The sequence below is a fragment of the Triticum aestivum genome, chromosome 7A (genome assembly GCF_018294505.1).
Source record: "Triticum aestivum cultivar Chinese Spring chromosome 7A, IWGSC CS RefSeq v2.1, whole genome shotgun sequence".
In the NCBI taxonomy this organism is placed as follows: domain Eukaryota; kingdom Viridiplantae; phylum Streptophyta; class Magnoliopsida; order Poales; family Poaceae; genus Triticum; species Triticum aestivum.
Genome location: NC_057812.1, coordinates 518088992 through 518161080, shown reverse-complemented (window position 1 = coordinate 518161080; position 72089 = coordinate 518088992). Strand labels below are relative to the sequence as shown.

Here is a 72089-nt window from a genome sequence, read left to right as displayed (position 1 = left end):
GTCTGAGTTAGGGGTAGCATCACTAGTTCGCACTAGCTGTGTCATCTATCGTCCCGCGTGACTCGTGGGTTATGACCTAGTTTGTACTCCTTCCGGAGGTGTAGAAAAATAATGTATAGGAGCTTGGAATGCCTCCGATGAGATGTAATGCTTTTCTCACCGTAACAGTACTTTGTTTGGTCTTGTACTAAACCTTGTATGGTGTGTATGACGATGGAATAAAGAAGCAGTTTCTGTATCTACCATGTCATACGGATGATCATCTTGCATTTCGAGTTATTCCTTACATTATGTATCCTATGTCGGAATTTTACCATCCTGACTAAATCATTGTCTTGTCTACCTAGGATGGTCAACACGCGCGCTAACCCTGCTTCTCAAGAGCAGGCCGAAGGCAGTGAAGCCAGGAATGAAAATCTGCCTCATCCTCCTTCACTAGCCGAGGTGATGATGGAAGCTGAGAGAAACAAGCGGGAGACAAACCGTTTGTTGGAGCGTATTGAACAGAATACAGCACACCATCAGAGGGCTAACGTGGTGTCACTCAGTGATTTTATCAAATTACATCCACCCACGTTCCACCACTCCGTCGAGCCTCTCGACGCTGATGACTGGCTTCGCAGTATCTCTCACAAACTGCGTTCCGCGCTAGTAGCGGAGGCTGACAAGGTCACCTTTGCTGCATATCATCTTGAAGGCCCCGCCAGTCTATGGTGGGAGAATTATGGAGCTATGCGCCCAGCGGGCCATGTCACAACTTGGGCTGAATTCAGCGAGGCTTTCCGTGAACATCACATTCCGGAGGGTCTCATGGACCGTAAACGTGAAGAATTTTGCAGTTTCACCCAAGGCCGACTTTCTGTGGATGCCTATAGCAGGGAGTTTGGTATTCTCGCCCGATATGCAACTGAGGAAGTGTCTACTGACGCCAAGAAGCAAGCAAGGTTCCGTAAGGGCCTTAGTCCTGAGCTTCGCCGCGACCTCCGTCTGCATGAGTGCACATCTTTTTCGAAACTTGTCAACAAAGCCATCAGTGCTGAAACTGGTCAGACTGACTATGACGCAACACGCAAGCATGGACGTGACACGGGTTCCTCATCCGGTGCTGGTCCTCAGAAGCGCCGCGTGTGGGTACCCAACACCGCCCTGCCACCCAGGTTCACACCGAGGCCATCCTTCCAGGCGCCTCGCCCTGTTCAACAGTCTGCACCAACCAAGCCCTATGGGGGTCCAACCAATAATGCTCCTCCACGTACCAGTTCCGTGACTTGTTTCAAGTGTGGGGAATCTGGTCATTATATGCGTGAGTGTTCCCAGACCAACCCCAATCAATCTGCTAAAGCTGTTGGCCGTGGCAAGCCGACAGGAAAAGTGTTTCATGCTAAACCGGTCACCGCTTCACGTGGCCATGTCAACTGTATCTCTGCCGAAGAAGCTCAAGAGGATCCCAACGTCGTTCTTGGTACGCTTCTTGTTAATTGCCACCCGGCATCTGTTCTTTTCGATACAGGAGCCTCTCATTCTTTTATATCTGAAAATTATGCTCGTTTGCATAACGTTGCATTCTGTGACTTGCCATCCACTATGGAAATCTCTACCCCTGGGTCTAGATGGCAGACCTCTAGGGTAAGCTATGGGAATGAGATCCAAGTCGACAGACTTGTTTTCCATGCATCTTTGATAGCCCTTAAATCTTCAGATATTAATATCATTCTGGGTATGGACTGGATGTCAGCTCATCATGCCCAAATTGATTGCTTCTCTAGGACTGTTCAACTCACCCATCCTTCGGGAAAGATAGTCAATGTCTTGACCCGAATAGCCAAGCGGCAATTATATTCTCTTAACGCCAGCCCTTTGCCAGACCTTGAGGACGTTCCGGTAGTCCGTGACTTTCCGGATGTCTTCCCAGAGGAATTGCCAGGTGTTCCACCTGACAGGGATGTTGAGTTTGTGATAGACCTCATTCCAGGAACCGTTCCGATCGCTAGAAGACCTTATAAGATGGCACCCTTAGAACTAGCCGAGCTTAAGAAACAACTCGATGAATCCTTGAAAAAGGGTTTCATCCGCCCTAGTTCATCTCCGTGGGCTTGCCCCGTCCTATTCGTCAAGAAGAAGGATGGTACGGACCGGATGGTTGTAGATTACCGACCTGTCAATTTGGTCACAATCAAAAACAAATATCCACTTCCCAGGATCAACGATCTGTATGATCAGCTCGCTGGATCCTCAGTCTTCTCCAAGATGGATTTGAGGTTGGGATACCATCAAATCAAAATCAGAAACGGGGACATTCCTAAAACGGCCTTTGTTACTCGTTATGGCCAATACGAGTACACCGTCATGTCCTTCGGATTAACCAACGCTCCAGCCACCTTTTCTCGGTTAATGAACTCGATCTTCATGGAGTATTTGGATAAATTCGTCGTAGTTTATCTCGATGATATACTCATCTACTCCAAGAACGAGGAAGAACATGCCGAACATTTAAGGCTAGTGTTGAAGAAACTTCGAGAGCATCGCCTTTATGCCAAATTCTCTAAATGTGAATTCTGGTTGTCAGAAGTGACCTATCTGGGCCATGTAATATCTGGTAAAGGTATTGCTGTTAACCCTGAGCGAGTTCAAGCCGTCCTTGATTGGACTCCACCCGAATCGGTCAAGCAAGTTCGGAGTTTTCTAGGCTTAGCGAGCTATTGTCGTCGCTTTGTCGAGAACTTCTCCAAAGTTGCTAAACCTCTAACCGAACTCCTCAAGAAATATAAGAAGTTCGAATGGACTCCACAATGTGAGCACAGCTTTCAGGAACTGAAAAGACGCCTGACCTCTGCTCCCGTGCTAGTACCGCCAGACTTCTCCAAGGACTTTGTTATCTACTGCGACGCCTCGCGACAAGGACTAGGTTGCATTCTCATGCAAGATCGACACGTAATTGCTTACGCTTCACGGCAATTGCACCCACATGAGGAGAATTATCCTACTCATGATCTAGAGCTTGCAGCCGTAGTCTATGCACTTAAGACCTGGCGACATTACCTCCTCGGTAATCGTTGCGAAATATTCACTGATCACCAAAGCCTGAAGTACATCTTCACCCAACCGGATCTGAATCTCAGGCAAAGACGTTGGGTTGAATTGATCACAGACTTCGACTTAGGAATAACCTACACCCCAGGGAAAGCCAACGTCATGGCTGATGCGCTAAGTCGTAAATCTTATTGTAACAACCTGATGTTACAACAAAGTCAACCGCTTCTCCATGATGAATTTCGGAAGCTTAACCTTCACATTGTACCTCAAGGTTTTCTCTCCACCTTGGTAGCAAAACCTACTCTTACGGATCAAATCATCGCTGCCCAAAAGCGAGATAAGGGAATATCTAAAATCAAAGAGAACATTGCTAGCGGAGGTGCTAGTTGTTTCTCCACAAATGATCATGGTGTTGTGTACTTTGAGAACCGTCTAGTGGTTCCCAAGAACCAGCATCTACGGCAGTTGATCCTTAAGGAGGCTCATGAATCTCCTCTCACCATTCATCCCGGTAGTACTAAAATGTATCAGGACCTACGCCAGAGGTTCTGGTGGACTAGGATGAAGAGAGAAATTGCTCAGTATATTGCAAATTGCGACGTCTGTCATCGTGTAAAAGCAGAGCATCAACGGCCTGCTGGCACCCTTCAACCCTTAGCTATTCCTGAATGGAAATGGGATAAAATTGGTATGGATTTCATTACCGGTTTTCCCAGAACCAAAAGAGGGAATAATGCTATTTTCGTCGTGGTCGATCGTCTTTCCAAAGTAGCTCATTTCTTACCTGTTCGTGAGAGTATAACCGCTAGTCAGCTGGCAGACTTATACATCTCCCGAATAGTGTCCCTCCATGGTGTTCCTTTGGAAATCAATTCGGATCGAGGAAGTCTTTTCACCTCTCGATTTTGGGAAAGTTTCCAAAATGCTATGGGAACCCGTCTCTCCTTTAGCACCGCTTTCCACCCTCAGTCAAGTGGTCAAGTGGAACGCGTCAACCAAATTCTAGAAGACATGCTTCGAGCCTCCGTTATCTCTTTCGGAATGGACTGGGAGAAGTGCCTTCCATTTGCCAAATTCGCTTACAACAACAGCTATCAATCTAGTTTGGGTAAAGCCCCTTTTGAAGTTCTCTATGGACGACGATGTCGAACACCCCTTAACTGGTCAGAAACCGGGGAAAGACAATTCTTTGGCCCGGATATGATTCAGGAAGCAGAAGAACAAGTTCGTATCGTTCGTGAAAAGTTGAAAACAGCCCAATCCCGTCAAAAGAGTCATTATGACCGAAAACATAAGGCTATGACTTTCGAGGCTGACGAGAAGGCTTACCTTCGGGTCACCCCTCTGAAGGGAACCCATCGTTTCGGTATCAAAGGCAAATTGGCTCCTCGTTACATTGGACCCTTCCGCATTCTTGCCAAACGAGGAGAAGTTGCCTACCAGTTGGAACTACCTACGCATCTCTCCAGAGTTCACGATGTCTTCCACGTTTCTCAACTCAGGCGTTGCTTCTCGGATCCTATCCGTGAAGTGGACCACGAAACGCTTGATCTCCAAGATAATCTTACATATCGAGAGTACCCCATTCGTATCCTCGATCAAGCCGAACGTACCACGCGACGTCATAATATCAAGTTTCTCAAGGTTCAATGGTCGCACCATTCTGAGGATGAAGCAACTTGGGAAAGGGAGGATCGTCTTCGACTTGAATATCCCGCCTTCTTCGCGGAGGAACCCAAATCTCGGGACGAGATTCTTTTGAGTGGGGGTGAGTTGTCACACCCTAGCTAGTCATGCATTAGAGTGTTGCATCATGTTTACTCATTCATCAGAAACTTGAAATGGGGATGACAGAACCCCCAGTCCCCTCTGAAACCAACTAGGGCTACTAAAATAATTTTTCAATGAACCTGAAATGCCCTTCTAAAATGCCCATCATTTTTGTCTTGGTTCAGAACCTCTGCCAAAAATGGTGCACATTTTCCTAGGCCATCCTAGGGTTTTTGAATTAAATCATAAATATTTGAATTTGAGCATTTAAAATAATATAAAATAATTAAATGCTCAAATATCTCCAAACTAAAATGTTTCATGTTGGAAATAATCCAACTATGGGCCAGGAATAGTTTGGTGATTTTTGAAGTTGCCTAGGTATTTTATTTAATTCAACAAAGTTGCAGATATATTAAATAAAAACAGAAAACAGAAAAGAAAGGGGAAGACTTCCCTGTGCGGCCCAGCCAGCAACCGACCCAGCCCAGCACTGTAGCTCCCCGTCGTCTTCCTCCCCTCGCCCCGAAGCTGCTGCGTGCTCGCGCGCGCGCGGCCGCGCGGCCACCTCCTGCTTGTCGACGCCCTCCTGGCCGCGTGGACGACGCCCGCAGCCCGTCCCGATCCCCCCTGCTCTCTCTCACTCTCCCCGGCTCTCTCCTTCCTCTCCCTCGCTCTCTCTCTCACACGGCCGAACACCACCGTCGCCACCGTTCGCCGTAGCAGTCGTCTCCGACCACCCCTCGCTCCCCCGACTAGCTCAGAAGCTCCGCCACAACTCCCTCTTCCTCCCCACCGCTCCACGGGTCCCCGGAAGCCCTGCATCGCCGCCACGTCGCCGTTCCCCTCTTTGGACTCCGACCGTCGTCGCCGTCGAATTCACCGTCACCAGCGCGTCCCCGAGCCCGCTAACCATCCCTGCAGCTCCGCGGTGAGCTCCTGGATCGTTTCCCCCTTCTTCCCTGGTCTCTCTCGACCTCTAGGCCCTAGCTCCACCTCGACCGAGAGCTCCACGCCGCCGGCGATGTCGCCGTCATGGCCACGGTCGCCGTAGCGCCCAACCGAGCACACCATCGTGCTCCACACATCACCAAGAGCACGTAGAACGCACCAACGCCTCCCCAAACCCCCTGCAACACTGATCCCGACCGCACCCGAACTCCGGCCGCCGCAGCCGAGCTCGCCGCCGTCAACTCCGGCCACCCCGAGCCCAACCACCACCACCAATAGACGCGGCTCAACCTCAGCAACACGTAGATGCCTTCCGCCGTCCATTTGGTCGCCGGAATGGCAAAAAGCACTCTCGCCGCCGTCTCGGATCTCGCCGGCGTCATGTCGCCGGTGGGGTTTGACTTGACCGACCTGGGGTTTGACCCCCCAGGGTCACTGACGCGTGGGCCCTGTCGGCCAGATGGTTAGGTTAGCGCTAACTACTGTTAGTCAACCCCCCCTGACACTGACAGTGGGCCCCAGCGCCACTAATTAGTAATTAGAATTAATTTAAATCTGTTTAACCCCCCCTGTCACTGACGTGTGGCCCCCACACGTCAGGTTTGACCTCAGCCAGCCACAGTTGACCACTGACGTCACACTGACGTCAGGCTAACGCAGTAATTGATTTTCTGGATTTAAATTAAATCAGGAAATTCCAGAATATTAATTAAACTTCCAAAATTCATAACTTTTATTCTGTAACTCCAAATTGGACAAATTATATATGAAAAATGATCAGAAAAATCCAATCTATCCATCTGTACTATTTTCATGCATGATCAAACAAGTTAAATTGATGTTTTAAGCAGAACAAGGAAAAGCACTTTAAAAGGCCATATTTGAATTTGAAATTTGAATCTTTGATTCAAATTTGTTCAAACCCTTCTGGTTTAGTTGCATTAGCCCAACACACTCATATTGCCATGTTTCATGCATGCATCATATTGTTGCACATTGTTTGGTGATGCTTGTGTATCGATGTCCTTTGCGACAGGATCTGTTCCCGAGGAGTACCGTGATTACCCTAACGAAGAACCGTATCCGTGCATCGAACCATCAGGCAAGCAACCAACCATTTGATCATATCGATACAATCCCATGTTCTTGCTCCTGCTCTCTTTTACTGCATTAAGACAACGCGATTCAAACTGCTATGTGCTACGGTAGTTGAACCCATTTCCTCTGCATGACCTGTCATTGCCACAGTAACTAGATGAAACCCACTAGCATGTGTAGGAGTTGTTTGAGCCATATGTTTGTGTTGTTCCTACCTTGCTATGCCTGCTATGCTTAGAGTCGTGTCAGGTCTGGTTCATCTGGGTGATGGGCTAGAGTGAAATGATTACGTCAGTAATGAGAGTGGTGTGGTGAACACGATTTGGTAAAGGTATCGATGAGAGGCCATGTAGGAGTACATGGTGGGTTGTTTCATTGAAGCCGACCTTAAGCACTGAGATCTGTATGCGTGATTTAAGAATCAGCTACTACCATACATTGGGCCCTGAAATATGACCCCGCTCGACTTCTTATTCACCTTAGCTCTCTGTCCAGGAGTTGCAAGTAGTTTCTGGTGTTTGTAGCCTACTGGAGGCCGTGGACAGCGCTGACCGTAGGGGTGGGCTGTGATGCGGTAGGTACGTGGCCGGGTGTACCGAATACCCGTTAGGTATCTCGGGAACCCTGTTCACATCGTTCGGGGCCGTATGGGAAACCTCGGCCGGACTCCCTGCGGATGGAACCTGAATAGGCGATAAACCTGGACTAGAGGCTTAAGTGTTTAGGTAGGTCGTGGTCTACACCCACGTCGGCTTTCGCTTGAAGTCTGCCGAGCACATATCGTGTGTAGACGCTAAGTGGTGGAAACATGTATGAAGAAGTACACCCCTGCAGGGTTATCATAATCTATTCGAATAGCCGCGTCCGCGGTAAAGGACTACTTGGTTGCCTATACAGTTCATAGACAAGTAAATGGAAACTACTAAAAGCCTCAAGATAAGTGTGAGTGCTGAGGATGGCTCTTCCGTAGGAAGACGGAGGTGGATCCTCGGTAGTGTATTGAAGTGGTGAGTAGTGGACTCGTGTGCGCAAAACATTTCAAGTTGGAGTATCGTAGGATAGTCTAGCCAGGAGTCAAAGCTAGCTTGCTGCAATAACTCCACCAACCCTTCTTGATACTATGCATGTATGTAGGATCTGATGTAAGTCTTGCTGAGTACTTTTGTACTCATGTTGCTATAATCTACATTTTTACAGAAGACGCTGCAACCCCTTCTGATGGGTTCTATGTAGACGTTGACATCAACGAGTAGGCTAAGGACCCAGGTGGTGACCCTGAGCTTGTGATGGACCACGTAGTATAGTTAGGCTTCCAAGCCTCTTTTATTTTACTAGTTGTCTGTACCCAGACAAAGTACTTCCGCTGTTGGCTTGTATGACTGCATGACTTGTATGTTGGGTCGTGAGACCCGTACCTTTGTGTATGATATGTATGGCTCCCTGAGCCTTAAATAAAGTACTTGTGTCATAGAGTCATGTTGTGATGCTTCGTTGTATTTGCACATATCGAGCATATTGTGTGTATGGTTGAAATGCTTGGTATGTGTGGGATCTGACTATCTAGTTGTTTATCTTTAGTAGCCTCTCTTACCGGGAAATGTCTCCTAGTGTTACCGCTGAGCCATGGTAGCTTGCTACTGCTCTGGAACACTTAGGCTGGCCGGCATGTGTCCTTCTTCGTTCCTGTGTCTGTCCCTTCGGGGAAATGTCACGCTTTGAGTACCGGAGTCCTGTTAGCCCGCTACAGCCCGGTTTACCGGAGTCCTGCTAGCCCAGTGCTACAGCCCGGACCCACTTGCTGATGACCGACACGTTCGAAGCTGGGTCATGGATGCCTGTCCCTGTAAGTTTGTGCCACTTTGGGTTTACGACTAGTCATGTCAGCCCGGGCTCTTTATCATATGGATGCTAGCGACACTATCATATACGTGAGCCAAAAGGCGCAAACGGTCCCGGGAAAAGGTAAGACGACACCCGTGGGGATACCGCGCGTGAGGCCGCAAAGTGATATGAGGTGTTACCAGCTAGATCGATGTGACATCGAGTCGGGGTCCTGACATTATGGATAAAGCAATAGCAATAAACTAAACGATCATAGTGCTAAGCTAACGGATGTGTCAAGTCAATCACATCATTCTCTAATGATGTGATCCCGTTCATCAAATGACAACTCATGTCTATGGCTAGGAAACTTAACCATCTTTGATTAACGAGCTAGTCAAGTAGAGGCTTACTAGTGACACTCTGTTTGTCTATGTATTCACACATGTACTAAGTTTCCGGTTAATACAATTCTAGCATGAATAATAAACATTTATCATGATATAAGGAAATATAAATAACAACTTTATTATTGCTTCTAGGGCATATTTCCTTCACTTCTTCACCTTTCCCTCACCACGGTCTCTCTCATCTCTCTGCCCTCTCTACAGGATCCGTGCCGCCGCCTTGAGCACCTACCACCGACGCCACCACGGACAGCCACCGCCTGGATCCGGCCCACCATCCTCAAGCCTCGTCGTCGGTCGTCACGTACCTCCCCGCCGCCTGCTACACATCACCGGCGTTGCCCCGTCTGCCTGCGGCGTTGACCCAGGCGACTCGAGTGCCTTGCACCGCCAGCGCCACCCATCCTGCCTACATCGTTGACCCGAGCGGCTCGAGCGCCCCGCTCTGTTTATACTAACTGAGGTCCTCCATCAATACAATTATCATGCTGCCATGTAGCACACAGTTACATTTACAGTAGATAAATTGGGGAGCTCGGCTCATGAAACAATTGTCTTAATAATTCCAGTGATTAAAGTAGTATACATATCAATGGTATCAAGTCTGCAAGTTTTCTCAAGCTCGATACCAGCCACGTGACCTTGAGAAAAGCATAGTGTACTTCATGTATGATGCCCAATGTGCAATGCCCCGGGCCATTCAAAATCTTGCTGATGATTACTTTTGCACATGCAGTGTTAAATTCATTTTACTTTTAATTTTTTGTACTGCCTGCTTAAATTCAGTTTACTTCTTATATATAAATGATGAATATTCAATTTAAGGGTCATATTTGTTGTCAATGATGTCGAAATATGCGCAATAATCTGAAATTTATGAGTACTTTTACAAATCCGCTATGCAGACATAGCGTCCGCAATATCACCCGCAATCCGCAATCCGCTATGCCGACCCCAATCCGCTGCCACCCCACTATCTGTTATTTAAAATCTTGCTGTCATGAGAAAGTGGTATTGTCCTTGAGAAGTGCTTCATCTGTGTTGTTTTTAATATTTTCTTTCCTTTTTCCGAGCAAACAGGGATGTTAGCATTTAGTTGTCCTCTTGTCTTTGCACAACAGGCCTCTGAAGAAGAATATGGAGTACATGAAGTGACTAGTTCCGATTATGCCGGGGTGAAGAACCCCTCTCTATCTTCTCATCAGAAGGAGCAGTTGAAGGATGGTTACATTACTCCCCACAAGACCAAACTAACTTCAGCTCAGAAGGACTGACAGATCTCCATCTTTTTTGCTGTGATGCACAAGTACACTGTTGTTCTAGGATTCTTTCTGGTGAGTTCCATTTTTTAAAGTGTGCTCTACAAGGACCATGTAGGTGTCTGTTTAAACTGTCAATTCATAGTACAGTTTGCTTTATACTAATCACTTTTTTGTATTTGTGCAAACAGGGGTGCTTAGCTTGATTTCAATGGGAACTGCACAAAATGTTCATGAATACATCGAATCATTCATTTCCACCACAAGAAAGGAGGTGCTGATATGTTCAAGGCGTTGCAACATATAAAGGCGAAATCATACAAGCTACACGTGAATTTGGTTGATTTTGGTGGAACTGCACAAAAAGAACAGCTGGTTTATTTAGCACGAGGTGCCATATCAATGTCCGAACTGATGGCAAACCCTGCCCATTCCACAATCGTAGGCATTTGATATTTTGGAATGGAAAACCTTGTTAAAGTTTGCTCATTGATGTACGCAAAACAACACGCATTTGACATTTTGGAATGGCACAACCTTGTCAAATTTTTCTCACTGATGTTAGCAAGAAGACATGCGTTTGATAATTTTGAATGGGACGCCCTTTGCTATCAGCAGCATCGATTGATTTTTCTTTATTGTTTAGTTGTGAAGTAAATATTGACTCTGACATGTGAATCGCTGAGATGCATAATCATCGATTGTTTTGAATGTTTTCTATGAATTGTCAGGCGTGTGTGTTTGATTGCAATGTACATGAACGCTAAAAAGCAGCTCAAACTCTTTGTACTCCCTTTGTTCCTTTTTACTTCGCATATTATATTTCTTTCAAGTCAGTTGATTTTACAGTGTGAATAATCCTAGTACGTATTGTTTTGCATGTTCATCCAATGCCAGTGATACAAGAATTCAAACTAACTGAACTAAATTCATTCATACACGGTTGGATTTCATATAAACATGCCGGATTTCATTACATTTCATACATTCTTCAACTAAAAAGGGGTGCGCTGGAGGTATAATTAATTAACCGAATCTACCCACTTCTGTCCGGCTGAGCCGAACAGAAGCTTATTCTCCAGCGGACTGAGCTTCAGTGACTTAACTGCAGGTGTAGTTTCATAACTGACATGTGGCCCAGATGCCTATTGGGCCCACGTGTCAATGACCCAACTGCACCAGCAGTTAAGTAACTGAAGTAGCGTCCTTCTCCAACATAGATCTCCGACTCCACGTCGCCGCCAAGAAGCTAATCGGCCATCAGTGGTCAACCCGCCTAGCTTGGCTTCAACTGGAGGGTAGCAGCGGTGGCCTTACTTGGACCCGAGCAGCGGCGACCTACCGTGTTCTACTCTTCCTCATTTTCTGTGTGGCGCGGCCTCGTTGGGAGCGGGGCAGGGCCTCGACGGAGCTGGTGAAGTCATTTGTCTCGTTGCCGGCGGGGCGACGCCTCGGCAGAACGAGGGAAATCCTCCCCTCGTTGCCGGCATGGTGGGGCCTCGGCTAAGTCGGCGATGTCCTCTACCTCATTGTTGGCGGGCGGGGCCTCGGCAGAGTAGGGCCTCGCCGAAGCCGGCAAGGTCCTCTGCCTCGGTGCCGGCGGGGTGGGGCCTCGGTGGAGCTGGCAGTGTCCTCTGCCTCGTTGTTGGCGTCACGGGGCCTCGTCGGAGCAGGGCCTCGTCGAGGACAGCGGAGCAGGCTCGTCGGAGCCGGCATTGTCCTCTGCCTAGTCCTCGGTCTCACCAAACAGCGCCTCGCCCGCTTCATCGCCCTCTTTGTAGGCGGCGGCAGCCTCCGCCAGCGCTCGAGGCGGCCCTCGCGGGCGGAGCGGTACGACTAGAGCAGCGCCTCCTGCTCCGCGGCGATCTGCTCCTCCGCCTGCAGGTGCCCCTGGAGGAGATGGTGGTTCTAGGCGGCGTCGGCCTGCACCTCCCGGAACTTCTCCTGGCGCTTCTGCCTCACCGTGTTCATGTATTTGAAATGGGCCTCGCTGATGGTCATGGTGCAATGTACCGGCGAGGATGGCGCGGAGGAGGGGGTTGGCGTCGGATCGTTGACTACCATGTTATCCATTGGGACGTCGTCGTCCTCCGGCTGCCTGCCAGCCAGCCAATCGGCAGCAATGGCTACCATCTCCTTGTGGTTAGTCGTTTGCCCGTCCCAAAGAGCGTTGGAGTGCAAGGAAGCCATGGTGGGTAGTAGTGGTGTGGACAAGAGAAAGGGAACGGAGGCAGATGACTATGGTTATGGCTGGCGTAGCAGTTTATATAGCAATGGTGGGCGGCGGAGGGACGGACGTGTGGCGCCGGAGTAGCCGCCTCGGCAACCGTAATGTGGGCGGCAGACGGATGAATGGCACTTGTGTCATTTGAAGGCGGAGCAATTGCCTACAACGGGAAGCGGGGTGGGCGACGCTGACCGTTTCGGGTGGAAAGCGCGCGCGGGCAAGGGAGGCGGTATGGGTGGGCTAGGGCAGTCAGACTCGTGCTTGGCAGAGGGTTGGTCGAGCAGCCAGACATGCTAGCTCACCAACAAGCTCGCCGAGCTGAGCGTCGACAATCAAACGATGGACATAGCTTCCGACCAGGAGCCGGCGCCACTGTCCAAGCCGGTTCATGCCGTGTTCACCATATAGCAGGTGCGGCCGCACTTCGACACCCTAATGGTGGAAGAGCTACCAGCGCAGGAGGACCTATGCTGCAACCTCCGTCTCCTCAACGAGCACTGGTGAACAAGCGAACGAGAATGCCGTCGCGAACATGTGGCCCTATGATCCTGGCTTCCCGAATGAGCAGCGGGCACTGTATCAGACCATCCGTAGGGCCCGCGAGGCCCTCTCCGTCGTCCTTCAAGTTGTTGCCCTCGCCGTGCCGCCGCCGTCTCGCGTTGTCAACATGGTCAACGGACATGAGGAACGAGGAGATGACTTTACTTCGAGAGGATGACAGTGGAGACCCACCAGGGCCATAGCCGCACATACGCAAGTGCCTCCTTATTATGTACAACTATATTTTGTTTGCTTCCTCCTGGTTTCCTGACATCACGGTCCCACACCATTGTCAACCTATTTAGCCAATAAATGAGAGAATTGCACAAGGAGCGGCCGCAAGTTGGGACCAAGCAGCTCGAGCAGTATTTGTGTTTTTTAGGTGTGAGCACTGCAGAGTTTTTCTTGAGCAATGTTTTCGTTGTTGTTCAGAGGAGAGCAAGGAATTAACTGGGCGGGTTGTGGCCCGTCTAGCCCAGGCCAGATATCTAGCCCAGATATGAATTTTTTTCAAGCTAAAAATAGCTAGCCCAGCTATACTTGTTTTTGAGGAATACCCAGGCAAGGTCAACTTGTTATTCTCCACCATGCTAGGCTACAAATCTTTCCAACGTGGGATGCATTAGGCTTAACAAGAAAAGGCTTTAAGAAATAATAAATGGGATGTAATTATAAAAACTGGGCAGTAACTATAGAAAATGCACCAAACACGTAATTAGTTTATAATTTTTTTTGGATTTTGAAAATTTTAATTTCATTAATTGTTGCGCGCGCAATGTTTTGTTGGATTTTTACGTAATACAAGTTTATATTGAAATTGTATTTAATCTGACTAGAAATTTTGGGATAAAAATATTTTGGATCCCATGAAAATGTGGAAAATTTTATTGAATTCTATTTTGAACAGTTGGTTGAAATTATTAATCGTTGTCCTAACTAGAAAATGGGTTGTACTTTTAACAAACTGTAAATGGGTTGTAGTAATTCCATTAGAATTCAAAAATGGTTGTACATTTTTACAAATCGCAAATGGGCTATAAGTTCTCTACCACACACTTGTGGGGCCTACTAAGTTGACGCGTCCCCTCAAAAAAGTAAGTTGACGCGTATGCAAGGTTTTGTCAACTTATAGTCAACACACGGTTCTAGCAGCAGTGGCCGTTGGATGTCCATCCAACGGATGTCGTGGTTGTTCTTCAATCTCGGATATTCTAGCTTCAGCCGCCCAAAAAATGATTCCTCCCCCTGACATCTGGGGCACACTTTCGGAGGCTGACATGTGGGCCTACTAAGTTGATGCATACCAAGGGCTTTGTCAACTTAGTCAATATAAACGATTCTAGTTGCACTGATCGTACGATGTCCATCCAATGGCTGTCGTGATTCTTCAACCTCTGGTGTTCTTGCTCCAGTCACCCAAAGCAGCGCCGGTCGTACCGCCTGCTCCTGCCTCCCGTGGTCAGCTGTGCTGCCATGGAGGCCTCACTGCCCCTACCACTCACACCGCTGGCCAGGCCCTGCGGCGACGGCAGCCTCACACCGCAGCCAAACCAGTGAATCCTCGTATTCCTCTCCGCGTGGGCATCCACTGTCGCGTCTTCCCCGGCTCCGCATCATCCCCTTCCTAGGCCTCGTCGTCGTCCACCGCCTTGGTGCTCTCGGCGCAACGTGGTTAATGTGGTCAACGAACGACTTCCATCGGAAGAGTACTGTACATGGAGAGGCTGATAGCTGGGTCCACGACTGCATCAATGAAGTGCCTCCTTATTACACGGAAAATAATGATTCCTCCACCTGACATCAGGGACCCACTGGACGGGCCACCGTATTTCACAAAAAAACATTTCCCCCTGACTACTGGGACCCACCAGCTACATCTTCGCACGCAAGGAAGTGTGTGACAGTCGGGACCCACCTGGTCGAAGCATATGTAGCGTTGTCATTCTAGCCGCGAACGTGTACGTACATACTGGTCAATGTAGAGGCGCGCACATGTCGTAGTAGAGGCGCGCACGTAGCATGTACACGTACGTACAACGGCCAGGGTGCAAGAAAGTAAATACGGCCATGTACGTACATACGGGCGGGGTCTCGAACGCCTACTCGCGCATACGTACGGCCAGGGCTCGTGTACATGGCTGGGTCGGAATGGAGAAACTACGTCGTCGTCATGTTCATGGGGAGGCAACGGAATGCGTCGTGTTCATAGAGAGGCAACGGAACGCGTGCTGTTCATCGGGAGCCAACTGGCTTGGACGGAACAGCCGATGGAAACGAGGCCTGGCGTACCACAGAACGGAGGAAACGGCCTTGTGTTCAACCGGCCACGGTCAAAACGGGATCATGTTCATCGGGAGGGGTCTGGCGTACCGCAAAACAGAGAAAACGGACTTCTCTTGGACCCCCTACGGTCGAAACGGGGTCTTGTTGATCGGGAGGGGTGTGGCGTACCGCAAAACAAAGGAAACGGACTTGTGTTGGAGCGCTACGGTCGAAACGAGGGTCCTGTTCATCGGGAGGGGTGTGTCGTACCGCAAAACGGGACTCCACGGGATACTGTTCATCTCCACCGTCGACCTCCTCCATCCTCCATGGGCTACTGTTCATCCATCGTCGACCTCCTCTAGCCTCCACCTACGACTGTTTATCCACGGGCCCCTGTTCATCCAGCTTCCACCGCGCGCTCCTCCACAGGCTACTGTTTAACCAGCCCTCTCCACGGGATCCTATTCAACCACCCCTCCATGGGCTGTTGTTCATCCATCCCTCCACCGGCTACTGTTCAACCAGCCCTCCACAGGGTGGTCATGTTCATCCAGCCCTCCACGGGATCCTGTTCATCCACCCCCCAACCGGCTCGATCAATCGGTGTCCTGTTGATCCAGCGGCAACTGCCTCTACTACCACGGGGTCATGTTCATCCAACCCCCCCCCCCAACAATGCTCATTGTTCACCCAGAGGCATCATCGATTGGCTTCAGTTAGCAGTAGTAGCGAAGGAATCACTCGGGTTCAGTTAATAGCAAGGGATCGGTCGATCGCTCGGGTTCAGTAACGCGTAGCCTGCAATGCAATCGCTCGGGTTCAATTAGAGCCCAACGTCTCGCTCGGGTTCAGTTAGAGCCCAACGCCTTGCATACACGTGTGTATGTACGAGAGAAACGTGCATCGCTCGGCCCCCGGTGTCAGGACCCTGACTCAATGCCACATCGATCTAGCATGTAACACCTCATATCACTTTGCGGCCTCACGCACGGTATTCCCACGGGTGTTGCCTTACCTTTGCCCGGGACCGTTTGCGCCTTTTGGCACACGTATATGATAGTGTCGCTAGCATCCATATGATACGGAGCCCGGGCTGACATGGCTAGTCGTAAACCCAAAGTGGCACAAACCTACAGGGACAGGCATCCATGACCCAGCATCGAACGTGTCGGTCATCAGCGAGTGAATCCAGGCTGTAGCACTGGGCTAGCAGGACTCCGGTATTCATCGCGTGACATTTCCCCGAAGGGAAAGACACAGGAACGAAGAAGGACACATGCCGGCCAGCCTAAGTGTTCTGGAGCAGTAGCAAGCTACCATGGCTCGGTGGAAACACTAGGAGACATTTCAATAACATACACACAATATGCTCGATATGTGCAAACACAACATGGCATCACAACATGACTCTACGACTCAAGTAGGTATTCATTAGGCTCCGAGGAGCAGGATATTACAAACATGAGTCTCATGACCCAACATTCAGAGCATACAGATCAAAGCACAAGCGGAAGCTATCATGTCTGAGTACAGACATCTATAAATGAAAAAGGCTGAGAAGCCTGACTATCTACCAGATCCTGCCGAGGCACAAGATCGTAGATGAGGTTACAAGCTAAACGTCGAAGTCCACGCGGAACTACTAGCGAGACCGAAGTCTCTCTGCAAAAACATAAAATAGGCAAACGTGAGTACAAATGTACCCAGCAAGACTTACATCAGAACTAACTACATATGCATCATTATCAACAAAGGGGATGGTGGGGTTTAACTGCAGCAAGCCAGCTTTGACTCGGTGGCTATCCTGAACTACGACTGCAAGTAACCCTTTTGAGGTGGCGCACACGAGTCCACATATTCACCATATCAATACACCACTATGGATCCGCTCCCGTCTCCCTACAAGAACGCCATCCATATCACTCACACTTATCTTGCGTATTTTAGAGTATCCACTTTCACTTGTCTATGAACTGATATAAGCAACCCAGAAGTCCTTTACCGCGGACATGGCTATTCGAATAGATGATGTTAACCCTGCAGGGGTGTACTTCTTCATACATGTTTCCACCACTTAGCATCTGCACACAACATGTGCTCGGCAGACTTCAAGCGAAAGCCGACGTGGGTGTAGACCACGACCTACCTAAACACTCAAGTCTCTAGTCCAGGTTTATCGCCTATTCGGGTTCCATCCATGAGGAGATCCGGCCGGAGTTTCGCTCACAGCCCCAAACGATGTGAACAGGGTTCCGTGACACCAAACGGGCGCCCGGTATACCCGGCCACGTGCCTACCGCATCACAGCCCACCCCTCCGGTCAGCGTTGTGCACGGCCTCCAGCATACTACAAACACCAGAAACTACTTGCAACTCCTGGACAGAGGACTTGGGTGAATAAGAAGTCGAGCGGGGTCATATTTCAGGGCCCAATGTATGGTAGTAGCTGAATCATGGATCACAAACACAGAACTCAGTTCCTAAGGACGGCTTCAATGAGACAACCCACCATGTACTCCTACATGGCCTCTCACCGCTACCTTTACCAAATCGTGTTCACACACTTAGCTCACACACAGTAGGACATGTTCACACGCCTCTGATTCATCCCCGATGAATCAGACCTGACTCAACTCCAAGCAGTAGCAGGCATGACAAACAAGCATGAATGAGTAGGCACAACAGGGCTCAAACAACTCCTACTCATGCTAGTGGGTTTCATCTATTTACTGTGGCAATGACAGGTCATGCATAGGATAAAGGGGTTCAACTACCGCAGCAAGTAACAAGTATGTCGTTGTTGTCCTAATGCAGTAAAAGAGAGCAGGAGCGAGAGAGTAGGATTGTATCGGAATGAACAAGGGGTTTTTGCTTGCCTGGCACTTCTGAAGATAGCATTGAGTCTTCATCAGTGTCAACGATCACATCATCGGTATCACGTCTATCGAGAGGGGACAAATACCGGCAACACAGAAGGAAACACAATCAATGCAATGCACAATATGATGCATGATCATGACATGGCAAAATGAATGTGTTTTGGGCTAATGCATCTAGCAACAAGTTAGATGGGGTTGGTTTGAATACAAGATTCAAATTCCAACTCCATATATGGTTATTTAAATGCCCTTTATTTGTTTTGTCCAAAACAGAGGACAAGCATTGTTCAAACATGCATGAAAATGGTACAGATGGATTCCTTGAATTTTTCTGATAATTTTTCATATATAACTTATTTCCATTGGAGTTACGGTTGAATTTCTATGAATTTTAGAAGTTTATACAATTTTCTGGAATTTTCTGAATAAAAATAAATCCAGAAAACATTACTGCGTCAGCATGACGTTGGCATGACGTCAGCAGGTCAACAGGGGCTGGTCCGGGTCAAACCTGACCAGTGGGGTCCACTGGTCAGTGACTAGAGCTGGTTAGTGCCGATGACGTGTGGGCCCGGTCAACGGCCACGTCAGCTTGGTCAAAACTGATGCGTGGGGCCGCTCTGGTTTAGTTAATCCTAAACAGATATTAAACTAGGGTTAATTAGGGCGTGGGGCCTAGGTGTCAGTGACACGGTGCGGTATTTAGTGGCTAATTAAGCCACCCACGTCAGCAAGTGACGCCGGCAACCACGGCGACGGCGAGACCTCGCCGGAGTTGCTCGGGACGGCGCTACAGCCCGCGGCTGGTCGCGCTGAGGGCACCGAGAGGAAGCCCGTGCTCCCGCGCATCTAGGGGCGCACACAGCTGGGCACAGGGAGGCCGGGGTCGACAGCGGCGACCACTTAGGCAGCGGCCGGAGCTACGGCAACGACGGGTTAGGCGATGCAGGGCGCCAGGGGAGGCGTTGGTGAGTGCTATGTGCTCCTGGGACTGTAGTGAGCACGACGGTGGGCTCGAGAACGAGTTGCGGTGGTTGTGGCCACGGCCACGCCATGGCCGGCGGCGAGAAGCTCTCGGCCGCGGTGGGAGATGGGGCTAGGGGGCGAGAACGGAGGGGGCGAGCACAGGAGAAGCAGCGGAGGCTCACAGCGGATCCATTCGAGGCGGAGACGAGACCGGGGACGGTCCGGAGCCGACGAATCGGGCGACGGCGATCGGCGGGTCCGAGGAGGGGAAAAACATCAGGGCGGCGCTTCGGGGGCTTCTGGAGGGGCGTGGCTCGGTGAGGTGGGTCGAGGACGGAGTGGCGGAGCTTGTGGGCTAGTCGGGGAAGCAAGGGAGGCCCGGTGGCCGTGGTGGCAGTGGACGGCGGCGACGAGCTCCGCTCGGTGGCTGCGTGCGAGAAACAGAGGAGGGGGGAGGAGCGAGGAGAGTGAGAGAGGGAGCCAGGGGCTGCGTGGCGATGCTAGAAGGGTCGTGGCGTCGCGGTGGAAGCAGGAGGTGGCCGGGGAAGCAAGACGTGGCCGAGGCAGCGTCGGCGCCCGTCGGCCACGCGCGCTGCCTACTGGCGCGGGGAAGATGACAGGGGGGACGCCTGGTGGGCTGGGCCGCACCGGTGGGCTGCCAGCACAGGAGCTGGGCCGGTTGCTGGCGCCAGGTAAGTGCTCTCTGCTCTGTTTTATTTTCTGTTTGTTTTATTTTTTTTAAATTTGTTTTGCCACTGTTTTGAATTTAAAATAATTCAAACAATGCCAAAAACTCCTCTGAATATTTTTATTTTGCTAGATGGACTTTTCCAAAGCTCATAAAATATTTCAGGGGTATTTGAAATTATATTCTAATTATATGAATATAATTCAAATTCAAATAGCTAATGATTTAAATTCAAAATCCCAAAAATAAATCCTTTTAAAATGTTCATTATTTTTGGTTTGGATCAAAACCCTTGCCAAAAATATTAAACATCTAAGAAGAGCATTTTGGAACAATGAATGAGATTTTAGGGTTTTTACCCTTCTTTTATTTAGGGTTTTGAGGCTTCCAATTTTCCTCAGTTCAAGTTTCAAAATTTAAACATGATGCAAACACTAGGCAGCACCAGAAGCTAGGGATGTGACAACTCGCCCCCACTAAACAAGAATCTTGTCCCGAGATTCAAGCGTAGGGTAAGATGAAGGGGAAACGCAACCTAGCACAATCTTCACGATCCAGGTTGCACTTCAAATGAACGTTGATCCAATCACCATCTTTGTCTTGTCGTCTAGCTCTGGGAACTCCAACTAACATGACGAGAAGAGGAAAGGAAAACTCTAGAAGAATCTATCTTCTCGAAGACCGAACAACTCAGGATCAACTCATGGGATGAGACATTGTCACATCTCTCGAGCTGAGACACGAAGCATAGATCTAAAGAAATGGAGTGAGACAGATGACGAGGGTTCACTAGGTTGACAACAATTCCACGCTTAAAAGGGTGGTGAACGGTTGTCAACGCAGCGAGGAGTTGAGTTTCCATGATGCCACAGCGATGCACCTTAGGGAAGGTGACTCGTAGAAATATCCCCTTAAGTGGCAAAAGAATTACCTTTAATTCAAAGATCATTGAAACTCTTTATACCAACTTAAGGCAAATCATAATCGATCATTTAGAGGGGTTCGGTAGAATGGCATACTCGGACTTGGATGATGTGGATTACCTTGTTGAAGACAACGTAATGGATGAATTTGCTTACCACCGGAAATGGAAGAGACCCATGGTAGAATGGCACATTGGCGGTGCAAGCTGGGAACAAAATGCAAATGCTGGGAATGATTCTGGTAACTGGGGAAGAACCCAACAATAGAGAGTGAATCCACTGTTTGAGAAGTTATAGCATAACCGAGGAAGTTGAGAGCAAACCTAGTTAGTGTCGATGGTAACACCTAACACTTGTGCATGCTCTCAAGAACTTGAGCATTTCCATAATCATCAAGGTTTTACCAATATCCGTGTCAAGGATCCTGGCAACACAACATACTACCATGATGAATAATGATGGATGATGCAGATGCAAAGGAAGATAACAGCTTCTCAGATTTCACCTTAGCGAGGCCAAGGAAACAGAATCTGGATGATCGACCGAGAGACATTTAGCACTCCGCTTCTAATGTTCTCCTTGATGTACTAGCGTATCCCATTCCTTGAAATGGTCTGGTATCTAGAACATCAAGTAAAAGGTCGGACTTCGGGATCTCAAAAATCCATAAGGAGTAACTTATTGGAGTAAATCCTACGAAATCCCTATGGGGAGGTGGCCAACTTCTTCAATCAAGATACTACAATAATAGGTCTTCCGGTTGGGTGTGTTGGCCATGACATCCACTTTACCGGTTATCGAGGGACCAGTATTATAGTTCTTGGGAAATGTTCCAACCATCATATCTGCCTGAGATTCAGATCTGGTTGGTGTCAGGATATTCCAGACTCATCGAGTCTAGAAAGAAAAATGAAAGTTTGCAACACAAATCGACGAGATGACGTTGCGAGATTCTCGGGGAATGAACTACGATAGTAAGCTCCAAAACATGAGTTGGTTCTGCTACAAACATGTGAACACGTTGTCCCAGACAAGCATGGCCATGTAGTAGTCTTATAATTAAACACTACCGAGTTCAGGTGGGGAACCATCATCGAGGATATCGAAGTCTTTACGCAAGTCCATGGATTAGATCCCAAGCATAGACTTCTTTTCCTTGAACAAGTCAATCAGTGGCTTAGTGTGCTAGGGACACATATAGAATGAAGGTTGCAAGCCTCCAGACTACAGAATACTTCGCACGTGTGCATGACTGATTTGGGATGATTCCAAAGGAAACAAAATAATCTTCCTCGAATTCATGGCGGCAACTTACATCGGATGCACATGAATTAGAGGAAGTCACTACTTTCATCCAAACATAGGCTTCATGAACGAAACACGAAGAAATGCTTACACAAGTTTCCAACACTAGGTTGATGTTCAACATGATTCATGGGGGGAGACAAAATGCTACTGATGGGCTCAACAACAACTCATCGGAATTTCCATATCACTGGACTTCCACCATCATGTGAACACGGTGATAGCATTGGTCAGACCAAAGATGTAATGGTGTATGCTCGAGGGATCAACCACGAGTAAGACAACATTACGAGCATCGTTGGTACTGATTTGATTTGACGATAGCCCACACTCAAATCAAAGGATTGATAAGACAATAGGTCCAGCAACTGATCACAGGGACCAATCGATGAAGATATCATCTTTCTTCAACACACACTACACAAGAATATCCCTTTGGAATGAACTAAGTCAGGCAAGCTTTTATCTTCCAACTCTCCAAGTTGCTGTTCAGCTTAACCATCTAGCTCAGGGGTATCCAGCACAAACTCTTGTAGAAGGGGTGGTTTACAAGAAACCAACTTGATCACGAGCTCAATATAACAGTCAGGGGACAACTTGGTAATACTTCCGAGAAGATATTCGGAAAATCATGAACCACCGATATGTTACTAAGCTCGAGAACAATCTCGCTTTTGAGGGCAAGACGATATGATCAAATGAGTGAGGACTTGACAAGATCCTAACTCATCAATCGAAGGGTGCACCGAAATAAGGACTAGGTAGCACGATCAGTCTTAGAAGGATGATTCAAAAACCAACACGCTAAGAATGAGATTATCGTCCTTTAACTACCAGCAACAAGGTTGCTAGGAGTATTGATTTCACACATCACGATTCACTTGTCGACATTCCGGTTACAATAACACAGGAACCGAGGAATGAACAATGATGGCAAGAAGTATCACTGTACCAAGAGTTCATAGGGTGGTGTGCAATTCCTATAACAATCCCGATATAAAGATGGTAATACTCCAAGGTAGAGCAGAACAAAAGCTGGATTAGCAATTTGTTCTGCGGAGCACAACTTTTTTGACCCAATCCTGGATATGGAAGAGGTACTGGAGTTTGTTTCTCCTAGTCATTCCAGAATAGAATGGCTTGACGGACCACAAGAGTAATAGGTATCGATGAACGAATGCATGCATACTCTTGACTATCAAATGATAGACAGGGGTCAGAATACAACTAAGAGGGACAACTCAAAGAACATATAATTTTCTGAGTTATGGATGCATAGATTAGTATGTCGAACCAAGTTCAACATGTTTCTTCCGGATAAACCATGCAGAGAGGTAGGACTGCAGAGTCACAATTTATGAATGGAGAACTCCTCAAGAGTACTCTAATTGTGATCTATTGATCCAATAAACATCTGCCAGAATGGTTCATAGTATTTGGAAGAAGGAAAATACCATGGACCTCGAGGACTAATGCAAAAGTTACTAATATCCTAAAGGAACTAGCAAACACTATCAACATGAAGTAAGTAGAGTGAATCTCGGGTTCAGAACCCAGGAGTAGAATGCCTACTACTAAGTAGCACCACGGGATGCTTTCGAGAATGATGGCCAGAATCTTCACACTGGGAACACAAAACATTGCTAGATTACTAGGTGACTCCCTAAAACACCTAGGGTCATAATAATAGATCCAACATATATGTCAAGGCAATAAATTACCTCAACGCACCGGTTAGTGTGCTTATTCTGACCATAAAGGACATCGGGAATGGAAAGAAAGGATTTGCAAATGCATCAGACTATTTAGAAACCTGGGATGACTCGGACAGCATAACGGCTGTAAATGCTCAGAAAAGATTTGAGACATTCACCAAAATGGTGGCATAACCACTCAGAAGCACAATATCAAGGTTTCGAGATCAATAGTTAACATACAGAAGTTGTAGGAACTGAACTCAAGCTTAAATCCAACAATCTTATAAGTCTACGGATTAGTAACACGTGATCCTGATAGAAAGAAGAGATAGCCTAGTTCTTAATCCCCGTAGGAAAGATAAGATGACTCAGATCAGAAGGGCATAAGGTATAAGGAGTAAAAAGAGCCTTACGTTCCATCCCACAATCAATTCCCTTATATAACTAAAGAATTTCTAGACTCAACTTCGACCAGTTTGGCTTGGTAATCCTACAGGCAGTCAGGCTCTGATACCAATGCTGTCAGGACCCTGACTCAATGCCACATCGATCTAGCATGTAACACCTCATATCACTTTGCGGCCTCACGCACGGTATTCCCACGGGTGTCGCCTTACCTTTGCCTGGGACCGTTTGCGCCTTTTGGCACACGTATATGATAGTGTCGCTAGCATCCATATGATACGGAGCCCGGGCTGACATGGCTAGTCGTAAACCCAAAGTGGCACAAACCTATAGGGACAGGCATCCATGACCCAGCATCGAACGTGTCGGTCATCAGCGAGTGAATCCAGGCTGTAGCACTGGGCTAGCAGGACTCCGGTATTCATCACGTGACATTTCCCCGAAGGGACAGACACAGGAACGAAGAAGGACACATGCCGGCCAGCCTAAGTGTTCTGGAGCAGTAGCAAGCTACCATGGCTCGGTGGAAACACTAGGAGACATTTCCCGGTAAGAGAGGCTACTAAAGATAAACAACTAGATAGTCAGATCCCACACATACCAAGCATTTCAATAACATACACACAATATGCTCGATATGTGCAAACACAACATGGCATCACAACATGACTCTACGACTCAAGTAGGTATTCATTAGGCTCCGAGGAGCAGGATATTACAAACATGAGTCTCATGACCCAACATTCAGAGCATACAGATCAAAGCACAAGCGGAAGCTATCATGTCTGAGTACAGACATCTATAAATGAAAAAGGCTGAGAAGCCTGACTATCTACCAGATCCTGCCGAGGCACAAGATCGTAGATGAGGTTACAAGCTAAACGTCGAAGTCCACGCGGAACTACTAGCGAGACCAAAGTCTCTCTGCAAAAACATAAAATAGGCAAACGTGAGTACAAATGTACCCAGCAAGACTTACATCAGAACTAACTACATATGCATCATTATCAACAAAGGGGATGGTGGGGTTTAACTGCAGCAAGCCAGCTTTGACTCGGTGGCTATCCTGAACTACGACTGCAAGTAACCCTTTTGAGGTGGCGCACACGAGTCCACATATTCACCATATCAATACACCACTATGGATCCGCTCTCGTCTCCCTACAAGAACGCCATCCATAGCACTCACGCTTATCTTGCGTATTTTAGAGTATCCACTTTCACTTGTCTATGAACTGATATAAGCAACCCAGAAGTCCTTTACCGCGGACATGGCTATTCGAATAGATGATGTTAACCCTGCAGGGGTGTACTTCTTCCTACATGTTTCCACCACTTAGCGTCTGCACACGACATGTGCTCGGCAGACTTCAAGCGAAAGCCGACGTGGGTGTAGACCACGACCTACCTAAACACTCAAGTCTCTAGTCCAGGTTTATCGCCTATTCGGGTTCCATCCATGAGGAGATCCGGCCAGAGTTTCGCTCACAGCCCCAAACGATGTGAACAGGGTTCCGTGACACCAAACGGGCGCCCGGTATACCCGGCCACGTGCCTACCGCATCACAGCCCACCCCTCCGGTCAGCGTTGTGCACGGCCTCCAGCATACTACAAACACCAGAAACTACTTGCAACTCCTGGACAGAGGACTTGGGTGAATAAGAAGTCGAGCGGGGTCATATTTCAGGGCCCAATGTATGGTAGTAGCTGAATCATGGATCACAAACACAGAACTCAGTTCCTAAGGACGGCTTCAATGAGACAACCCACCATGTACTCCTACATGGCCTCTCACCGCTACCTTTACCAAATCGTGTTCACACACTTAGCTCACACACAGTAGGACATGTTCACACGCCTCTGATTCATCCCCGATGAATCAGACCTGACTCAACTCCAAGCAGTAGCAGGCATGACAAACAAGCATGAATGAGTAGGCACAACAGGGCTCAAACAACTCCTACTCATGCTAGTGGGTTTCATCTATTTACTGTGGCAATGACAGGTCATGCAGAGGATAAAGGGGTTCAACTACCGCAGCAAGTAACAAATATGTCGTTGTTGTCCTAATGCAGTAAAAGAGAGCAGGAGCGAGAGAGTAGGATTCTATCGGAATGAACAAGGGGTTTTTGCTTGCCTGGCACTTCTGAAGATAGCATTGAGTCTTCATCAGTGTCAACGATCACATCATCGGTATCACGTCTATCGAGAGGGGACAAATACCGGCAACACAGAAGGAAACACAATCAATGCAATGCACAATATGATGCATGATCATGACATGGCAAAATGAATGTGTTTTGGGCTAATGCATCTAGCAACAAGTTAGATGGGGTTGGTTTGAATACAAGATTCAAATTCCAACTCCATATATGGTTATTTAAATGCCCTTTATTTGTTTTGTCCAAAACAGAGGACAAGCATTGTTCAAACATGCATGAAAATGGTACAGATGGATTCCTTGAATTTTTCTGATAATTTTTCATATATAACTTATTTCCATTGGAGTTACGGTTGAATTTCTATGAATTTTAGAAGTTTATACAATTTTCTGGAATTTTCTGAATAAAAATAAATCCAGAAAACATTACTGCGTCAGCATGACGTTGGCATTACGTCAGCAGGTCAACAGGGGCTGGTCCGGGTCAAACCTGACCAGTGGGGTCCACTGGTCAGTGACTGGAGCTGGTTAGTGCCGCTGACGTGTGGGCCCGGTCAACGGCCACGTCAGCTTGGTCAAAACTGACGCGTGGGGCCGCTCTGGTTTAGTTAATCCTAAACAGATATTAAACTGGGGTTAATTAGGGCGTGGGGCCTAGGTGTCAGTGACACGGTGCGGTATTTAGTGGCTAATTAAGCCACCCACGTCAGCAAGTGACGCCGGCGACCACGGCGACGGCGAGACCTCGCCGGAGTTGCTCGGGACGGTGCTACAGCCCGCGGCTGGTCGCGCAGAGGGCACCGAGAGGAAGCCCGTGCTCCCGCGCATCTAGGGGCGCACACAGCTGGGCACAGGGAGGCCGGGGTCGACGGCGGCGACCACTTAGGCGGCGGCCGGAGCTACGGCAACGACGGGTTAGGCGATGCAGGGAGCCAGGGGAGGCGTTGGTGAGTGCTATGTGCTCCTGGGACTGTGGTGAGCACGACGGTGGGCTCGAGAACGAGCTGCGGTGGCTGTGGCCACGGCCACGCCATGGCCGGCGGCGAGAAGCTCTCGGCTGCGGTGGGAGATGGGGCTAGGGGGCGAGAACGGAGGGGGCGAGCACAGGAGAAGCAGCGGAGGCTCACAGCGGATCCATTCGAGGCGGAGACGAGGCCGGGGACGGTCCGGAGCCGACGAATCGGGCGACGGTGACCGGCGGGTCCGAGGAGGGGAAAAACGTCAGGGCGGCGCTTCGGGGGCTTCTGGAGGGGCGTGGCTCGGTGAGGTGGGTCGAGGACGGAGTGGCAGAGCTTGTGGGCTAGTCGGGGAAGCGAGGGAGGCCCGGTGGCCGTGGTGGTAGTGGACGGCGGCGACGAGCTCCGCTCGGTGGCTGCGTGCGAGAAACAGAGGAGGGGGGAGGAGCGAGGAGAGTGAGAGAGGGAGCCAGGGGCTGCGTGGCGATGCTAGAAGGGTCATGGCATCGCGGTGGAAGCAGGAGGTGGCCGGGGAAGCAGGAGGTGGCCGAGGCAGCGTCGGCGCCCGTCGGCCACGCGCGCTGCCTACTGGCGTGGGGAAGACGACAGGGGGGGACGCCTGGTGGGCTGGGCCGCACCGGTGGGCTGCCAGCACAGGAGCTGGGCCGGTTGCTGGCGCCAGGTAAGTGCTCTCTGCTCTGTTTTATTTTCTGTTTGTTTTATTTTTTTTTAAATTTGTTTTGCCACTGTTTTGAATTTAAAATAATTCAAACAATGCCAAAAACTCCTCTGAATATTTTTAGTTTGCTAGATGGACTTTTCCAAAGCTCATAAAATATTTCAGGGGTATTTGAAATTATATTCTAATTATATGAATATAATTCAAATTCAAATAGCTAATGATTTAAATTCAAAATCCCAAAAATAAATCCTTTTAAAATGTTCATTATTTTTGGTTTGGATCAAAACCCTTGCCAAAAATATTAAACATCTAAGAAGAGCATTTTGGAACAATGAATGAGATTTTAGGGTTTTTGCCCTTCTTTTATTTAGGGTTTTGAGGCTTCCAATTTTCCTCAGTTCAAGTTTCAAAATTTAAACATGATGCAAACACTAGGCAGCACCAGAAGCTAGGGATGTGACACCCGGCCACCCACCGTAACTGGGAACTCCCCCGATATTTTCCTCGCCCTCGCTTCTACCATGGTTTTTTCCGTCATGGACGGCCCAAAGAATGTCATGCAGCTGCATCTCCGGCCCGCCCAGGACGAAAAGCCCATTTTCTTTCATGATTTTTTGTCATAGAAGTAGGATCCCACCACATCTATGATGATATCGGGTTTTGTCACAATTATCGTCATAGAAGTGTCATAAGCATGACAGAACAAAATCCGTTCAGCCCAAAATGTCACGGATATGTCTTTTTTTGTAGTGCTAGCTGTGAATTTTGTCCCTTGTTGGCGTCCTTTCCTGCTTGAGCCTTGGCAGCTTCATCGTCAGTTTCAGGTTCCTCGTCCCCAATACTGTCATCTTCATTGTCTTCATCTGATTAGTCGTCATTCTCGTCAAACTCTTCTTCTTCATCCTCTTCTTTTGAGTTTTTGGAACTCTAGACCTTGCCCTGTTTCTGTTCAGCTCCATTGACCTTGCCCAGTTTGCATGTGCGGGCATTATGTCCGTCGGTCCCCCACACTTGCCGCAAGTGTAGCTATTATGTGTGTCGTCTCCATTGGTAGAAACCTGGGTGGCTCCGATCTGCTTCTGCAGCTTTTGCTTGTCGACATTGACAGTATCTGCACGGTGTGGGCATGTGTGCTAATTATGATTGGTCACCACATTGCAGAATCTGCATGCCCTTATCCCGAGAGGTTTGTCATCCGAGCCGAATTCCACGCGTCTAATGGGGCACGGCGGCTTTTTGGCTGTTGCTTTCGCTGCTTGCGTCTTACCGTTCCTCCCCTTTATGCATGAGAATATGGGTGGTTTAATTTCCCTTTGCTGCTGCTGGTAGGATGTCCTGTTGTCATGTCGTTCGCCTACAACACCGTCAAGCTCATGATCTTGCACGTGAGGATGCTGCTGCTCTTGAGTGTGCACGTGGGCAGGCTCTGGTTGTTGTTGCTCCTCCTTGTTTTCATAGGTGTCAATATCTCTTAGATGGTTCATCTCAGATAAGATTGTAGCGACATCATCCTTAATTTTTTCTGCTTCGTTATCCATGACATCTCTATTTTTAGCAGAAAGCATGGCAATGAGTTCTTGTTCAAGTCTTTCCATGACGACCGTGACCTCGCCATTTGCTCTTGGCTTCTCAAGCTTTTACTGTGCACCCTCATGTTCAGTTGCAGCAGTGCGCTTTCAATGTAGTATTGGAAGGCCTTGTTTGACGCTACTATCCTCAAGTCATTTTTGTTGAAGGTTGGCTGGATGTTCGGGCGTTTGGTGTATCTCCTGAGGATGTATTTCTCCAAAACGTTGTTAGCCTTATTTGTATGCATCATGCATAGGACATGCAGGTAGAAAATACCTGTTTTTTGGAAGAGGTGCATGTTTCCTGTCATTTCTGTCGAACAAAAACTTGTAAAAAATTACTACATTCTGTAACATCTTTTTTTAGTCCTCACCTGTGTGGTCCACAGCTTGCACTCGCAGTCGTATATTTCTCCCACGGGGTCTGCAGCCACCTGGAACGCGTGTTGAGACCACGCAAACTGCTTTTGCGGTTTGTTCTAGCGCACAAGGTACTTTGTAGGCTCATCCGTCTCTGTCACCGTGAAGAGGGTGCTTAGTTTTAACCTCTTTCTGATCTTGTTGTACACACCTTGTGAGTAAAGCTTTGCCATCTGAGTGTTGAATCCATAGAGGGTCAGCGTGTTTTGTTGTTTCTGCACAAGCAAGAGTGATGAACAAATTATTAGTTTTCTCGTAGCAAAAACTTGTGTAAGTAAGAAAGAATTACTTTAGTAAGCACATTCTTGTCTTACGACAGGTGATAGAGCTATACCCGGTTACCCATTGTCTCCTCGTTCTCTTTCTGCCTCCTGGTTTTGATGCAGGTGTTTACCTGGCTGACAAACCAGTGCAGGTTCTATCTCTCATTTATGAAGTTCTTCTTGAGCACATAGTTCATGCTCTCACTCCATTGTGTGGATGTCATTTTGGCACAGAAAATTTCTTTGAAGTAAGATGATATCCATTTCTCGCGCTCGTTCCACATTGACACCATCGTGGCATCATCATGGAGGTTCTACTTATCCATGGGTGCTTTCCGGGCAGCCTCAAACTCAGTTGGCGTGAGGGGCCAGTTGAGGATTGATGTGAATTCATCCTTAAAGGTTTCATGGAGGTTGTACAGGTACGCGAGGTGTTCCCTGTACTTCTTCATAATGTGCCAGCGGCATAGCTTCTGTACTGTGTTCCCAAAAACATCTGGGATCACCAACGCCATTGTCGGGCACTGGTCTGGTAATGAGAAAAGAGACGTGGAGTGGTCAGCAAATTCTAGTGCATATATACAAATAGAACTGACACAACCATTTTACTATGTTATTTTCCTTTTTGGGGGGTTGGCGGTGGTACCTGTGAGTATATGCATGTAGGAGCCTTCCCTCTCATGCACCTTAAAAATGTTTTGAACAGACACCTGAATGAATCTGCATCCTCATCTTTTATCAGGGCAAAAGCAAAGAATGTAGTCTGCAAGTGGTTGTTAGTACCTATAAACACCCCAAGTAGCATATGGTACTTGTTGTTCTTATATGTGGTGTCAAAGGTCACGCAGTCACCAAAGTCTTGGTATGCCCCTCGGCAGCTTCCGTTCGCCCAGAATATGTTCTTCACTCTATCGGGCTCATCAAGTTGTATGTCGTAGAAGAATTCCTTGTTTATCGCTTTCATCTCCATAAAGAAGTTGATAGTATTTAGGACATCGTCCACATCATCCATCCTTGAATTCTTTGCTTTCCTACATTAAAAGCAAACAGTCATTGAAAAATGCACGTTGAACTGGCATCAGGCCAGGCGTTGCGTAATTGGTTTGTACTGACAGAGGAAAAAAGAGGGGGGTTCTAGGAGAAGAACATGTTTGTACTTATGCGTTAATCGGGTCTTTGGCGTTCATTTCGATGAAGTAGCCACTAGGGTCATCGCCACCCAGTATGCTCATGATTTACTCATGCTCTATGCCTTTGAACTACAGGTACTTGACGTACTCCAAGATTGTGTTGTCAAAGTTTTTGTGGGAGTGCAAGAAGACAAGCATTTGGGGGCTGACCACTAGCCTGTGGTTATGTTCCCATCATATCTCCTTTACGACAAGTGTTCCATCATTTTCCTTCTTCATCCTCATTTTAGCCTTGCAGTTAGTCCTGGCAGTGGTCTTGTTCCTCTGCTATTCGCATATAAAAACTTCGATTCATAGACTCCATAGCACGTACAATAAAGGTAGACTCGGTTGTTAACCTTAGAACCTTCCCTGACAGCAAAACCTGTGTGCTTTGCATAGATGTTGTAGAAGTCATTTGCTTCTTTGAAAGTTTCAAACCGCATCTCTAGCCTTGGCAGAACGTAAGCTTCAATGGTAGGGGGCTACACGCAACAGTGAGCAAACAAAATATGGTGATGAAAATGTTAGATGGGGTGGTCATAGTACTATGGTATGGACTGTGCTTGTATGTTTTTTCTAAAATTATACTTACATGTGTATAGCTCTATACTGCATCCGGTGTTTGTTGTTCACCCTGGTGTATGAGCGCGGGTGGTGTCACCCTCGTCGACAGAAAGACTGTAAGGGAGGCCCCTACAGTATAATTGGTGCAACAAACCCAAATTGCAAGTACCATGCTTTGAACCTGGGTGGGTGGGAAGGCATCAACCCCTTCCCACCACTAGGCTATGCATTAGTCTGCAATGCACCTCTTGGAGGGAGCAATGTTGATGAAGCTCCCCGTCTTTCATTGTACGGCCGTCTTTGGTCAGATTTGTTGTGAGGTTGCTCCTATCTATATGGCTCATATCTACTACTTTGCACCCTGCTAGAGTGGTGAACATTCCTATCTCTTTGCCCTAGTCTTCCCATCACAACCGCTTTTGCAACACGTATGATTGATGTTGATGAAGCGATTGGTGGAAGCCTGGGTGTCCTTGCCTTTCTGCATGCGCCAGGGAAGGAAAATATTTGTTGTTGGGGACATTGTGGACCTTGTTGCACCCCGCCAGTGGCAAAGATTGTATTCCCGGTAAGCGGCGTTTGCTGCAGAGAAGAACCATACCGTGCTTCTGATGATTCTGGTGTAGCTTGAAATCTGCCTGAATTGTTGGAGTATCTGGGGGCTATTTCTGGTGTTACCCAACCAGGCGGCGCCTCATATCTGCTTGGCTCATCATCAAACCCTCCCTGCATGTGCCGCCTTGCATGTTTCTGCAATGACATTCAATAGTTTTGGGATTAATCTTTTTGCCTTTTTTCCTACAACTGATGGGTAACATGTCATGTACTAAAGGTAATGTATAAGTTGAACTTGCAACGTTGGGCGTTATTAAACTTTATTGTCTATTCTCCTTGATGTACTCTCAGTCAAACTGATGGATGGACATGTTGAGCACTGATGTACTGATGTACTTTTAGCAGTGATGCATCGCTGTGGGTTAATGAACTTATGCATGTTTTTTATGTTTTTTCCCTAAAACCGATGCATGCACATTTGGGGCACTACTGGCAACCTGAACATTGAACTTGGGAGTAGTTGGCAGCTATGAAGCTGGTGCATGTCTTTTGTTTTCCACTGGAATTGATGCATCTACATTAGAAGTACTCCCAGTTTATGTATAACTAAACTTACTGTGTAATAGGTGTATTTAATCTTTTCAACAACAGTCTTTTCATCGTTCGAGCTGATGCATCTACATGGCATGTATTATTAGTAATCTTAACATATAACTTGTAGTGGTAGTTTAACCTTTTATATGAACTTATTAAGCTACCTGAACTGATGCATAACTTTAAGTCTTTTTTACTCAAACTGATGCAAGCACAATAGAGGTACTGATAGTAACTGCGACATCAAAATTGTGTATCAAGTGGCAAGGACCCAACGAACTGATGTAAGAATATGCGATGTACTATCTGCTTTTACATCATAGAACTTGCAGAACAACACGGGGGTATATGATTTTTTAAAGTAGGACAGATGAACTTATAGTGCGACATCACATGCATCTACTGTTTGAACTGAGCAATCTAGCATGTTTTTTTCTCACACAATCACGCGCATGAGCATTGGACTGAGCATTTGTTTCTTAATCAGATTCAATAGCAACAGTTTCTCGAATCGGAAATTCATCAAGATTTGCAGGGGAAAGAAGGAATCACCTAAAAACGGACGCCGACAAACATGTCGTCCTGCTCACTGACGGTGGCGTGGTCTTCTTGCTGGTGGGGACAACGTTTTGGGATGAGTTTTACAGGCGGCGCCATTGATCCCGAGGGATGGAGCTTCGTTGGTGGGGAGGAGGCGTAACCACCTTCACGGCGTCGCCAGATCCGGCGGCGACCCTCCACGCCGTCGAGACCTCCTTTGCTCAGGCTACTGCTATCGCTCGCTTGTTCACGGCGAGATTCACGGAAGAGGAGAGGAGGCGGTGAAGTAGGTCACGGATCCGGCGGTGGAGGAGCAACCTGTCACGGCGCCGCGGGCTCCCTCGCTCTGGCTACCGCCGTCGCTCGCTCGCCCACGACGGCTGCCTCCGACGGTAGGAGGCGGGTTAGGTTGGGGCTGGGTCGGGGAGTTCCTGCGGTGCAGGCTGTAGGCGCGCCGCGCCCTTATAGGGCCGAGGGGTAACAGAATATTATTCTGTCACTAGTAACAGAATAGTCCAGCCCTATATATATAGTATATAGACCACTACTAAAAAGGTAGGGAAATTGTTTCGCGCAAAGCAAAACGAGCCGCACCACTTGCATGTTTACCTTTTCCAACAAGCCAAACCTGGTGAAGCTTGCCAATACATTTTGTATTGACCCTTGTGGCTGCAACGTATCATGTTGCAGGACGTAGGGTTACAATGTTATACTCAACTTCTACCTGTGAGTGCATGGACACCACAAGACTAGAATGATATCTCTGCTGCATGATTATATTGTAAGCTAGCCCACGAGCTAAGTAGGTGTGTATTGTAAAGCACTTGATCTACAATGTAATACTTGACACATGATGTATTCTCGGTATTTCATCGTCCATTGTGCATGTCAGCCATTGATCCAGAGACTGACACAGTAAGCGCAGAGATTTGGGCCCCATTGAGGGATCGAGTCGTGACAAAAGAAGTGTCAACTCAAATGAATATGAAAATACTAATCAAACGGAAGAATTTAAAAACATTAGTAATCTATGATACCGAGTGTCCCATAAGTATTGTAGCATATTAATCCCATTGATTTGTGTGTGTGCACGCGCCCTTTAGTTTCTTACATAAAATTATTTTTGATTCCGAATATCTTCAAATGATAAAAGGGAAAATTTATAGACCCACGCCCATTAGCCATGACATTTCCGTTCATATTGCACAACAAATGAATATTTTTTGAATTCAACAAGCAAAATAGAAGAAGCGAGCAATTGTCTCTGATTAACTTTATTTTCTCCCGGAATAATGGAAGAGGTACTTTATTCATATTCTTCAATTTAAAATCCTGATAAACATGCACATGAAGAGACCAAACTCAACAGACAATATTCCACATACATTGTACGAATTAATTTCTAAAAATATCCAACGACGAAAGGTAGGGCACTCCGTCAATTTGATAGAGAAGTTTCATGGGTGGAGCAAGCTAATTGATTGGTCATTAGCCGACCAATAAGGGACCATTAGTTTAGTGCACGGCGATCGATTTGTCCCTCTGACACATCAGCAAGCAACTTGTGGTTAAACTTGAGAAAGTTCCCAACAAGGTAAAAGATCTCATTTTCGGTGTTCTCCTTTGGGATGTCGACCACAAATGACTCAATCACCAGTGCTCCCGGATGACCATCAGCGACCTCATGGTGGACCGTCAAAATAGATGAATAGTTCTAGATAAATAAAAATAAGACATGATTTTAGTATCCTAGAAAAATAATCTCATAATAATTAACCTCAAGCGTGCTCCAACTACCAATATGTGGGTACTTGATAAAATAATACTTCACTCACTCACTCACTCACACACACACACACACACACACATGTGTGTGTGTGTGTGTGTCAGATATGTATATTAAAGTGCATTAAAATTGTTATATATGTGGTCTGAGTGGGTTCACGTGTGGAAGTGTTATGTGATCTACTTTCTTAGCTATGTTTTGTTTCTAACCATTAATTTGAATATTGTGAACCAGCATTTTTCTAAAGTGTCTAGATATAAAATGTGAAGACAACTAATGAAAATTATCTATGTAATAATGTTTTTGGAATTTTATTGTAAACATACACTAGTAAAATAAACTAATCGAATTGTATGCCATTGACTTCCAATGAGAAATGATATTATTTCCTTGATAGAGATGTCTTGGATGCTAATTTAAAAAGAATTGTGAATATTTATTTAAATATAGTTGTGCATTTGGTATCATTTTTACTGCTATATGGAATATTTCATACTAAGTATATTAGTTATACATTTCTCATCACATGGAGTGGAGCTAGCTAGTCTCTCATTTGTAACTTTCAGTAATATAATTTGGTATATTGTGCAAAGAACTTTCTAGATATATGGGCATGCATGAGTTGGAAGTCAAGGGATTGGTTTAATTTTAATTATTCTATGGGTTTCTGCTCACTTGTGTTAGGCATTTATTATGTCAAGATTAACTAATTATATCCAAGACATTTTTGTCAAAACAATGCCAACTCTTAGGTTTAAATATCTTTCATTCTACTATAACATGTGATTAAAAACTACAATAACAATGGGTATTGCTAAATATCTCTTGGTTTGCAGTCTCGTCGTACCGCATCTTAGCATCTGAATATTAGTATGTTTATAAGGCCCAAGATGTTAAAAAAAAGTTGACAGGTGACGATACATATTTGTTGGTAGATCGGCCACTGTATAATAGAATATAAAAATTAGACATACATTGGAGGCTCAAAATTTAATTACATACCTTCAGCGGATGATCACCATCAATAAACATGACACTAAGGATGTGCTCATTGTCATCGAGTAGCTCCAATCTCTCGATGCTCCATTTACCAGGCAACCCACTTTTGAGAGTGACCTCTCTAACACATCCTGGCTCAATGTTCCCTTGCATCACACAGTTTTCCACAAAACGCTTGTAAACTTGTGGCTTGTCAAACCTCCTCACAACAGACCAAACCTAACATGTAATGAACACGCAAAAGGACATTAATTGAATCGATATTAGTAAGCTCCATGGTATGTAGATTTGACATAATGTGTACAATTAAGGCATTAAGTTAAATGTTATTTCATATGCATTAGCAACATATCATCCACATAAAATGCTTCACGTTCTCAAGCACTTTAGTGTGATAAAGGTGAAACTAAAATATAATCATTTTATTTGAATATTGCTAACAGGTTAAAACATTTCTTTTGCTAAACTCCTATGTCCTTTAGATTGTTTTGGTAGACTAAAAGGTATCTATTGTTACATGAGAGAACTATGTTAATAAGAGTGGATGTGATATACTAAAGAATGGCTCTATTGCTAATATTTTATCAAGTCAAGACAATGATATGGTAAAAAAATCATATGAGAAGTTGCCAATCCAAACGAGAGTGCAATTTCATTTTGCTGGGAAAATAATTATGGTCACACTAGTTTATTGTTAAGCCATACTAATTATAAATAATATGTATTATGCTATAAATAATACTTTATTAAATTACAAGTATTGTGAACGGGTGTCGCAACTGTGTACTAATCAAAACAAATGTGGATTTTTTTTCTTAAAAGCTTCTTAAGATTTTAGTTTATGCAACCATAGTAGTAGAGATTATTATCAATTTATTTGTTAAATGAGCCATGGGTTCGTGTCATCATGGTAAAATTTTGGAATTTTTTGAATTTTTCTAGTATTTGTTTTGATTTTTTTCGTCGGCGCGGGTGCAGCTGAGCCCGGGAGCAGAAACGCTGCACTCTAGTATGCGAAAATCCAAATCGGTGCCCGGACTCATCTGCTCCGGGTCAGAAAAAAAATTCAAAACAAATACTAGAAAAATTCAAAAAAATCCAAAAAAATTTGTGTGGTAGATAATTTGATGCGTGAGGTCCGCTCCAAATTTCAAATCATTTGGATATCAGAGAAACTATCAGAAAAAAAAAAGACAAATCGGGTCAAAACAGTGCGTGAACAGTTAACTTTTTTACAGACTCCGATTTTGTCTTTTTTGCGGAGAGCTACTCAAATGTCCAAATGTGTTGTAATTTGCAGAGAACCTCACGCATCAAATTATCTACCACCCAAAAAAATGGAATTTTTTGAATTTTTCTAGTATTTGTTTTGATTTTTTTCGTCAGCGCGGGTGCAGCTGAGCCCGGGAGCAGAAACGCTACACTCATACTCTAAATATGTAAAATGTTAATGCAATTTAGATGCTGGTATAGAAAAGTTTATTGCCATTTGAAGATTTATGTTCCCTATTTTCCCAAGCTATCGATGAGCTCAAAATTATACAAAATAAAATTTTAAATGTGTTCCAATCACCACGAGGTATATTCTCAAACTGTCCAGATTCACCCAACTAACAATCAAACCACACAGAAGGTATTTTCAAACCCACACCAAAAAAATTGAAACCCCACTCCGCAATCAAAACAAAGAACGCCTAAAAACAGGAAGGGGCACTTGTGACTAGGAGAGAAACCGTACACCATGACAGTGGTGGAAATAAAACTCAGTAGCTCAGGAGCTCAATGGGTGCTTGAGAACTCGGATGGAGCTAGAGTGTTTCCTTGTTATGTGGGTGGCACAAAAGTTCCCTTATTCCATGGTGTGCCTCATCATTAGTTTGACACCATATTGTTCTAACCGTAACTAGCTTTTTTACGAACAACAGTAACTAGCTTTGTACGACTATTTGCTTGGCAGCAAGAGCATTACCAGTTATGTAGGTGGCTATTGGTGTTTCCTTACTCCATCATGTATGGGAGGGACTGTCACTTTACCATAAAAAATTGGTATATTTTTTCTATAGAGCCATTATCTTCTTTTTTTTTGCAGTGTCCTATAGAGGCATTATCATGGTGACTTAAATGTTCCCTTAGAGGCATGTACAATGGTTGATAACGTGTTCTTTTTTTATATAGTACACATGAATTAGAGAAGCCAAAAAAGCATAGTATAAGATAGATTATGTCTTAGCGCTATGGTGCTATTAATTTTTAAAGATCCTAAATATTATGATGTGATTAAAAGTTAACTAGAAAACATATGAATAGGAGAATACATCTCGTAGATTGTAGGCAAATATCTTACCTTTCTTATTAAGAGATGATTTCTGAGCTAAGAGAAACACCTCTCTCTCTCTCTCTCTCTCTCTCTCTCTCTCTCACCAGTTATCATATGAGGCATCGCTAAGATAGTACAATTGTACATGCCCTTACTCCATGGGTGGCTAGAGAGTTTCCTTCTTTCATGACATGTTTCATGCCACCACTAGTTCACTCCGACTCCTTTCTAGCAATAATTACTTGTTATCATTGTTGTCTTGTTGATAGGGTGTTTCCTTCTTAAGTTAAGTGTGCGATGTCTACATTAGTTTGTCACATCTTTTCTCTACCAATATAGTTTTTCTGTATAGCTAGAGTGTTTCCTTAGTTCATTGGTGGCTAAAGTTCTTATATTGTGGTGTGTGCCCGTCGGTAAGCCTTTGCCAATTTGTTCTGATGTTGTTTTTTGCATGCACCTATTATCGCGATGGCTAGGGTATTTCCTTATTGGGACAATTCCATTTCTGCCCCTAACTAGAACCCACTACTCAAATTTGCCCCTAATTTCAATGTGTGCTCAAATTTGCCCCTCTGCCGTTAGTTGCCCTTATAGAAATGCCCTTCTGCGCCATTACCGTCTGGTCAAACAGCTTTGACCATCTCGAAAAAGTAGCAAAAAAAGTCAAAAAAATCTGAAATTTTGTGGGATCGAAGGTACTCAGGTTCGCAAGGTGCGTGCAAATTTTCATGTTGTTTGGACATTCTAGAAGCTCGTGGCGAAGAAAAAACAGTAAATATGTACGCGTGTGAACCGTAAATTCAAAAAAATAGCAAACAAATTCAAAAAAATATGAATTCTTTTGGAATCCAAGATGCTTAGGTGTGGAAGGTGTGTGCAAATTTTTTTTGTGTTTGGACATTGTAGGAGCTCGTGGAGAAAAAAACAAAATTTGTGTCAGAAAAAACTTGTAAAAAATACACTATTTTGGTTTTTTTTTTGCGAGAGCTCCTCGCTTGTCATTTGATAACAAAATTTTGCACACGCCTTGTGCCCCCGAGCATCTTGGATGCCAAAAAATTTCATATGATTTTGAATTTTATTGCTATTTTTTTGAATTTACTATTCAAAGATGTACAAATTTATTGTTTTCCTTTGCCACGAGCTCCTGGTATGTCTAAATAGCACGGAAATTTGCACGCACCTTGCGCACATGAGTAGCTTCAATCCCACAAAATTTCAGATTTTTTTGATTTTTTTTACTATTTTTTCGAGATGGTCAAAGTTATTTGACCGGACGGTAACGGCGCAGAAGGGCATTTCTATAAGGGAAACTAACGGCAGAGGGGCAAATTTGAGCACACATTGAAATTAGGGGTAAATTTGAGTAGTGGGTTCCAGTTAGGGACAGAAATGTAATTGTCCCTTCCTTATTTTATGATGTGTAACGTTCTTTATTATCTGTCATATACCATAGCACTATCAATTTTCCACATGTGCTACTACTCACTCTAGTTGTGCAAGATATCAACCCTCTTAGCTACGGATGGGACGTCGAAATTGTAAACCAAAACAGAAACCCAAAATATAGGGTTAATTCATTCTCCTTTTTGGTGTGTAAATCACATGTGAAAAATAATCGAAGTTATTTCAGTCCATGGTCCAGATTTTTTAATCTCACAGTATGTGCCACACCACCATCAGTTTGTCGCTACTCTTTTCTGGCAATAACCATTTTCTACTAATATTGTCTTCTTGCCATAGTGTTTCCTTATTTAGTGGTGTATGATGTGCTTGCATTGGTTTGACATAGATCATTTCCTTAGTACATGGGTGGCTAAAAAAATCTTATCTTGGCACGTGCTAATTGGCAAGCCATCGTCAATTTGTCGCAAGGTTATTTTTTGTGTGCATCTATTTATCTTGGTGGTGTTTTTTTATTGTGTTGCGTGTAACGTTCCTAATTATGGTGTGTATACCACAACACTGCTCTCTAACTCAACACCCCGATCATGCATGATTTCGGCCCTCTTAACAATGGATAAGCATAAAACCGTAAATCAAACCAAAAAAATAAATGGTAAAGTTAATTCATTTTTATTTTGGTGCCTAAAACGCGTCTGAACAATGAAAATGATCCAGGTTAACGAAATGGACCAAATACATCCAACTTCCCAACCCTTGCATATACCCTATAACTAGGCAAGAAATAAAACATGCCTAATTGGTCACATCTGTCGCCTGAGCCCCCACAACATCCTTATCTGGCAGGAAGCGGTAGACAGTGTGTTGCTTGCTGGCAAACTCGTCAGACGTGTTTCACTTTGGCTACTCCTAAAGTCCTACCGTGCACAAGTTCATCATCTTTGCTAACTCCTCCCCCCGCCTCTACCACACCCCATCACCCGTGATTTTTCCAACACCATGGCACTCTCGACCTAATTTCCTGACCTCATCTCCCTTCCCATCAAGCATGGTAGTCGACCTTCCCATTGCATATGCGAGCCATATGCATCTTCATCCCCACGCGAATCCCCCTGCGACCTTTGTTTTCTTCTTTCTTAAATCTAATGGTTCACTCCAACTAAAAAAACTAATCAGTCACTTTTGTCTAACTTAGGGATTGAACAGAATCATCGGTTCCTATAATTTCTGAGTTAATTCGGTCAACACTCTTAGAAAACAAAAAATATGTAGAAACAGAAATTTTGAATGGAGAAAGCAAAACAAAAACGACCACAAACTCCTATGCTCACCCCATATAGGTCACGCGATTAGACTCAAAGTGCATCCGCGTGTTGATTAATATATTTCTTAGACTTCGGTGCCAATCAAAATCAGAAACCGACAACTACCAAGAACCTTTTTTATGACAAATTTGGTTTTAGATGGCATACGACGCATGCAAGAACGATGTATAACTTGAGAGGTAGGCATGTGTTTCTTACGGTTTGGAGGGGTGCCTTGATGTGCTTGGCGATGAAGGAGGTGCATTGGTTGGCGCCTGGCACGTGTTGGTGGAACCGCCGCACGTACTCCATCTCCTCCGGGCGGAGCACGGTGTGCTCGTCCCATGGCCTCCAGATCCCATCTGCGCCCACACCGCTGCTTCCGCCATCCATCTTCACTCTCCCTCCTGTGTACAGTACTCTTAACTAGGGGATTGAAGATGAGCTAGAAATTGTGCCCTTATAACGAGGAGGTGGTGTCTTGCCGTGTAAATGTGTGATGTCCGTTACTACTTTTTTTAGGTGGTCCTTTGCATTTATGTTTTCTAGACATTGCTTATTTTTAGATTACTCGCCACATACGCCATGTGGTTGCGAGTCCGTTACTACTACTGAATATCAGTAGCGACCCTCTCGTGGAGGTTTGCCTTTTGATTGTGTGTAAGCAAGAGTCTAATTAGCTTTTTTCCGTTGAGGCAAAAAAGTTTGATTACCTTTTTTAGGCAATCTCGTAAAACTTTATTAAGTCATTCAAATGTTTACAGAGACGAAAAAAATTGCCGTGTTGATCTACCAAGCATAGCAGTCAGGCCAAGACAAAAGAGCCCACCGGAAGCTCCTAGACGGCGCCTTATGCGCCGGCTAGAAGTCCTGGCGCCCACTAGCTACAGAAAATGGGTCGGCCCACTCCACCGTCGCATGCAGTACCTCGCCTTGGCGCGTTCGATTCATCGGTCAACAGTTGACCAGTCAACCATTGGCTTTTGCAAAAAAACAAAAAAATGAATCTGAAAAAAAACTATAAAATTCAAAAAAAATGTGAATTGAGAAAAATTCATGGGTTCTGAAAAAAACATCGAATTGGAAGAAGTTCACAAATTTGAAAATAAGTTCATCGATTTTGGAAAAAAAAAGGTTCATTGATTTCGAAAAAAGTTCATCAAATTTGAAAAAAAAAAGTTCATTGATTTTGAAAAAACCATCACTTTTGGAAAAAGTTCATCAGTTTTTCAAAAAGCTTATACAGTTTTTAAAAAGAATCATTGATTTTTAGAAAATAATCACAGTTTTTGAAGAAAAAATCATCAGTCTCAGAAAAAAGCTCATGAATTTGAAAAAATCATCAGTGCGGCGTGTTTCTATCGGGTCTTGTGATGTGCTCAGTTAGTCAGATTTCCATCAAGAGGTGTACAGGACCCAAGCCCCAAGCCAGAAGAGATGACCCAAGATTTGAGATTTTTTGTCGAAATACAACATGCTATTGAACTAAAAGCTTTATCAAAGATGCACACTATTTTTTAGTTATTCAGATTTCCATCAAGAGGTGTACTTTTATTCAGGAACCAAGGCAGGAGAGATGACCCAAGATTTGAGATTTTTTGTCAAAATACAACATGCTATTGAACTAAAAGCTTTACTAAAGATGCACACTATTTTTTAGTTAATCTACAAGTTGCTGCTCATCTCGAAAAAATAATCGCAATTAGGTGTCCGCCACAATCACAAGGTTACTGGTAATTCAAACTCAGTACGGGTGGCATGACTTCACATTTCAATGCAATATTGAAGCTAAACTTAGAGCCTGTTTGGGACTGCTCTGCTCCTTAAATTCAACTCTGCTCCAAAAAACACAAGCCAAACAAGATAACTCCACGGTATGCCGCTCCGCAAAAAACTAAAATTTAGGATACAACTCCCAGTTTTTAATGAAGCTCTTGAGGGAGTGCTTCAAAAAACTCTAAAAGCTGGAGTTGGAGAAAAATTACCCACCACTAGCACCGATAAGTGGATACCCCTTCGTTTCTCTCCCCTCATTCAATCAAATAGACTTTTTCCACCAAATTTCCCATTCTTGAAGCTAGAACTACATAGAAGCCAAACATTCTTAAAGGTAGTGCTACAACTTTTGTATGAAACTGCTTCAAAGAGGATTTGGTTGAGTGAAACTGATTTTGGTGAAGCGAAGTAGTCCCAAACAGGCCCTTACATGGGATTGTCAAATCGTTTCTCTTCTCTAAATGATGTGCCAATCGACTAACACACTCCCCCAAATAAAGATGGCCAATGTAAATATAATCGAACTTCGGAAACTGGATCACAAAGATTTGTCAGGCAAATATGATATTAACAGACATTGGAAAATTTATAGAACTGAGACGAAATTCATACTACATCAGTTCAACAAACGCAAGTGCGTGTATGCAGAAGGATAGTTCAACCAAATTCTGGTACGACCAAAGGTGTCTGCCAAATGTACGAGGTTGCTGTCACACCCTAGCTCGTTCATGCATTAGAGTGTTGCATCATGTTTATTCTTTCATCAGAAACCTGAAATGGGGATGACAGAACCCCCAGCCCCCTCTGAAACCAACTAGGGTTTACCAAAAACTTTTTCAATGAACCTGAAATGCCCTTCTAAAATGCCCATCATTTTTGTCTTGGTTCAGAACCTCTGCCAAAAGTGATGCACATTTTCCTAGGTCATCTTAGGGTCTTTGAATTAAATCATAAATATTTGAATTTGGGCATTTAAAATTATATAAAATATTTAAATGCTCAAATATCTCCAAACTAAAATGTTTCATGTTGGAAATAATCCAACTATGGACCAGGAGTAGTTTGGTGATTTTAGGAGTTGCCTAGGTATTTTTAATAATTCAACAAAGTTGCAGAAGTATTAAAAAAACAGAAAACAGAAAAAATAGAAAACTTACCTGGCGCCAGCACCCGGCCCACCTGCCGGCCCAGCCCAGCGCCGCACCAGCGAGCTGCTTGCCGGCCAGGCAGGCAGGCAGGTGCCCGACGGCGACCGCAGCGCGCGCCACGCAGCTGGCTGCCGCCCTGCTCCACCTCCTCGCCTCGGGGCTGGATGGATGAGCTCCACGCAGCGCCGTGAACCCGCAGGACATCTCCATTCTCCCCCAACCCCTCTCTCTCGCGCTCCCCCGCCATGGCCGACGCCATCGCCGCCACCCCCTCGCTGTAGCCACGCCCTCCGTCAACCCCACGCCGTGTCACCGTGTCCAGGAGCTCCGCCACCCTCCTCTCCTTCGAGCAAGCCGAGCCCCGAGCGCTCGCAAGGCCCGAGCCCACCGCATCGACCTCGACCGAACCGCCGTCGCCGGAGATCCCCTTCAACGCCGTCGTCGCTCCGGTCCGTCCCCGGCCGCACCAAGGGCTTCGTCGAACTCCCCGTGAGCTTAGCCATCCTCCCCTCCGTTCTTTTCCTGCTCCCGAGCCGTGTAGCGACCTCCCGGAGCTCAACCGCACCCACCGTCGCGGAGCTCGTCGCCGACGTGCTCCCGGTCATCTTCCGGCCACTCCACGGTATCCATCATGCTCACCGCGTCACGTAGCACCTAACTAGCTACTCCCCGCACCTCACCGACCCCTCTTGCGTCAAGTTCGACTTCGGCCGAACCCCGGTGGCCGCCAAAGTCGTCGCCGGCGCCAACTCCGGCCACCCCGACCCCAACGGACTCCACCAAGAGCTGTGGTTCGTCCTCAGCTCCTCTCCGGTGGCCTCCGCGGCTCGTTTGGTTGCCGGAACGGCAAAAACCACTTCCGCCGCCGTGTCGGGCTCGCCGGCGGCTAAACGCCGGTGCAGCCGACCCGGGTTTGACCACGGGTGGGCCCTGGTTGACTCTCCTGAGTCAATGACAGGTGGGGCCCAGCCCTGTTAACTAATTAGGATTAGTTTAAATTAATTTTAGTTTAATTAATCACACTGACACGCGGGACCCACTGTCAGGTTTGACCCGGACATGTCTCGTTGACCTGCTGACGTTACACTGACGTCAGGCTGACGCAGAAATTGATTTTCTGGATTTATTCTAATATAGGAAATTCCAGAATATAGTTTAAACTTCAAAAATTCATAACTTTTAATCTGTAACTCCAAATCAGACAAGTTATATATGAAAAATGATCAGAAAAATTCAATCTATCCATCTGTACTATTTTCATGCATGATTAAACAAGTTAACTTGATGTTTAATGCAGAACAAGGAAAAACACTTTAAAGGGCCATGTTTGAGTTTGAAATTTGAATCTTTGATTCAAATTGGTTCAAACCCTTCTGGTCTTAGTTGCATTAGCCCAACACACTCATATTGCTATGTTTCATGCATGCATCATATTGTTGCACATTGTTTGGTGATGGTTGTGTATCGGTGTTCTTTGCGGCAGGATCTGCCTCCGAGGAGTACCGTGATTACCCTAACGAAGAACCATATCAGTGCATCGAACCATCAGGCAAGCAACCAACCATTTGATCATATCGATACAATCCCATGTTCTCGCTCCTGCTCTCTTTTACTGCATTAAGACAACGCGTTTCAAACTGCTGTGTGTTACGGTAGTTGAACCCATTTCCTCTGCATGACCTGTCATTGCCACAGTAACTAGATGAAACCCACTAGCATGTGTAGGAGTTGTTTGAGCCATATGTATGTGTTGTTCCTACCTTGCTATGCCTGCTATGCTTAGAGTCGAGTCAGGTCTGGTTCATCTGGGTGATGGACTAGAGTGAAATGATTATGTCGGTAATGAGAGTGGTGTGGTGAACACGATTTGGTAAAGGTATCGATGAGAGGCCATGTAGGAGTACATGGTGGGTTGTTTCATCGAAGCCGACCTTAAGCACTGAGATCTGTATGTGTGATTTAAGATTCAGCTACTACCATGCATTGGGCCCGAAACCAATGGACCCTCTCGACTTCTTATTCACCCTAGTTCTCTGTCCAGGAGTTGCAAGTAGTTTCTGGTGTTTGTAGCCTACTGGAGGCCGTGGACAGCGCTGACCGTAGGGGTGGGCTGTGATGCGGTAGGTACGTGGCACGATGTACCGAATACCCGTTAGGTATCTCGGGAACCCTGTTCACATCATTTGGGGCTGTGAGCGAAACCTCGGCCGGATCTCCTCATGGATGGAACCCGAATAGGCGATAAACCTGGACTAGAGACTTAGGTGATTAGGTAGGTCGTGGCCGACACCCACGTTGGGCTTCCGCTTGAAGGTTGTCGAGTACATGTCGTGTAAACGACGGTAAGTGGTGAGAGTGTGTATGAAGAAGTACACCCCTGCAGGGTTATCATGATCTATTCGAATAGCCGCGTCCGCGGTAAAGGACTACTTGGTTGCCTATACAGTTCATAGACAAGTAAATAGAAACTAATAAAAGCCTCAAGATAAGTGTGAGTGCCGAGGATGGATCTTCCGTAGGAAGACGGAGGTGGATCCTCGGTAGTGTATTGAAGTGGTGAGTAGTGGACTCGTGTGCGCAAAATCATTTCAAGTTGGAGTCTCGTAGGATAGCCTAGCCAAGAGTCAAAGCTGGCTTGCTGCAATAACCCCACCAACCCTTCTTGATAATGTGCATGTATGTAGGACCTGATGTAAGTCTTGCTGAGTACCTTTGTACTCATGTTGTTATAATTTACATTTTTACAGAAGACGCTGCAACCCCTTCTGATGGGTTCTTCGTAGACGTTGACATCAACGAGTAGGCTAAGGACCAGGTGGTGATCCTGAGCTTGTGAAGGACCACGTAGTATAGCTAGGCTTTCCAAGCCTCTTTTATTTTACTAGTTGTCTGTACTCAGACAAGTTACTTCCGCTGCTGGTTGTATGACTGTATGACTTGAATGATGGGTCGTGTGACCCGTACCTATGTGTATGTTATGTATGGCTCTCTGAGCCTTAAATAAAGTACTTGTGTCGTAGAGTCATGTTGTGATGCCTTGTTGTATTTGCACATATCAAGCATATTGTGTGTATGATTGAAATGCTTGGTATGTGTGGGATCTGACTATCTAGTTGTTTATCCTTAGTAGCCTCTCTTACCGGGAAATGTCTCCTATTGTTACCACTGAGCCATGGTAGCTTGCTACTGCTCTGGAACACTTAGGCTGGCCGGCATGTGTCCTTCTTCGTTCCAGTGTCTGTCCCTTCGGGGAAATGTCACGCATTGAGTACCAGAGTCCTGTTAGCCCGCTACAGCCCGGTTTACCGGAGTCCTGCTAGCCCAGTGCTACAGCCCGGACCCACTTGCTGTTGACCGACACGTTCGTTGCTGGGTCATGGATGCCTGTCCCTGTAAGTCTGTGCCACTTTGGTTTTATGACTAGTCATGTCAGCCCGGGCTCCTTATCATATGGATGCTAGCGACACTATCATATACGTGAGCCAAAAGGCGCAAACGGTCCCGGGCAACGGTAAGGCGACACCCGTGGGGACACCGTGCGTGAGGCCGCAAAGTGATATGAGGTGTTACAGGCTAGATCGATGTGACATCGAGTCGGGGTCCTGACAGCGTTGGCATCAGAGCCGGACTGCCTGTAGGATCTCCAAGCCAAACTGGTCAATGTTGAGTTTAGAAATTCTTTAGTTATATGTAGGGGAATTGTTTGTGGGTTGGAACGTAAGGCTCTTTTTACTCCTTTATCTTATGACATTCTGATCTGAGTCAGTCTATTCTTCCACCGAGGGTTAAGGAATTAGGATCTTTTCTCTCTATTAGGTTCACGTGTTACTAATCAGTAGTACCTTATAGGTTTGATGGATACAAGCCTAGTTCAGTTCTACTACCACATTATGTTGTTAGGATGGACTCAGAACTTTGATATGATGATGTTGAGTATGTATGAAATCCTTTGTCAAATGTCTCAAAACCCTTCTTGAGCATTTACAGCTGTTATGCTGCCGAAATTTTGCTAGAAATTCTAATGCCTTTGCATTATGGTTGTGCTTTCAGATGGCCACTCGCGACCTCAATCAAGTGGTTCGCCTGACTCGATGCCTAGATGTACCCGGCCATACCGCCATGTTGGTCAGGGTAATGACTGAGGCTGGATACCGTTGGTATCCCGAGTACACGGTCAAAGAGCAATTTCGAGACTTTAATCAAAGCCAGTATCTATGCACTGTCAGGATATTTCCATCTTATCCTGGATCCATCGAGCCCCTTCACTGCTCCTATGGACTCGGGGTTACTATTGAGATGGCTGTGCAGGACGCCGCCTACTCTATGATGACCATCATGCGAGTCAGGTCTGGTCTATTTCGGGACTCTGATTTCCGATATATGCCAGGATCACTTCCGGGAGCACAAGGGTATCTCCATGCTATCTATGCTGACCCCACTCAGGAGGATTCACGGACTCGCACCACTGCTGAGATGCTCGAGGATAAGGACCGTGAAAATCGGGCCTTGAGGCTAGAGCTTTTCAATACCCGTGCTGACCATTGGGCCACATTGACTCGGTTTGCACCGGCGGTGCAAGCTGGATATTCGGATATGCGCGATCTCTATCCTGTGAGATCTGCTTTGCCAGACGTGATGGGTTGGCGTGATGTAGGAGGCATCACCCCACCTCGCGGTCCCCGCAGGCCACCGTCTGTTGGTCCAAGACCTCATCCTAGCCCCTATGGTCCACAAGCTCCGCGAGATCGTCTGTTCCCGAATGATCATGTTGAGCTTCCAGGCTATGGAGGTGATTTCTACGAGAACTACTACGGATCGGTCTGAGTTAGTGGTAGTATCACTAGTTCGTACTAACTGTGTCGTCTATCGTCCCGCGTGACTCGTGGGATATGACCTAGTTTGTACTCTTTCCGGAGGTGTAGAAAAATAATGTATAGGAGCTTGGGATGCCTCCGATGAGATGTAATCCTCTTTTCACCGTAATAGTACCTTGTTTGGTCTTGTACTAAACCTTGTATGGTGTGTATGACGATGGAATAAAAGAAGCAGTTTCTGTATCTACCATGTCATACGGATGATCATCTTGCATTCCGAGTTATTCCTTACATTTTGTATCCTGTGTCGGAATCTTATCATTCTGACTAAATCATTGTCTTGTTTACCTAGGATGGTCAACACGCGCAATAACCCTGCTCCTCAAGAGCAGGCCGAAGGCAGTGAAGTCAGGAATGCAAATCTGCCTCATCCTCCTTCCCTAGCCGAGGTTATGATGGAAGCCGAAAGAAACAAGCGGGAGACCAACCGTTTGTTGGAGCGTATTGAACAGAACACAGCACACCATCAGAGGACTAACGTGGTGTCACTCAGTGATTTCATCAAGTTACATCCACCCATGTTCCACCACTCCGTCGAGCCTCTCGACGCTGATGACTGGCTTCGCAGTATTTCCCACAAACTGCGCTCCGCGCTAGTAGCTGAGGCTGACAAGGTCACCTTTGCCGCATATCATCTTGAAGGCCCCGCCAGTCTATGGTGGGAGAATTATGGAGCTATGCGCCCAGCGGGCCATGTCACTACTTGGGCTGAATTCAGCGAGGCTTTCCGCAAACATCACATTCCGGAGGGTCTCATGGACCGTAAACGTGAGGAATTTTGCAGTTTCACTCAGGGCCGACTCTCTGTGGATGCTTACAGCAGGGAGTTCGGTAACCTCGCACGATATGCCACTGAGGAAGTTTCTACTAATGCCAAGAAGCAAGCAAGGTTCCGTAAGGGACTCAGTCCTGAGCTTCGCCGCGACCTCCGTCTGCATGAGTGCACATCTTTTCAGAAGCTTGTTAACAAGGCCATCAGTGCTGAGACTGGTCAGTCTGATTATGACGCAACACGCAAGCATGGCCGTGACGTGGGTTCCTCATCCGGTGCTGGCCCTCAGAAGCGCCGCGTGTGGGTGCCCAACACTGCCCTGCCACCCAGGTTCACACCGAGGCCATCCTTCCAGGCGCCTCGCCCCGTTCAACAGTCTGCACCAGCCAAGCCCTATGGTGGTCCAACCAACAATGCTCCTCCACGTACCAGTTCTGTGACTTGTTTTAAGTGTGGGGAATCTGGCCACTATATGCGCGAGTGTCCCCAGACCAACCCCAACCAATCTGCTAAAGCTGTTGGTCGTGGCAAGCCGACAGGGAAAGTGTTCCACGCCAAGCCGGCCACCGCTACACGTGGCCATGTCAACTGTATCTCTGCCGAAGAAGCTCAAGACGATCCCAACGTCGTTCTCGGTACGCTCCTTGTTAATTGCCACCCGGCATCTGTTATTTTCGATACAGGAGCATCTCATTCATTCATATCCGAGAACTATGCTCGCTTGCATAACACCGCATTCTGTGACATGCCATCCTCTATGGTAATTCAAACTCCGGGATCCAAATGGCAAACCTCTAGGGTAAGTCATGGAAACGAAATCCAAGTCGACAGACTTGTTTTCCTCGCATCTTTGATAGCCCTTAAATCTTCAGATATTAATATCATCTTGGGTATGGACTGGATGTCAGCTCATCATGCCCAAATTGATTGCTTCTCTAGGACTGTTCAACTCACCCATCCCTCGGGGAAGATAGTCAATGTCTTGACCCGAATAGCCAAGCGACAGTTATATTCTCTTAACGCCAGCCCTTTGCCAGACCTTGAGGACGTTCCGGTAGTCCGTGACTTTCCGGATGTCTTCCCAGAGGAATTGCCAGGTGTTCCACCTGACAGGGATGTTGAGTTCGTAATAGACCTTATTCCAGGAACCGTCCCGATTGCTAGAAGACCTTATAAGATGGCACCACTAGAACTAGCCGAGCTTAAGAAACAACTCGATGAGTCCTTGAAAAAGGGTTTCATCCGACCTAGTTCATCTCCGTGGGCTTGCCCCGTCCTCTTCGTCAAGAAGAAGGATGGTACGGACCGGATGGTTGTAGATTATCGACCTGTCAATTTGGTCACAATCAAGAACAAATATCCGCTCCCCAGGATCAACGACCTGTATGATCAGCTCGCTGGATCCTCAGTCTTCTCCAAAATGGATTTGAGGTTGGGCTACCATCAAATCAAAATCAGGAACGGGGACATTCCTAAAACGGCCTTTGTCACTCGTTATGGTCAATACGAGTACACCGTCATGTCCTTCGGGTTAACCAACGCTCCAGCCACTTTTTCTCGGTTGATGAACTCAATCTTCATGGAGTATCTGGATAAATTCGTCGTGGTTTACCTCGATGATATACTCATCTACTCCAAGAACGAGGAAGAACATGCCGAACATCTAAGGCTAGTGTTGAAGAAACTTCGAGAGCATCGTCTTTATGCCAAATTCTCTAAATGTGAATTTTGGTTGTCAGAAGTGACCTATCTGGGTCATGTAATATCTGGTAAAGGTATTGCTGTTAACCCTGAGCGAGTACAAGCCGTCCTTAATTGGACTCCACCTGAATCGGTCAAGCAAGTTCGGAGTTTTCTGGGCTTAGCGAGCTATTGCCGTCGCTTTGTCGAAAACTTCTCCAAAGTTGCTAAACCTCTAACCGAACTCCTCAAGAAAGATAAAAAGTTCGAGTGGACTCCACAATGTGAGCACAGCTTTCAGGAACTGAAAAGACGCCTGACTTCTGCTCCCGTACTGGTACCGCCAGACTTCTCCAAGGACTTTGTTATCTACTGCGACGCCTCGCGACAAGGACTAGGTTGCATTCTCATGCAAGATCGACATGTAATTGCTTACGCTTCACGGCAATTGCACCCACATGAGGAGAATTATCCTACTCATGATCTAGAGCTTGCAGCCGTAGTCTATGCACTTAAGACCTGGCGACATTACCTCCTCGGTAATCGTTGCGAAATATTCACTGATCACCAAAGTCTGAAGTATATCTTCACCCAACCGGATTTGAATCTCAGGCAAAGACGTTGGGTTGAGTTGATCACATATTTCGACTTAGGAATAACTTACACCCCAGGGAAAGCCAACGTCATGGCTGATGCGCTAAGTCGTAAATCTTATTGTAACAACCTGATGTTACAACAAAGTCAACCGCTTCTTCATGAGGAATTTCGGAACCTTAATCTCCACATTGTTCCTCAAGGATTCATTTCCACCATGGTGGCGAAACCTACCCTTACGGATCAGATCATCAAAGCACAGAAGGTAGATCCGGGAATTTTCCGCATCAAGAGAAACATCAAGAGAGGAGTTGCGAATTGTTTCTCCATTGATGATCAAGGGGTCGTATACTTCGGGAATCGACTAGTGGTTCCCAAGGTGCGAAACCTGAGGCGATTGATCCTTAAGGAAGCTCATGAATCTCCTCTCACTATTCATCCCGGTAGCACTAAGATGTATCAGGACCTACGCCAGAGGTTCTGGTGGACTAGGATGAAGAGAGAAATTGCTCAGTATATTGCTAATTGCGACGTCTGCCGTCGTGTAAAAGCAGAGCATCAACGGCCTGCTGGCACCCTTCAACCCCTAGCTATTCCTGAATGGAAATGGGATAAAATTGGTATGGATTTCATTACCGCTTTTCCCAGGACCAAGAGAGGGAATAATGCTATCTTCGTCGTTGTCGATCGTCTTTCCAAAGTGGCCCATTTCTTAGCTGTTCGTGAGAGTATAACTGCTAGTCAGTTAGCAGACTTGTACATCTCCCGAATCGTGTCCCTCCATGGTGTTCCTTTGGAAATTAACTCGGACCGAGGGAGTCTTTTCACCTCTCAATTTTGGGAAAGTTTCCAAAATGCTATGGGAACCCGCCTTTCCTTTAGCACCGCTTTTCACCCTCAATCGAGTGGTCAGGTAGAACGCGTCAACCAGATCCTAGAAGACATGCTTCGAGCCTCTGTTATCTCATTCGGAATGGAGTGGGAGAAATGCCTTCCATTTGCCGAATTTGCTTACAACAACAGCTATCAATCTAGCTTGGATAAAGCCCCTTTTGAAGTTCTCTATGGACGACGGTGTCGAACACCCCTTAACTGGTCAGAAACCGGGGAAAGACAATTCTTTGGCCCGGATATGATTCAGGAAGCGGAAGAGCAAGTTCGCATCGTTCGTGAAAAGTTGAAAACAGCCCAATCTCGTCAAAAGAGTCAATATGACCGAAAACATAAGGCTATGACTTTCGAGGTTGACGAGAAGGCTTACCTTCGGGTTACTCCTCTGAAGGGAACCCATCGCTTCGGTATCAAAGGCAAATTGGCTCCCCGTTACATTGGACCTTTTCGTATTCTCGCTAAACGAGGAGAAGTTGCCTACCAGTTGGAACTACCTCCGCATCTCTCCAGAGTCCATGATGTCTTCCACGTTTCTCAACTCAGGCGTTGCTTCTCGGATCCTATCCGTGGAGTGGACCACGAAACGCTTGATCTCCAAGATAATCTCACGTATCGAGAGTACCCCATTCATATCCTCGATCAGGCCGAGCGTACCACTCGACGTCATAATATCAAGTTTCTCAAAGTTCAATGGTCGCACCATTCTGAGGATGAAGCAACTTGGGAAAGGGAGGATCGTCTTCGACTCGAGTATCCCGCCTTCTTCCCGGAGGAACCCAAATCTCGGGACGAGATTCTTTTGAGTGGGGGTGAGTTGTCACACCCTAGCTAGTTCATGCATTAGAGTGTTGCATCATGTTTATTCTTTCATCAGAAACCTGAAATGGGGATGACAGAACCCCCAGCCCCCGCTGAAACCAACTAGGGTTTACCAAAAACTTTTTCAATGAACCTGAAATGCCCTTCTAAAATGCCCATCATTTTTGTCTTGGTTCAGAACCTCTGCCAAAAGTGATGCACATTTTCCTAGGTCATCTTAGGGTCTTTGAATTAAATCATAAATATTTGAATTTGGGCATTTAAAATTATATAAAATATTTAAATGCTCAAATATCTCCAAACTAAAATGTTTCATGTTGGAAATAATCCAACTATGGACCAGGAGTAGTTTGGTGATTTTAGGAGTTGCCTAGGTATTTTTAATAATTCAACAAAGTTGCAGAAGTATTAAAAAACAGAAAACAGAAAAAATAGAAAACTTACCTGGCGCCAGCACCCGGCCCACCTGCCGGCCCAGCCCAGCGCCGCTCTAGCGAGCTGCTTGCCGGCGAGGCAGGCAGGCAGGTGCCCGACGGCGACCGCAGCGCGCGCCACGCAGCTGGCTGCCGCCCTGCTCCACCTCCTCGCCTCGGGGCTGGATGGCTGAGCTCCACGCAGCGCCGTGAACCCGTAGGACATCTCCATTCTCCCCCAACCCCTCTCTCTCGCGCTCCCCCGCCATGGCCGACGCCATCGCCGCCACCCCCTCGCCGTAGCCACGCCCTCCGTCAACCCCACGCCGTGCCGCCGTGTCCAGGAGCTCCGCCACCCTCCTCTCCTTCGAGCAAGCCGAGCCCCGAGCGCTCGCAAGGCCCGAGCCCACCGCATCGACCTCGACCGAACCGCCGTCGCCGGAGATCCCCTTCAACGCCGTCGTCGCTCCGGTCCGTCCCCGGCCGCACCAAGGGCTTCGTCGAACTCCCCGTGAGCTTAGCCATCCTCCCCTCCCTTCTTTTCCTGCTCCCGAGCCGTGTAGCGACCTCCCGGAGCTCAACCGCACCCACCGCCGCGGAGCTCGTCGCCGACGTGCTCCCGGTCATCTTCCGGCCACTCCACGGTGTCCATCATGCTCACCGCGTCACGTAGCACCTAACTAGCTACTCCCCGCACCTCACCGACCCCTCTTGCGTCAAGTTCGACTTCGGCCGAACCCCGGTGGCCGCCAAAGTCGTCGCCGGCGCCAACTCCGGCCACCCCGACCCCAACGGACTCCACCAAGAGCTGCGGTTCGTCCTCAGCTCCTCTCCGGTGGCCTCCGCGGCTCATTTGGTTGCCGGAACGGCAAAAACCACTTCCGCCGCCGTGTCGGGCTCGCCGGCGGCTAAACGCCGGTGCAGCCGACCCGGGTTTGACCACGGGTGGGCCCTGGTTGACTCTCCTGAGTCAATGACAGGTGGGGCCCAGCCCTGTTAACTAATTAGGATTAGTTTAAATTAATTTTAGTTTAATTAATCACACTGACACGCGGGACCCACTGTTAGGTTTGACCCGGATGTGTCCCGTTGACCTGCTGACGTCACACTGACGTCAGGCTGATGCAGAAATTGATTTTCTGGATTTATTCTAATATAGGAAATTCCAGAATATAGTTTAAACTTCAAAAATTCATAACTTTTAATCTGTAACTCCAAATCAGACAAGTTATATATGAAAAATGATCAGAAAAATTCAATCTATCCATCTGTACTATTTTCATGCATGATTAAACAAGTTAACTTGATGTTTAATGCAGAACAAGGAAAAACACTTTAAAGGGCCATGTTTGAGTTTGAAATTTGGATCTTTGATTCAAATTGGTTCAAACCCTTCTGGTCTTAGTTGCATTAGCCCAACACACTCATATTTCTATGTTTCATGCATGCATCATATTGTTGCACATTGTTTGGTGATGGTTGTGTATCGGTGTTCTTTGCGGCAGGATCTGCCTCCGAGGAGTACCGTGATTACCCTAACGAAGAACTGTATCAGTGCATCGAACCATCAGGCAAGCAACCAACCATTTGATCATATCGATACAATCCCATGTTCTCGCTCCTGCTCTCTTTTACTGCATTAAGATAACGCGTTTCAAACTGCTGTGTGTTACGGTAGTTGAACCCATTTCCTCTGCATGACCTGTCATTGCCACAGTAACTAGATGAAACCCACTAGCATGTGTAGGAGTTGTTTGAGCCATATGTATGTGTTGTTCCTACCTTGCTATGCCTGCTATGCTTAGAGTCGAGTCAGGTCTGGTTCATCTGGGTGATGGACTAGAGTGAAATGATTATGTCGGTAATGAGAGTGGTGTGGTGAACACGATTTGGTAAAGGTATCGATGAGAGGCCATGTAGGAGTACATGGTGGGTTGTTTCATTGAAGCCGACCTTAAGCACTGAGATCTGTATGTGTGATTTAAGATTCAGCTACTACCATGCATTGGGCCCGAAACCAATGGACCCTCTCGACTTCTTATTCACCCTAGTTCTCTGTCCAGGAGTTGCAAGTAGTTTCTGGTGTTTGTAGCCTACTAGAGGCCGTGGACAGCACTGACCGTAGGGGTGGGCTGTGATGCGGTAGGTACGTGGCACTGTGTACCGAATACCCGTTAGGTATCTCGGGAACCCTGTTCACATCGTTTGGGGCTGTGAGCGAAACCTCGGCCGGATCTCCTCATGGATGGAACCCGAATAGGCGATAAACCTGGACTAGAGACTTAGGTGATTAGGTAGGTCATGGCCGACACCCACGTTGGGCTTCCGCTTGAAGGTTGCCGAGTACATGTCGTGTAAACGACGGTAAGTGGTGAGAGCGTGTATGAAGAAGTACACCCCTGCAGGGTTATCATGATCTATTCGAATAGCCGCGTCCGCGGTAAAGGACTACTTGGTTGCCTATACAGTTCATAGACAAGTAAATGGAAACTACTAAAAGCCTCAAGATAAGTGTGAGTGCCGAGGATGGCTCTTCCGTAGGAAGACGGAGGTGGATCCTCGGTAGTGTATTGAAGTGGTGAGTAGTGGACTCGTGTGCGCAAAATCATTTCAAGTTGGAGTCTCGTAGGATAGCCTAGCCAAGAGTCAAAGCTGGCTTGCTGCAATAACCCCACCAACCCTTCTTGATAATGTGCATGTATGTAGGACCTGATGTAAGTCTTGCTGAGTACCTTTGTACTCATGTTGCTATAATTTACATTTTTACAGAAGACGCTGCAACCCCTTCTGATGGGTTCTTCGTAGACGTTGACATCAACGAGTAGGCTAAGGACCAGGTGGTGATCCTGAGCTTGTGAAGGACCACGTAGTATAGCTAGGCTTTCCAAGCCTCTTTTATTTTACTAGTTGTCTGTACTCAGACAAGTTACTTCCGCTGCTGGTTGTATGACTGTATGACTTCAATGATGGGTCGTGTGACCCGTACCTATGTGTATGTTATGTATGGCTCTCTGAGCCTTAAATAAAGTACTTGTGTCGTAGAGTCATGTTGTGATGCCTTGTTGTATTTGCACATATCAAGCATATTGTGTGTATGATTGAAATGCTTGGTATGTGTGGGATCTGACTATCTAGTTGTTTATCCTTAGTAGCCTCTCTTACCGGGAAATGTCTCCTATTGTTACCACTGAGCCATGGTAGCTTGCTACTGCTCTGGAACACTTAGGCTGGCCGGCATGTGTCCTTCTTCGTTCCAGTGTATGTCCCTTCGGGGAAATGTCACGCATTGAGTACCGGAGTCCTGTTAGCCCGCTACAGCCCGGTTTACCGGAGTCCTGCTAGCCCAGTGCTACAGCCCGGACCCACTTGCTGTTGACCGACACGTTCGTTGCTGGGTCATGGATGCCTGTCCCTGTAAGTCTGTGCCACTTTGGGTTTATGACTAGTCATGTCAGCCCGGGCTCCTTATCATATGGATGCTAGCGACACTATCATATACGTGAGCCAAAAGGCGCAAACGGTCCCGGGCAACGGTAAGGCGACACCCGTGGGGACACCGTGCGTGAGGCCGCAAAGTGATATGAGGTGTTACAGGCTAGATCGATGTGACATCGAGTCGGGGTCCTGACAGCGTTGGCATCAGAGCCGGACTGCCTGTAGGATCTCCAAGCCAAACTGGTCGATGTTGAGTTTAGAAATTCTTTAGTTATATGTAGGGGAATTGTTTGTGGGTTGGAACGTAAGGCTCTTTTTACTCCTTTATCTTATGACATTCTGATCTGAGTCAGTCTATTCTTCCACCGGGGGTTAAGGAATTAGGATCTTTTCTCTCTATTAGGTTCACGTGTTACTAATCAGTAGTACCTTATAGGTTTGATGGATACAAGCCTAGTTCAGTTCTACTACCACATTATGTTGTTAGGATGGACTCGGAACTTTGATATGATGATGTTGAGTATGTATGAAATCCTTTGTCAAATGTCTCAAAACCCTTCTTGAGCATTTACAGCTGTTATGCTGCCGAAATTTTGCTAGAAATTCTAATGCCTTTGCATTATGGTTGTGCTTTCAGATGGCCACTCGCGACCTCAATCAAGTGGTTCGCCTGACTCGATGCCTAGATGTACCCGGCCATACCGCCATGTTGGTCAGGGTAATGACTGAGGCTGGATACCGTTGGTATCCCGAGTACACGGTCGAAGAGCAATTTCGAGACTTTAATCAAAGCCAGTATCTATGCACTGTCAGGATATTTCCATCTTATCCTGGATCCACCGAGCCCCTTCACTGCTCGTATGGACTCGGGGTTACTATTGAGATGGCTGTGCAGGACGCCGCCTACTCTATGATGACCATCATGCGAGTCAGGTCTGGTCTATTTCGGGACTCTGATTTCCGATATATGCCAGGATCACTTCCGGGAGCACAAGGGTATCTCCAGGCTATCTATGCTGACCCCACTCAGGAGGATTCACGGACTCGCACCACTGCTGAGATGCTCGAGGATAAGGACCGTGAAAATCGGGCCTTGAGGCTAGAGCTTTTCAATACCCGTGCTGACCATTGGGCCACATTGACTCGGTTTGCACCGGCGGTGCAAGCTGGATATTCGGATATGCGCGATCTCTATCCTGTGAGATCTGCTTTGCCAGACGTGATGGGTTGGCGTGTAGGAGGCATCACCCCACCTCGCGGTCCCCGCAGGCCACCGTCTGTTGGTCCAAGACCTCATCCTAGCCCCTATGGTCCACAAGCTCCGCGAGATCGTCTGTTACCGGATGATCATGTTGAGCTTCCAGGCTATGGAGGTGATTTCTACGAGAACTACTACAGATCGGTCTGAGATAGTGGTAGTATCACTAGTTCATACTAACTATGTCGTCTATCGTCCCGCGTGACTCGTGGGATATGACCTAGTTTGTACTCTTTCCGGAGGTGTAGAAAAATAATGTATAGGAGCTTGGGATGCCTCCGATGAGATGTAATCCTCTTTTCACCGTAATAGTACCTTGTTTGGTCTTGTACTAAACCTTGTATGGTGTGTATGACGATGGAATAAAAGAAGCAGTTTCTGTATCTACCATGTCATACGGATGATCATCTTGCATTCCGAGTTATTCCTTACATTTTGTATCCTGTGTCGGAATCTTATCATTCTGACTAAATCATTGTCTTGTTTACCTAGGATGGTCAACACGCGCAATAACCCTGCTCCTCAAGAGCAGGCCGAAGGCAGTGAAGTCAGGAATGCAAATCTGCCTCATCCTCCTTCCCTAGCCGAGGTTATGATGGAAGCCGAAAGAAACAAGCGAGAGACCAACCGTTTGTTGGAGCGTATTGAACAGAACACAGCACACCATCAGAGGACTAACGTGGTGTCACTCAGTGATTTCATCAAGTTACATCCACCCACGTTCCACCACTCCGTCGAGCCTCTCGACGCTGATGACTGGCTTCGCAGTATTTCCCACAAACTGCGCTCCGCGCTAGTAGCTGAGGCTGACAAGGTCACCTTTGCCGCATATCATCTTGAAGGCCCCGCCAGTCTATGGTGGGAGAATTATGGAGCTATGCGCCCAGCGGGTCATGTCACTACTTGGGCTGAATTCAGCGAGGCTTTCCGCGAACATCACATTCCGGAGGGTCTCATGGACCGTAAACGTGAGGAATTTTGCAGTTTCACTCAGGGCCGACTCTCTGTGGATGCTTACAGCAGGGAGTTCGGTAACCTCGCACGATATGCCACTGAGGAAGTTTCTACTGATGCCAAGAAGCAAGCAAGGTTCCGTAAGGGACTCAGTCCTGAGCTTCGCCGCGACCTCCGTCTGCATGAGTGCACATCTTTTCAGAAGCTTGTTAACAAGGCCATCAGTGCTGAGACTGGTCAGTCTGATTATGACGCAACACGCAAGCATGGCCGTGACGTGGGTTCCTCATCCGGTGCTGGCCCTCAGAAGCGCTGCGTGTGGGTGCCCAACACTGCCCTGCCACCCAGGTTCACACCGAGGCCATCCTTCCAGGCGCCTCGCCCCGTTCAACAGTCTGCACCAGCCAAGCCCTATGGTGGTCCAACCAACAATGCTCCTCCACGTACCAGTTCTGTGACTTGTTTTAAGTGTGGGGAATCTGGCCACTATATGCGCGAGTGTCCCTAGACCAACCCCAACCAATCTGCTAAAGCTGTTGGCCGTGGCAAGCCGACAGGGAAAGTGTTCCACGCCAAGCCGGCCACCGCTACACGTGGCCATGTCAACTGTATCTCTGCCGAAGAAGCTCAAGAGGATCCCAACGTCGTTCTCGGTACGCTCCTTGTTAATTGCCACCCGGCATCTGTTATTTTCGATACAGGAGCATCTCATTCATTCATATCCGAGAACTATGCTCGCTTGCATAACACCGCATTCTGTGACATGCCATCCTCTATGGTAATTCAAACTCCGGGATCCAAATGGCAAACCTCTAGGGTAAGTCATGGAAACGAAATCCAAGTCGACAGACTTGTTTTCCTCGCATCTTTGATAGCCCTTAAATCTTCAGATATTAATATCATCTTGGGTATGGACTGGATGTCAGCTCATCATGCCCAAATTGATTGCTTCTCTAGGACTGTTCAACTCACCCATCCCTCGGGGAAGATAGTCAATGTCTTGACCCGAATAGCCAAGCGACAGTTATATTCTCTTAACGCCAGCCCTTTGCCAGACCTTGAGGACGTTCCGGTAGTCCGTGACTTTCCGGATGTCTTCCCAGAGGAATTGCCAGGTGTTCCACCTGACAGGGATGTTGAGTTCGTAATAGACCTTATTCCAGGAACCGTCCCGATTGCTAGAAGACCTTATAAGATGGCACCACTAGAACTAGCCGAGCTTAAGAAACAACTCGATGAGTCCTTGAAAAAGGGTTTCATCCGACCTAGTTCATCTCCGTGGGCTTGCCCCGTCCTCTTCGTCAAGAAGAAGGATGGTACGGACCGGATGGTTGTAGATTATCGACCTGTCAATTTGGTCACAATCAAGAACAAATATCCGCTCCCCAGGATCAACGACCTGTATGATCAGCTCGCTGGATCCTCAGTCTTCTCCAAAATGGATTTGAGGTTGGGCTACCATCAAATCAAAATCAGGAACGGGGACATTCCTAAAACGGCCTTTGTCACTCGTTATGGTCAATACGAGTACACCGTCATGTCCTTCGGGTTAACCAACGCTCCAGCCACTTTTTCTCGGTTGATGAACTCAATCTTCATGGAGTATCTGGATAAATTCGTCGTGGTTTACCTCGATGATATACTCATCTACTCCAAGAACGAGGAAGAACATGCCGAACATCTAAGGCTAGTGTTGAAGAAACTTCGAGAGCATCGTCTTTATGCCAAATTCTCTAAATGTGAATTTTGGTTGTCAGAAGTGACCTATCTGGGTCATGTAATATCTGGTAAAGGTATTGCTGTTAACCCTGAGCGAGTACAAGCCGTCCTTAATTGGACTCCACCTGAATCGGTCAAGCAAGTTCGGAGTTTTCTGGGCTTAGCGAGCTATTGCCGTCGCTTTGTCGAAAACTTCTCCAAAGTTGCTAAACCTCTAACCGAACTCCTCAAGAAAGATAAAAAGTTCGAGTGGACTCCACAATGTGAGCACAGCTTTCAGGAACTGAAAAGACGCCTGACTTCTGCTCCCGTACTGGTACCGCCAGACTTCTCCAAGGACTTTGTTATCTACTGCGACGCCTCGCGACAAGGACTAGGTTGCATTCTCATGCAAGATCGACACGTAATTGCTTACGCTTCACGGCAATTGCACCCACATGAGGAGAATTATCCTACTCATGATCTAGAGCTTGCAGCCGTAGTCTATGCACTTAAGACCTGGCGACATTACCTCCTCGGTAATCGTTGCGAAATATTCACTGATCACCAAAGTCTGAAGTATATCTTCACCCAACCGGATTTGAATCTCAGGCAAAGACGTTGGGTTGAGTTGATCACAGATTTCGACTTAGGAATAACTTACACCCCAGGGAAAGCCAACGTCATGGCTGATGCGCTAAGTCGTAAATCTTATTGTAACAACCTGATGTTACAACAAAGTCAACCGCTTCTTCATGAGGAATTTCGGAAACTTAATCTCCACATTGTTCCTCAAGGATTCATTTCCACCATGGTGGCGAAACCTACCCTTACGGATCAGATCATCAAAGCACAGAAGGTAGATCCCGGAATTTCCCGCATCAAGAGAAACATCAAGAGAGGAGTTGCGAATTGTTTCTCCGTTGATGATCAAGGGGTCGTATACTTCGGGAATCGACTAGTGGTTCCCAAGGTGCGAAACCTGAGGCGATTGATCCTTAAGGAAGCTCATGAATCTCCTCTCACTATTCATCCCGGTAGCACTAAGATGTATCAGGACCTACGCCAGAGGTTCTGGTGGACTAGGATGAAGAGAGAAATTGCTCAGTATATTGCTAATTGCGACGTCTGCCGTCGTGTAAAAGCAGAGCATCAACGGCCTGCTGGCACCCTTCAACCCCTAGCTATTCCTGAATGGAAATGGGATAAAATTGGTATGGATTTCATTACCGCTTTTCCCAGGACCAAGAGAGGGAATAATGCTATCTTCGTCGTTGTCGATCGTCTTTCCAAAGTGGCCCATTTCTTACCTGTTCGTGAGAGCATAACTGCTAGTCAGTTAGCAGACTTGTACATCTCCCGAATCGTGTCCCTCCATGGTGTTCCTTTGGAAATTAACTCGGACCAAGGGAGTCTTTTCACCTCTCGATTTTGGGAAAGTTTCCAAAATGCTATGGGAACCCGCCTTTCCTTTAGCACCGCTTTTCACCCTCAATCGAGTGGTCAGGTAGAACGCGTCAACCAGATCCTAGAAGACATGCTTCGAGCCTCTGTTATCTCATTCGGAATGGAGTGGGAGAAATGCCTTCCATTTGCCGAATTTGCTTACAACAACAGCTATCAATCTAGCTTGGATAAAGCCCCTTTTGAAGTTCTCTATGGACGACGGTGTCGAACACCCCTTAACTGGTCAGAAACCGGGGAAAGACAATTCTTTGGCCCGGATATGATTCAGGAAGCGGAAGAGCAAGTTCGCATCGTTCGTGAAAAGTTGAAAACAGCCCAATCTCGTCAAAAGAGTCAATATGACCGAAAACATAAGGCTATGACTTTCGAGGTTGACGAGAAGGCTTACCTTCGGGTTACTCCTCTGAAGGGAACCCATCGCTTCGGTATCAAAGGCAAATTGGCTCCCCGTTACATTGGACCTTTTCGTATTCTCGCTAAACGAGGAGAAGTTGCCTACCAGTTGGAACTACCTCCGCATCTCTCCAGAGTCCATGATGTCTTCCACGTTTCTCAACTCAGGCGTTGCTTCTCGGATCCTATCCGTGGAGTGGACCACGAAACGCTTGATCTCCAAGATAATCTCACGTATCGAGAGTACCCCATTCATATCCTCGATCAGGCCGAGCGTACCACTCGACGTCATAATATCAAGTTTCTCAAAGTTCAATGGTCGCACCATTCTGAGGATGAAGCAACTTGGGAAAGGGAGGATCGTCTTCGACTCGAGTATCCCGCCTTCTTCCCGGAGGAACCCAAATCTCGGGACGAGATTCTTTTGAGTGGGGGTGAGTTGTCACACCCTAGCTAGTTCATGCATTAGAGTGTTGCATCATGTTTATTCTTTCATCAGAAACCTGAAATGGGGATGACAGAACCCCCAGCCCCCGCTGAAACCAACTAGGGTTTACCAAAAACTTTTTCAATGAACCTGAAATGCCCTTCTAAAATGCCCATCATTTTTGTCTTGGTTCAGAACCTCTGCCAAAAGTGATGCACATTTTCCTAGGTCATCTTAGGGTCTTTGAATTAAATCATAAATATTTGAATTTGGGCATTTAAAATTATATAAAATATTTAAATGCTCAAATATCTCCAAACTAAAATGTTTCATGTTGGAAATAATCCAACTATGGACCAGGAGTAGTTTGGTGATTTTAGGAGTTGCCTAGGTATTTTTAATAATTCAACAAAGTTGCAGAAGTATTAAAAAAACAGAAAACAGAAAAAATAGAAAACTTACCTGGCGCCAGCACCCGGCCCACCTGCCGGCCCAGCCCAGCGCCGCTCCAGCGAGCTGCTTGCCGGCCAGGCAGGCAGGCAGGTGCCCGACGGCGACCGCAGCGCGCGCCACGCAGCTGGCTGCCGCCCTGCTCCACCTCCTCGCCTCGGGGCTGGATGGATGAGCTCCACGCAGCGCCGTGAACCCGCAGGACATCTCCATTCTCCCCCAACCCCTCTCTCTCGCGCTCCCCCGCCATGCCCGACGCCATCGCCGCCACCCCCTCGCCGTAGCCACGCCCTCCGTCAACCCCACGCCGTGCCGCCGTGTCCAGGAGCTCTGCCACCCTCCTCTCCTTCGAGCAAGCCGAGCCCCGAGCGCTCGCAAGGCCCGAGCCCACCGCATCGACCTCGACCGAACCGCCGTCGCCGGAGATCCCCTTCAACGCCGTCGTCGCTCCGGTCCGTCCCCGGCCGCACCAAGGGCTTCGTCGAACTCCCCGTGAGCTTAGCCATCCTCCCCTCCCTTCTTTTCCTGCTCCCGAGCCGTGTAGCGACCTCCCGGAGCTCAACCGCACCCACCGCCGCGGAGCTCGTCGCCGACGTGCTCCCGGTCATCTTCCGGCCACTCCACGGTGTCCATCATGCTCACCGCGTCACGTAGCACCTAACTAGCTACTCCCCGCACCTCACCGACCCCTCTTGCGTCAAGTTCGACTTCGGCCGAACCCCGGTGGCCGCCAAAGTCGTCGCCGGCGCCAACTCCGGCCACCTCGACCCCAACGGACTCCACCAAGAGATGCGGTTCGTCCTCAGCTCCTCTCCGGTGGCCTCCGCGGCTCATTTGGTTGCCGGAACGGCAAAAACCACTTCCGCCGCCGTGTCGGGCTCGCCGGCGGCTAAACGCCGGTGCAGCCGACCCGGGTTTGACCACGGGTGGGCCCTGGTTGACTCTCCTGAGTCAATGACAGGTGGGGCCCAGCCCTGTTAACTAATTAGGATTAGTTTAAATTAATTTTAGTTTAATTAATCACACTGACACGCGGGACCCACTGTCAGGTTTGACCCGGACGTGTCCTGTTGACCTGCTGACGTCACACTGACGTCAGGCTGACGCAGAAATTGATTTTCTGGATTTATTCTAATATAGGAAATTCCAGAATATAGTTTAAACTTCAAAAATTCATAACTTTTAATCTGTAACTCCAAATCAGACAAGTTATATATGAAAAATGATCAGAAAAATTCAATCTATCCATCTGTACTATTTTCATGCATGATTGAACAAGTTAACTTGATGTTTAATGCAGAACAAGGAAAAACACTTTAAAGGGCCATGTTTGAGTTTGAAATTTGAATCTTTGATTCAAATTGGTTCAAACCCTTCTGGTCTTAGTTGCATTAGCCCAACACACTCATGTTGCTATGTTTCATGCATGCATCATATTGTTGCACATTGTTTGGTGATGGTTGTGTATCGGTGTTCTTTGCGGCAGGATCTGCCTCCGAGGAGTACCGTGATTACCCTAACGAAGAACCGTATCAGTGCATCGAACCATCAGGCAAGCAACCAACCATTTGATCATATCGATACAATCCCATGTTCTCGCTCCTGCTCTCTTTTACTGCATTAAGACAACGCGTTTCAAACTGCTGTGTGTTACGGTAGTTGAACCCATTTCCTCTGCATGACCTGTCATTGCCACAGTAACTAGATGAAACCCACTAGCATGTGTAGGAGTTGTTTGAGCCATATGTATGTGTTGTTCCTACCTTGCTATGCCTGCTATGCTTAGAGTCGAGTCAGGTCTGGTTCATCTGGGTGATGGACTAGAGTGAAATGATTATGTCGGTAATGAGAGTGGTGTGGTGAACACGATTTGGTAAAGGTATCGATGAGAGGCCATGTAGGAGTACATGATGGGTTGTTTCATTGAAGCCGACCTTAAGCACTGAGATCTGTATGTGTGATTTAAGATTCAGCTACTACCATGCATTGGGCCCGAAACCAATGGACCCTCTCGACTTCTTATTCACCCTAGTTCTCTGTCCATGAGTTGCAAGTAGTTTCTGGTGTTTGTAGCCTACTGGAGGCCGTGGACAGCGCTGACCGTAGGGTACGTGGCACGGTGTACCGAATACCCGTTAGGTATCTCGGGAACCCTGTTCACATCGTTTGGGGCTGTGAGCGAAACCTCGGCCGGATCTCCTTATGGATGGAACCCGAATAGGCGATAAACCTGGACTAGAGACTTAGGTGATTAGGTAGGTCGTGGCCGACACCCACGTTGGGCTTCCGCTTGAAGGTTGCCGAGTACATGTCGTGTAAACGACGGTAAGTGGTGAGAGCGTGTATGAAGAAGTACACCCCTGCAGGGTTATCATGATCTATTCGAATAGCCGCGTCCGCGGTAAAGGACTACTTGGTTGCCTATACAGTTCATAGACAAGTAAATGGAAACTACTAAAAGCCTCAAGATAAGTGTGAGTGCCGAGGATGGCTCTTCCGTAGGAAGACGGAGGTGGATCCTCGGTAGTGTATTGAAGTGGTGAGTAGTGGACTCGTGTGCGCAAAATCATTTCAAGTTGGAGTCTCATAGGATAGCCTAGCCAAGAGTCAAAGCTGGCTTGCTGCAATAACCCCACCAACCCTTCTTGATAATGTGCATGTATGTAGGATCTGATGTAAGTCTTGCTGAGTACCTTTGTACTCATGTTGCTATAATTTACATTTTTACAGAAGACGCTGCAACCCCTTCTGATGGGTTCTTCGTAGACGTTGACATCAACGAGTAGGCTAAGGACCAGGTGGTGATCCTGAGCTTGTGAAGGACCACGTAGTATAGCTAGGCTTTCCAAGCCTCTTTTATTTTACTAGTTGTCTGTACTCAGACAAGTTACTTCCGCTGCTGGTTGTATGACTGTATGACTTCAATGATGGGTCGTGTGACCCGTACCTATGTGTATGTTATGTATGGCTCTCTGAGCCTTAAATAAAGTACTTGTGTCGTAGAGTCATGTTGTGATGCCTTGTTGTATTTGCACATATCAAGCATATTGTGTGTATGATTGAAATGCTTGGTATGTGTGGGATCTGACTATCTAGTTGTTTATCCTTAGTAGCCTCTCTTACCGGGAAATGTCTCCTATTGTTAGCACTGAGCCATGGTAGCTTGCTACTGCTCTGGAACACTTAGGCTGGCCGGCATGTGTCCTTCTTCGTTCCAGTGTCTGTCCCTTCGGGGAAATGTCACGCATTGAGTATCGGAGTCCTGTTAGCCCGCTATAGCCCGGTTTACCGGAGTCCTGCTAGCCCAGTGCTACAGCCCGGACCCACTTGCTGTTGACCGACACGTTCGTTGCTAGGTCATAAATGCCTGTCCCTGTAAGTCTGTGCCACTTTGGGTTTACGACTAGTCATGTCAGCCCGGGCTCCTTATCATATGGATGCTAGCGACACTATCATATACGTGAGCCAAAAGGCGCAAACGGTCCCGTGCAACGGTAAGGCAACACCCGTGGGGACACCGTGCGTGAGGCCGCAAAGTGATATGAGGTGTTACAGGCTAGATCGATGTGACATCGAGTCGGGGTCCTGACAGCTGCATATTTGGGACTACAAGTTAAATCGCATATATGGGATCAGGAGTGGTATTCAGTTATCTAATGAGCCTGAATATTGTGTAGAGAAACTACTTTGTTCCTTTAATACTCCCTCCATTCGAAAAAGCTTGTCCCAACCTTGTCTTTCAAATGGATGTATCTAACACTAACTTGGTGCTAGATTCATCCATTTAAGAGACAAGCTTTTTCGGACGGAGGGAGTACTATACTGAATTTGTGAACTAGGAAACATTCATCTTGGCGGCGGCGCCAAGTACAAGAAATTGCCGAACTGAAACTGAAAAAGAACTCTAAATATTAAGGGGACAGAACCACCAGATCAAGTCAAGGGCCAATAACTCTGATACTGTTTCCCATATGCCTGGTGAAATTGCTAATGGCGTCACCGTAGTCAAACTGTTGTCCAGGATATGCAACACAGCAAATACTTGTAGGGGCATGCATTTAAGGTGTGTTTTCATCTTACAATGAAAGACTGAAAACAAGTAATGTGGAAGCTCGTCGTACTGCAGGCATGACCTGTATCTGTATGAGACAACTTGTTATCAATGCACAGCTTGATTACTCACTCGAAACACAGGTACCAATATGGAGTAGCATATTGTCGGCACCCCGACCGTAGATTCAAGGACACTCACTTTGATGGAAGATTATTTTGACCGTAGACCTGGAATGTTGCTCAGCCCCATCTTTTTAAGGATAAGCTTAGTCAGTGCTGGAGGATTGTTGAGCCCCAGACTTCTACTGAACTCATTAGCCAGCGATACAAGCTGGTACTTATCACGGCCGATTTGCTTATTCGAATTATAGTAACCAAGCCATGCTTGATACGCAGATTCCTTATCTTTCACCTCCACATGTGCAAGAGCTTTCTCAACCTAAAACAAAAATAAAAATGTGCAACATAGCATTATGACACATTGAACTCATCAAATATTTTAAATAAATTAATGACAACATTCCATGCAGATGGCTGTCTAAAGTAGGTTCATTTTGCTACTGCCCTCCACAGTTGCGCTTACAAAAAAACATTTCTACCTATTTCGTTGTTTCATCCTATTGTGTGCCTTAAAAATATTGTGATGGCTTTCCAAACATTCGTTCATTTTGCTACTTCTACATATTCATGGCTAATGTGATGTAAGATTAACTAGACAGATATTTGCGAAAACGTCAACAGAGGGAAAAAAAACAACCGGAAAACGATCAGAACCAGCCAAATCCTGAATCAAAGAAGGGTCTAACACTTCTTCAGATAGTGCCATTTTCTATCATCCATATGTCCATTGCTATTTTGCATGTCAAAACACCAACAATAAGTTGTGCACTGGTAAAGGAGCTACTGTACCTTCCGTTTAGTGTCCAGATCAATTAGTGGTAGTGTTGCCTCTGTAATAGGCAAATCTTTGATACTTCTCAAGAAGTATTCTTCCCATGGTGCCAACAATAAGACTCCGCTCCCCTCATTACCTTTGCGGCCAGTTCTACCAAGACGGTGGATATATTGCTCCCTGTCACTCGGAACACCCAACTGCAATGACCATCATATCAGTTCACTCCGATTTATAACAACATGCTTAAGGACACAAAGATAAGCATGTTCATATTTAGTTACAACTAATTATTTATAGTTGCATGTGGAAGATATCTTTCTGAGTGGTTGTAAAGAGCAAATAGAAAAGAAAATTATTATCTACCCAATAAATAAGAACATAGACAACTACAATACAAGAGGTTGGTTACCTGCAGAACTAGTGTGACATTAGGATAATCAACACCCCTAGCAGATACATCAGAGCTAACAAGAATAAGACCCTTTGATTCCTTAAATTCTTTTGATATCCTGGTTCTGTAACTTTGTGGCTTTCTGGAGTGGATCTCACGTACGTTCAACTTCAGTTCAGACAGGAGTTCAGCAACAAGACTAGTTACTTTTGCTGTTGTACAAAACACAATCACCTGCATTTGTCTTGTCATAAATCTGTGTATAGTAGTGACTAGAGAAGACACTGCAAAGTCAACAATTAAATTACCTTGTAGTCAACATTTTCCGAAATATGGTCTGTTAAAAGACCATATAGGATAGAGAATTGTTTATCTAGTGGCGCAACCAAATGCATTTGTTTCACCTGAATATGGTAATAGTAAGCATCATGTTGGATAATAAAAAGCAAAGTTGAAGCAATTAACAAGTGCATGGTTGAGAATATACCTGTGAATGTGTTTCCTCACTTCCTTCTTGAACAGTGTTGACAAATTCAAGATCTCTTTTCATGGCAACATGACATACTTGACGAACCTAGAATTAGTACAAATTCAGTATATGTTGACCAAATAAACTGATTGCTTGAGTGGGTTTACTCAGTATACCTCATCTGGAACTGTAGCAGAAAATAGGAGTGTTTGGCGCTGTTTGGGGAGTGCAGCTACTATTCTCTCGATATCAGTTCGGAACCCCATATCTAACAAGCGGTCAGCTTCATCAAGAATAAGGAATTTGACGCCCATCAATCTAGTAGCAAATCCTGGTGTGTTCTCCATATGATCCTTAAGCCTTCCCGGTGTAGCTACCAGAATCTGCATATTAGCATTACTTTCAGATCATGACATGTGACCATAGGAAGAGCAAGGATTATTCAGCGAGCTATTTCCAATCACCTGGCAAGGGTTTGTGTGCATGCGTTTCTGCTCAAGAGCCATCCTAGTGCCACCAATTACAAGTTGTACTCCAATTGATGGATGGAATTTAAGAAGTTTGTTAGCCTCTGCAGCAGCCTGATCAGCAAGCTCACGTGTCGGGCACACAACAATAACACTAATAGGTGGTCTTTTTTTATCATGGTCATGAGGGGGCAATTTGGAGACAACTTCAATGGCTGGAAGCTGAACATAAACAATGGTGAATTATAAATTGAGATCGAATGAAGCCCTAAATAATTAAATACAAGAAAAATATCAATACTCAAGCAGGGTATTCACCAAGAATGCCACAGTTTTTCCGGTTCCTGTCCTTGCTTTGGCCAGGACATCCTTCCCTGCAGAGAAAAGGTTTGTTAGTTTGTCAGCAATGACTAAGATGCAATTTAAGTTATGATATTTTCACAGTTGTGTATAGCCAAACAAGGCACAGTTCAGAATTAAATATTGTCCAGGTTGTCCTCCCTTCAAATCAACTAAAGGTTCGCATCGTGTTTCTTGTGCCATAGTAATACTTCTGTCAAAACAATTATTTGCAGCACAAACACACCAAGTCCATCTTCAATGTCCAAGTTCAGTGAGGTTGTTTCAGTTATATTTTTAATCAGAAAGCTCATAACTAATTGTTGTAATTCAAGAATTTATACATAGGCTGTTAAAGCCAGCTGAAAGATTATTACTCAAAATTTCAGGAACCTATACATAGTTTATGTTTTCTGAAGCTTGTATAGACCTTATAGTTATAGGCTGTTGAGGAAATCGTTAACCAGTAGCTGCTCGGTTCGCTGGCGAGTAGGGGATTAATAGGCTAATTGGCAAGTTAATCGGCCAATTAATCAATTGATTGGATGATTTATTAGTTTATCGGCTACTCAGTGACCCTATGGGTAGGGATTAATCGGCAAGTGAACTGGTTAATTGGACGAATTCTTGACTACTTATATAGCTACTGAGAAACTATGGGAAGTATCATCACTATAAGGCCATATGGTCAATTCCACTGATGTGTTTTAATATTAATTGTTGCGTGTTGATTTTTGCATACAGTAAGGAGATTCGGTATAAGTGACCTATAAAGGAGATGAACAATTCACTCATGCATGCTCATTAGTCACAACTCCAGAATATTGTGCTTTTTCCTTGAAAAGAAAACTATGTTGGCAAGACTGAAGAGCATGAAGCAGAAGTGAATGAAGCTGTGGTGAGTGT

The 72089-nt window shown here is 46.5% G+C and overlaps 2 protein-coding genes across 2 annotated transcripts in view; both read right to left on the bottom strand.

Moving 5' to 3' along the window:
- Positions 1–34968: 34968 nt before the first annotated feature.
- On the bottom strand, positions 34969–42093 carry LOC123151590 (abscisic acid receptor PYL3). Its single transcript, XM_044571274.1, has 3 exons — positions 41740–42093; positions 36499–36714; positions 34969–35424 (listed from the first exon to the last, which is right to left on the bottom strand). Exons 1-3 carry the CDS (start codon positions 41911–41913, stop codon positions 35221–35223), a joined length of 594 nt encoding a protein of 197 aa, XP_044427209.1. The 5' UTR covers positions 41914–42093; the 3' UTR covers positions 34969–35220.
- Positions 42094–68377: 26284 nt separating this feature from the next.
- Positions 68378–72089, bottom strand: part of LOC123147931 (DEAD-box ATP-dependent RNA helicase 31) — a 7915-nt gene continuing 4203 nt past the window's right edge. The window contains exons 3-11 of the mRNA XM_044567263.1: positions 71163–71218; positions 70842–71066; positions 70554–70760; positions 70396–70482; positions 70217–70312; positions 69927–70142; positions 69532–69714; positions 68822–69061; positions 68378–68708 (exon numbers count right to left, since the gene is read on the bottom strand). Of these exons, the coding sequence (XP_044423198.1) occupies positions 68834–69061; positions 69532–69714; positions 69927–70142; positions 70217–70312; positions 70396–70482; positions 70554–70760; positions 70842–71066; positions 71163–71218 (1298 nt within the window). The 3' untranslated portion in view covers positions 68378–68708; positions 68822–68833. The remainder of the gene's footprint in view (positions 68709–68821; positions 69062–69531; positions 69715–69926; positions 70143–70216; positions 70313–70395; positions 70483–70553; positions 70761–70841; positions 71067–71162; positions 71219–72089) is intronic.

What these genes read in the sequence shown, in the direction of transcription:
- LOC123151590 (XM_044571274.1), bottom strand. Translation starts at nt 41,913, where the DNA reads ATGGATGGCGGAAGCAGCGGTGTGGGCGCAGATGGGATCTGGAGGCCA. An exon ending in TCAAGGCACCCCTCCAAACC is followed by an intron (nt 36,715 to 41,739) that starts GTAAGAAACACA and finishes ATTACATGTTAG; the next exon opens with GTTTGGTCTGTTGTGAGGAG. An exon ending in ATGGTGATCATCCGCTGAAG is followed by an intron (nt 35,425 to 36,498) that starts GTATGTAATTAA and finishes TTATTTATCTAG; the next exon opens with AACTATTCATCTATTTTGAC.